Source organism: Castanea sativa, chromosome 6 (assembly GCF_040712315.1).
Source record: "Castanea sativa cultivar Marrone di Chiusa Pesio chromosome 6, ASM4071231v1".
In the NCBI taxonomy this organism is placed as follows: Eukaryota; Viridiplantae; Streptophyta; class Magnoliopsida; order Fagales; family Fagaceae; genus Castanea; species Castanea sativa.
In genome coordinates, this window is record NC_134018.1 from 15,941,722 (window position 1) to 16,013,810 (window position 72,089).

General features: G+C 34.6%; 3 protein-coding genes across 5 annotated transcripts; 1 reads left to right on the forward strand and 2 right to left on the reverse strand.

Moving 5' to 3' along the window:
* Positions 1-7,480: 7,480 nt before the first annotated feature.
* On the reverse strand, positions 7,481-19,031 carry LOC142640907 (uncharacterized). 2 transcript variants are annotated; one of them, XM_075815224.1, is made up of 5 exons: positions 18,748-19,031; positions 15,385-16,723; positions 14,574-14,843; positions 13,970-14,122; positions 7,481-7,900 (listed from the first exon to the last, which is right to left on the reverse strand). In XM_075815224.1, the coding sequence occupies exons 1-5, from the start codon at positions 18,753-18,755 to the stop codon at positions 7,781-7,783; spliced, it is 1,890 nt and encodes a 629-aa protein (XP_075671339.1). In that variant the 5' UTR covers positions 18,756-19,031; the 3' UTR covers positions 7,481-7,780. The 2 variants fall into 2 exon arrangements, with proteins under 2 accessions (XP_075671339.1, XP_075671340.1); XM_075815225.1 differs by lacking the exon at positions 18,748-19,031 and having other exon boundaries at positions 15,385-16,731.
* Positions 19,032-25,997: 6,966 nt separating this feature from the next.
* On the reverse strand, positions 25,998-28,066 carry LOC142638558 (transcription factor MYB41-like). Its single transcript, XM_075812582.1, has 3 exons — positions 27,685-28,066; positions 27,377-27,506; positions 25,998-26,999 (listed from the first exon to the last, which is right to left on the reverse strand). Exons 1-3 carry the CDS (start codon positions 27,815-27,817, stop codon positions 26,138-26,140), a joined length of 1,125 nt encoding a protein of 374 aa, XP_075668697.1. The 5' UTR covers positions 27,818-28,066; the 3' UTR covers positions 25,998-26,137.
* A 35,007-nt stretch (positions 28,067-63,073) lies between these two features.
* LOC142638148 (diacylglycerol kinase 1-like) lies at positions 63,074-71,231 on the forward strand. Of its 2 annotated transcripts, none has more exons than XM_075812148.1 (13): positions 63,074-63,209; positions 63,969-64,176; positions 64,295-64,417; positions 64,543-64,671; positions 65,108-65,193; positions 66,190-66,313; positions 66,837-66,885; positions 67,248-67,330; positions 67,864-67,931; positions 68,758-68,832; positions 70,176-70,263; positions 70,412-70,528; positions 70,659-71,231. In XM_075812148.1, exons 2-13 carry the CDS (start codon positions 63,982-63,984, stop codon positions 70,980-70,982), a joined length of 1,461 nt encoding a protein of 486 aa, XP_075668263.1. In that variant the 5' UTR covers positions 63,074-63,209; positions 63,969-63,981; the 3' UTR covers positions 70,983-71,231. The 2 variants fall into 2 exon arrangements, with proteins under 2 accessions (XP_075668263.1, XP_075668262.1); XM_075812147.1 differs by lacking the exon at positions 63,074-63,209 and adding an exon at positions 63,307-63,539.
* Positions 71,232-72,089: the final 858 nt, after the last annotated feature.

The following is a 72,089-nucleotide window of genomic DNA, read 5'->3' on the forward strand; positions in this document are numbered from 1 at the left end:
TAAATATTTTTTTTCTCTCTCTAAGCATGTACCAGAATGGAAATATACCACCATCACCACAGCACCATATACATCAAATCCATGACACAACCATGTACAACACCACCTCAGTACCACCATCAGAAACCCAACAAAACTCATATTAAAAACCCCATCACAATCACAAAACCTACATAAAAAACTCCATAAGAAAACTAAATAAACCCAAATCCAACCACCGTACTACCCCACGGCACCACAACAGCACTGCCATAAGAATCCAAACAAAACCCACATAAAAAACCTCATCATAATCATAAAAGTCCCACATAAAAATCCCCATAAAGACCTAGACAAACCCAAACCCAACCACCAAGGCACCACCACCACAGAACCACCATGACACCACCATTAGAAACCCAACAAAACCCACATTAGAAACCCCACATCAGTTGAGTCTCCATTTGACGCTTTATGCCCCAACACCATCGCTCTCTAATCTTAGATTACCACTGATAGCTGTAACCCAGCGGATCTACTTTGATCTATTTTGATATATGGGTTGCTATGAGAGGGAGAGCACAGAAGACTAGGAGAGAGAGAGAGAGAGAGAGAGAGAGATATATATATATATATATATATATATATATATCAATTGGTATTTTGGCATGATGATAAAAAATAATTATTATAGCGTGAATGCCATTAGTTAAAATTCTCTTGATTCTATATTAAAAAAAAATTATATTATTTTAGCAATTGGGATGAAAATATTGATATAATATTTTTCTTTTCACAAGTAAGAAACGTTTCTATTAAGAAAACTACTTCATAAAGAAGCACAAATATTGATATAATGTTGCCTAAAACATTAAAACTCAATGATGCTAATGTTTGTTTTCAGCCTTGCCCTAGTAAGAATGGAGTGTTGTATTTATTTGGGAACAACTTATTTAATTTTTTGCTGAATTTGTTTTTGCTGAAAATGTGATAAAGTATACTTGTATTTGAAAAACTTGAGAATTGGGTTGATTGGATAGGAAAATGGTATGAAAATCACTTGCTAGTTGATGACCGTGTAACTGACATGGGGAAAAGGTAGCTCATGAATTTGCTTTTGTTTGGTGCTATATCTCTGCCGTACTGCTGACATGTAATTCCTTTTATATCTTGAGGAGGTATACTATGAATCGGATGCATGTTTCCTCTCTCTCACATGGAGGTGAACCCCACACGCTAGGGTCTACCTCCATGTGAGAGGGAGGAAACATGCATGATATATTTTCTCCTATGCCCCACCAGGTTGAGTCCTATTTTCAATGCCATTTTTTGTGTGTAAATTTTAGTAGGAGAGAGTGGGTTAAAAACTTAAAATATAATTGGTAAGTCTTGTACAAAACTATTATATTTATAGTGTAGAATAAGTAAAATTTATATATTAGAAATTTAGATTTGATTGTTTGAATATGGAGAGTATTTTGGGAGTATTGATGTGTAGTGAATCTCTCTTTTCACATAATAGTGAATCTCATTAATTAAATTTATAGAAAAAAATTTCATTTATGTGAGAAGATGGTGTATTAAGTCGTACTATAAGAAGACCTAATAAGTTCTTTGAATTATGATTCTCTAAAGTTTAAAAAAAAAATTCAATCCATTATAAAATAAGTGGATTGGATCTTATCTGTTCTTTCGTATTGGTTCTTCAATTCCTTACCAAAATAGTCTTTCAACTTTCATGGTGAAGTATCATTTATGTATTTGAATCACTATAAAAATAATACATTCCATTGAATTAGTGGCAGTTAAAAGTTATCTTGGGGTCCAAATTAAAATGTATTAATATTTTTTCTTTTTCTTTTTTACATACTGCATACAGTTATGTGTTATATGTTGTTGAATAAAAAATAATAATAAACATAATTCAAGATTCAAACGAAGTGTCATTTAATTGATTTCATTTTCAGCTAGTACAATATTACAAACTGTCCTACACACGTGTGATCAAACCCAATCTTACTGTAATTGTAAGGTCAGCCAAACCATGGAATGTGATAATGTAAGGTAATCTAGGTTAAAAAAACATGAATCTTAAACGTCCAACTTGGCCACGAAGGTTTTAAATTCCAATGCAACTACACCATTATGCCTATCCTCACAGGCCACAGCTTGGTTCATTTTCAAGTTGTGAGGTGTGACAACAAGCATGTTTCATTTTGTATAATGTGTGCCGCATTTAATAGCATCCTCATCTTCTTCTTAAGCAATGATACTGTAGCATTTCAAACCTTTTATGTATTTAAATTAGTTTTTATTTTTTTATTTACTTTTGAAAAAAATTGGTAGAAGTACAATTGTACCCAAAAAAAAAATGAGGTTTAAAAAAAATGAAAAAAGTTAATTCGAATGTTGAAAAATCTCGGTTTTTTTTTTGGGGGGGGTGGGGGGAAGGGGTTGGTGAAATCAAATATACAGGTTGACAGGAAGTGCATGACATGATCACAATACTGTTCATTAATCAATCTTTTATCCCACGGAAGAAAAAAAAACAAAGATCAATATAACATTCATTAAATTTGGAATTATTTAGGACAACATATCCATTTAAAGAATGAAGGGGAAGACCTAAACAAAGCCATCCTGTCCTCAATTTGCTTGTTACACCGTCTTCAAGAAAATGGAGTGTTGATAACAATTTTAAGAAATAAGAATAACCTTGAACAAGTAGAAAATAACGAGCAAATGGTAGATTCTGTTGGAGCTTTTGGACAATCAAAGTGCCTTAAAATTGCACATAGGGATGACATAAAATCCTAAATCGCAGACAGGCAGCAAGACCTTTCATAAAATTTGGGAGAAATTACATTTTACCAACTTAAACTATATCTCATATTGCATTTTACACCATATTTTTTGAATGCACGTTTTATACCTTAAACTATGACATTGTTACATTTTGCACCCCAATGTTAAGTTTATTGCTAACTTGGATGAAAATTCAAAATTTATGGTGTAAAGTATAATCAGGAGTATAATTTAGGGTGGTAAAATGTAATGTTTCCTTTAAAAATTTTTTTTTTTTTGAGAAGAAAGGCAATTAGGTCATATCACGTGGTGCCATGGTTGTCAAAATCGAGATCTGGATTGTAGGATCGCACGATTTTACGATCCCACCTCACCATAACATTTAGAATCGCACAAGGATCGTAAAAATTGTAGGATCATATGGGATCCTATCGATCCTACCAAAATGTAAAAATCAATTTTTTTTTTTTAAGTTCATCTTTATTAGTTGTAATGTGTAATCTCAAGACTAAAGCATTGTATTTCATAAATGTATCAACTAAGTGGTGGGACTCATATGTAGATAACTTTCTTGAATTGAAATTTTTTGCTATAAGAATATTGAGCTTAACATATAGCTCTTCAGGTTGTGAAAGTAATTGGAGTACATTTGGAATAGTAAGATCAAATGACTTTGGTATATTATCCCCCGATTGAGAATTCTCTATTAAATTTGGTACAACTTTAAGTACACTAAAAAAGGAGAAAATTGTTTAAACCAAAAAAAAAAAAATGAGTTGGTATTTGTTATGTAAAACTTGAAGATAAAAGAGAAAATACCTAAACCATCAAGTGCAAAAGAAGAAATTGGTTTGAAGAACTTGTCTTTGGATGACGAGTGGTTAGCAAATAGTGTCAACCAAAAGATGATGGTACAAATTTTGATAAAGATAATGAAGTAACAATTCTAATGCCTTCCTTTTAGATTTAAAATAAATAAATAAAAGTTACATGTGTATAGTGTGAATGTGTGATCACTATTGAATCATTTAGTTATCAATGTTAGGTGATGATGAGGGTTCAAGAGCTGCTGCTAAAGGAAAAGTGTGCTAGTATATTGGTTTTTTTTTTTTTTTTTTTTTTTTTTGAGAAGATGGTACTTGGTTGGTTTCTAATTAAATATTTACTGAACTTTTTAAATACATTACGTTAAAACTTAAATATATTTGTTTCATTAGTATAGACATAGCGATGTAAGACATGCAAATTATATCATATGATCAAAATTCTTATTTTTTTTTTTATGGAAGATTCATAATTTATGTGATTATTCAACATACAAAGTCATAATCAATGTGTTTTTTGCTTCAAATTTGAAAATATATAGGATTTTACGATCCACGATCCTACCTACCTCTTACGATTTTACGTAAGATCCCGATTTTAACAACCTTGCGTGGTGTCATATTTTTTCATCTAAGTTAATAGTAAACTTAATATTATGGTGTAAAGTATAACAAATGTCATAGTTTAGGGTGTAAAACGTGCTTTCAAAAAGTTTAGAGTGTAAAGTGTAATTAAGAGTATAGTCTAGGATGGCAAAATGCGATTTTCCCTAAAATTTGAGGTAGGGGATGGCAAGAATATTTTCCTATGGCATGATTGGTGGCATCCAATACTCACTCTATCCTAGGTTTAATTGTCCCAAATTCTTACAGTCCCTTTACACGTGTGAGTCTAAACTCCCCCTTAATAAGTGTAGTCGAACACGTGAGATTTTTACATTTTAATTGGAAGGAAGAGTTGAGACAAGAATCGAATTTAGGGTCTGTTGTTTTAATATCATGTTAAATTACCAATTGTTCCAAAGGTTTAAGCTATTAAGAAATAGTGAAGTTAATCATCTATATATAATATAAAAGCGAAATGTTTGACTTTTTATTGACCACTCTTCATTGCATCACATGACTACAGAAATTACAATCATGTTTACATTTAAAAACACTTAAACATTGTGTTTTTTTCCGACCATTGGTGTTCAGTTGTGTCTCTTGGGTAATAGTTACAAAATATATATATTTTTTAAAAACCTCCTTTAAAATCATGAGAAATCAACAAATAAGCCTTTTTAAGGAAAAGAAAAAGAAACAACTAACAAATAGGCCAAATCAATTATTTTAGCCTCACCCTCACACACGTTCACCAAAGATTTACTTTATCTTAAAAAAAAAGATAAAGTTTAGCTACAAAATTTATTGTAATCTAAAACTACGACTTTACTTAATATCTTTTTATTGGAGGTGAAATTTGACAAATCCGCCATAGGATTACATTTTCTTCTTATATCCTCTATGCTTATAAAATTTCTAGAAAATTAAAGATCAATAGCTATGTTATCAATAAATTGTTTAAATTACAAGTTTTTGTAGTAAATAATATATGACTTGCACAAAATTTGATGTGTGTATTAAAAACGTAAAGAACATATAATTCAATAGTTAAATTTTCAAAATATGTAGTAATGTTAATGATATTAAGGTTATAGGTTTAGGCTATAATTAATTTTGTATCTAAAGTTTGTCATTTAACAAAACCCCACTGTTTTAGTGGTAACCACTTTATCTGCCTCTGTTTATTGTTAACTTTTCTTCAATTGATTTAAAAAATAAAAAATAAAAAAAACTTCTGTTCAATTATTTTCCGTTCTGTTATGCCCTTTTCCCTACTCAATTCCTTCTTCTGCATCATCATTCCTAAATGTCCCCACCACCACCTTTTTTCCATTCCCAACAGTCCGCCAATTATGGCATTTACAAGTTTCTGGTATTAGTCGTGTCCGTTCGGCAGGCCACAGAAACAGCAGTTGGGACAGATGAAGTTTTAGGGGTGAGATGGCTTCGTTGGGAGATGATTCAGCGTTTTGACTTAGCGAGTATTGGCCAGAATCATTGGGGCATTGGGAGACAATACGTTGTGTTGGGTTTTGCCTTCTATTTTGCTATTATTTGCTTTGCTCTGCTTTGCTTTTCTTTTCTTTTTTTAATTCTTTTTTTTTTTAAATTTATTTAATCAGTTTTCTTTTTCTAGCTTTATTTTTTGCTTTGCTTTTGGATATGGGTCCACATTAGAGAGATAGATTAATGAGGATGATTACAATTGCTCTGTATTTATTCTGATATTAAGTTTGTCTCATAATTTCAATTATGAACATGTATTGGTTGAGAAAGCATATGGACATGATGGGGAACTGTTTGGCACATATCACTATATTCTTCATGTTTCTTATATCACACTGATTGTATTGGCAAAAATCAATAATAGTAAGGTGTTAGGTTTCATCCATTTCATCTTGAGTTTGACCTTAAGTAGATGTGGGTATGTGTCATATGCAAAAAAGCATCTCATGGGTTTCTGAAGTGCAATTTGTGATATTAAGATGAAATGGTGCAATCTTTCGTCAATTCACAAGTAAAGCCACTTCACAAATATTAAGGATTAAAAGATGATGCAGTCCTAATTTTTTTTTTTTCCATTAAAAAAGATCCTTCTATTGAACCTTCAGTTATACCCACAAAAAAAAAATTCCACTCATCATTTTAGCTACTTTCACATATTGACCTTATTCAAAATCACTCAAAAATAAAGGTTAGCGACTCTTATATGTTTCATTTACTTTGTTGTATGTGGTTTTAGATTTTATTTCATTTTAATTTTAGTAGATTCTGAAATTGAAATGCAATATATAGTATATTATTCAGAGTGAGTTACACCCCATCCACTTAGCCGAAGAGGGTAAACCAATCTGGTGTATAAGTGGCTCAGAGCTGTTTCCTATTACAGAGACCTGGGAAGCCATCAGAACAAAGCAACCTAAGATTGAATAGTGGAATTTAGTTAGGTCTCTACAGAAATTCCTTGGCATGCCTTTATTTTGTGGCTGGCCTTCAAAATAGGCTGCCCACCAGAGATATACTACTACAGTCGGGTTATAAGGGTGATGCACTGTGTATTTTTAGACAGTAAATTGAAAGCAAGAATTATATTTTCTTTGAGTGTGGTTTCTCTGCCAAAATATGGAAAGCTCTTATGAATAAGTCCTTGATTATTAACCCTGAAATGGAATGGGACAGATTGGTAGTCTGGAGCTTGCAGAATTCGAGAGGAAAGGATATCAGTGTTGTGATCTGCAGGCTGGTTTGGGGAGCAGCTGTATATAAAATATGGTGTCAAAGAAATGCGAGAATTTTTGGAGGCAAAATCCTAAATTAAAGCCTGTCTTATATTTTGTTTTGGTATTGTTGAACTATTTTGCAGTGTCAAGTGCACAGAGTTGCTAGCAGTTTTGGGAGGTTGTGCACTTTGTTCTGCTTTGGGCTGTATTTTGTTCTTTTGGTGAGTGGTAGTTTTGACTGATGTGTATCCTTCTTTTGTGATTTAATGAAAGTGATCTTATCAATTCCAAAAAAAAAAAAAAATCATGCAAATGGGGAAAACAAGATTAACAACTACTAAAGAAAGTGCAACTTTCAATAGCAACCACAACCATAATGAAAAGGTCAACCATCAGAACAATCTATTCATTTCAAGAAATTAAGAGCAAAAGTCATTATAAAGTTATAAACATTGAGCTCGAAATGAACCTTCATAACCACTCAGCTAAATTCACGATCATTCATGCATAAAAAAACATTAAGTTAAAATTGCAGCTATATCAAAAGGGACAAGAATGTACAGTACCACTATATTTCAATTCCTTTTTTTTTTTCAAAAAATGATTATTCTTTTACAATGAGAGGCATAAGTTACTGCAACAAGTAAAAAGTCATAGTAAAAAACAAAAAGGGGGGAAAAAAGAGAGCAAAACAACAAGCTCCTAGTGATATTACCAAAATTGGGAGATAATCAGTTATCTTCAGGACTTCAATCTGTATCTCTTTTTATTTTTTTAAATTTTTTATTCAATCAGTGCCAAACAAGAAATTAATGTAAATATACAAGATAACCAGGTCAGCACCTTTTAGGGGGCCATGAGTCCTTCAATAGTGTAGATGAGAGAGTCCACCCAGTCAACTCGAAATAGTAATGTCTGCAATGTGTGCATCACATCATATTCTGGATCGAGCTTCCGCTGCCACCCCTAAAGGAAGGAGGTAGAAGAGCAACGAAAATTTAAAAATAATTAAAACCAAGTTTTCCTTAAACTGTCTACAGAAACATATACCATTCAAGGTCACAGAAATACTTTTGAAAACCATTACAAATACTAAAGGAATAATATTTCAAATATGATATTAGCCTATGGTATTTTCCTTGCCTCCAGGGCTGACATAAGAAGCATTGATAAGTCAATGTGTTAATGACCAAAAAGAGAAAAACAAATAAAAAGAAGGAAACTGGCACGGGGAGGCTAGGGATGTGTCACTGTAAAATTATTGAAGCAAATAAGTGCACAGCGAGGCATCTTAAGTTATGGGACAACTTTTCCCCTTCCCCTTCCCTTGGACCCACTGCCCCCCACATCCCGCGCGGGGGGGGGGGGGGGTGGCGGGGGAAGAAAATGGATCGTTGGACCATGCCTGCAATAGCCTTCTCCAATTAAGCTTAAATGATTCTTTTGCTTGAAATCTAATGAACTTGCTGAGCACACAAATATTTAATTATAAAATGCCTGGATCAACTATTGATTACAGTTTGAAGGATTATAGGGAAACCCCTAAGAGAAAGAAGGGAGAGCTATACAGCTACCATCTAAAGCACAAAGTATCTACAAAATCCAAGAAATATGAAGCAGTACAGGGCCTTGCAGCTTGATACACTCATAAAGAGATCCCAAGAATTCAGACTTCATCTAGATTATCAAGCCTTTCCTTCAAATATACGTGCATTCCTTTCTCTCCATATACTCCACATTAGACAACAGAATGGCCCCCCATATTTTAGGCTGCTATTCTTTTAATTTTTGGTTTGCCAAATGTCTTCTTCCAACTAATTGGTAATTCAGACACTGACATTGGCATTACCTACCTCACTCATAGTAGACAAAACAAAAATGTCTAGAACCCCCAAAATGAAGAAAAGATGATCTATGGACTCTCTTGTCATATTTGCTCGTACAACACCCATCATATTCTTCTTTTTCAAATTATCCATTGTTAGAATTTTACCCTTCACTGTAGTCCAAACGAAGAAAGCAACATGAGGTGAAGCTTTAACATGCCAAAGGGTTCTCCAAGGAAGAAATTTTTCACCCCCCTCCTCAGCACTTCGTAGTAATTACTTACTCTAAAACCCTAGTTTCTAGAACTAGATCAGACCATCTTATCCTCTTGAACTTGTTGCACCTTAGCTGCATACATCTCCAAAAAAAAGAATCCATTTACTCTAACTGCTACTCCTGAACAGCTCGAATAAATGAAGGGTTCCATTGAATAACACCATTTGTGATCTCTAATAATCCTCCATTGTTGACTCTTTGTTTCTTGCAATTTGCAATAGCTCTGAGGAGCTGTTCTTGAAACTATCTAATAAAATATTACTTGTCCCAAAAGTTTAAGTTGCTAGAAAAGAATCAATCTAATCATTTAACTATTATTCTAAAACTTCCCCTCACTTGCGAGACCATAATAAGTGAAGCCCAACATGTGGGATTGTAACTTTTCAAATGGGAGGTAGACTGGAAACAATTTGAACTTAGGACCACCTACTCTAATACCATGACAAATTACCATTTGTCCCCAAAACATAAACTGTTAGGAAATAATGAGTTTAATAATACCATCCTTTCCACACCAACAATCATACAAAAAGTGAATCCAAGTACCATTTCCTAGCTTGAAAATGATAAAATTCTCAAATTTAACCCAGCCTTAGCATATAAATTTCCATAAGCAAACACCATATGGACCTGACGCAGGAGGCAATGGGAAGACTGATTTACTATATTTTATTTGATTTTATGTATAAAGGGCAGTTTTGTAATTTCATAATATTCTGGAATGGGCTGTGCTAACAGTCCATTAGATCTTCTTTTGGGCTTTATTTTAAGTTTGGTTATATAGTTGGGCTTAGTAGTAAAAGCCCGAGTCCGAGTCCAACTAGGATTAGGTATTAGTCTTCTATTTAAAAAGTTGTAGTACTTTCTATTGAGTGGATTATTAATGAATGTTTTCAGAATTTAAGAGCTATGAAGCTTTCTTTTATAGTTTGTGTGATGCAACCTTCTTCAAGGTGTGATGCCAAGAAACCCTAGGTGTGATGCTTAGGAAGTCTAGTTGTGATTTCTAGAATTTATCTATTTTATTTAATTTTACTATTCACAGTTACTGTTCACGGATCACTGTTCACAGCACAGGAACAGCCACCCAAACCTTGATTGTACACCTTTGTTTTCATTCTGAAACCCTATTATCCCTCTTATTTTCTAGCCTATTCCCCTCCAAAACCTAACCCTAATTCTTCAAAACCCAAGCTATACCAGATCTGCCCCTGATTTTCTAAATCAGATTTTTGTTGTTCCCCATTGTCCTACGTTAGGACCCCTCACACTTTCCATGCATCACACAAAGAGATCCTCTATCTAATATCTATCACTCCTCACCAAAGAGCATCCCTCTCCACCACAGAACACCACAACAATTTATCTAGAAGAGCTTGGTTGAAAATCACAACTTTATAACCCCCCAAAACTTCCAAGCTCTATGGGCTAGCAAGTATAATTTTTTAGTGAGAGGAAATATAACTTCCCCCATTCCGCCCCATAGCAAATCCCTTTGCATTTTTTTCTTTTTTCTCATTCTCCTTGCTATCCCCAACAAGAAGTGGAAAACTAGACATAAAATGAGTGAAAGGTTAGAAAGTTTACTCTTTAATAGGGTGAGTCATCCATCTTTGATAAATGGAATTTCTTCCAACTTGCTAATCTTTTTTCTATACTCTCTTTTTTTTTATAGGTACTAATCTTTTTTCTATACTCTCATTTATGCCACCCCAAAAATATTTCATCATAGAACTGTGTTTTTCTCAAACTCGGGAGGGAAAATTCTAAAACTGAGCACTAAAAGTCAAAAGCAAAAAAAGAATAAATTCAAAGCTTAAATGTAGGTGTGTGTGTGTGTAACTAGTTTAATGGGTAAGTTACAAACACACCCAATGCGTCTTGAACCCATGACCACACCCTCCCCTTAGAACATTTAAGGTGCTAGTTGAGCTACAACTCATTGGCTTTCTTATTAAACAAAGAACTAGTGTTTGTCAAAACTAATAGTTAAATGAATAATCCTTTTTTCCCCTATTGGTAAGTGACACATGCAACTGATAGTTGTTGAACCCAAGACTTCATGTTCACTTGAATTCTTGGACAAATGTGTAGAAAAAGGAGGGGGGGGGGTCTTTGTGCTCTAGCTTACTGGCTATTTACAATAAAACGTTACGCACAATCACCACAATTTCAATGAAGGTGTTGATAGAAAATTATCCCAAATCAGAATGTGGCACCTGAGAGAACCTATGGACTAAGGGATAGGGAAGGACAGTAGAGTTGGCAAGTTCTCTTTGTTTTTAAAGAAACTTGGTTCACCTTAGCCTTTTTGTTGCTAAGATACAATAAAAAGGCTGCGTTTGGTTTAACGGTAAATCAGTTTCAGAAATTATTTTCCGCATTTGTGTGTGTTTGGTAGCAACTGAAAATTTGGTCAACCGGAAAATCACTTACCTTTGACCGTAAAAAACCCCTTCCCACCCGTAAAATAACTTCCGTTTCTATTTTACCTTCAAATAGAAATTTTCCAGAAAACAGAGAGACAGAGCACGAAGAGAGAGAGAGAGAGAGAGAGAGAGAGAGAGAGAGCACGAAGAGAGAGTAGAGAGAGCGAGATCGCGCCCCAACCTACGTCGGCGAGATCGCGCCTTCGCCATCGCCATCGCCGATCTGATTTGCGCCGCTCAACGCTCAAACTCATCTCCGATGAACCCGGTCTGATCGTGCTCGCCTTCGCCTCCGTTGCTCGATCTCGCCTCAACGTCGAACCCAATCGCCTCTCTCTCTCTCTCTCTCTCTTCGTTCTTCTCTGACCGGATTTGATGAATTTTTTTTTTGGGTTTTGTTGTTCTGTATTGAGAAATCTCTCTTCGTTCTTCTCTGACCGGATTTGATGAGTTTTTTTTTTGGGTTTTGTTGTTCTGTATTGAGAAATGATATTTGTTTGGAAGTTGAAAAAATGTGAGCAACAAGTAGAAAATGTATTTTCTATAATATTTTCAAGATCACAACCAAACACCTGAAAATATTTTCTAAAGTATTTTTTAAAATGCTACCAAACACCTAAAAATATTTTTCTTTCCCCAAAATATTTTCAGCTGAAATTATTTTACACCCGGAAAATATTTTACACCCAACCAAACGCAGCCAAAGTAACAATAATTGTTCTAGTGACACACCAACTATGCTTTGAAAGTGGATTATAGGAATTATATAAAAAAATTATATGTAGTTGCTGTGTCACTATCGGGAAAGGAAAAAGAATTAAATAACAAAATTGTTGTTATAGAGGATGACATTTTATGTTAGAAATAATAAATAGGTATGAATATAATTAAAAAAAAAAAAAAAAAACAAGCAAAGAAGTGACGTAGGACAAACTGGAGAATATGTATTCGTGTACTTATGGAGAGTTAAGGTTTAGGAGGATTTGTGGGTTTTTGGGTTTAAAAATTCAAACATTTTAGAAGAGTTAGGGTGCAAGAATGAATATGAATTCACTAAAAAAGGGAAATTTTGATTAGGGTTGAAAACAGGGAAACAAGAAACGGAAATAGAATTTATCCATGATTTCTGAAGAGTGTGCATGAACAGTTTGAGTGAGAGGTTCAGTGTGAAGAGTACACATGTGAACAATATCTATGAACAGTACCCGTGAACAATACTGCACAAAAGAAAGAAAAGAGTGAAGAGAAAGAGGCAAAAGAACACTCAGGCCAACATGCCTCAATCAATGTTGGTAAAAACGTTGAGAGGCGCTTAAGCGCATAGTTCTCTTGGAGCCTAGAAACAAAGGGCAAGTGTGCGCCTGATTAAAGTAAAACACACAATTTTCAAATATAATATCATATATGCGTGTGTGTGCAGCTATATAATAAAAAATAACAATAACTCAAAACTTGCATATTTTACCTAGTAAGTGCAATTGTCTGATGTTTGTAAGTTCAAATTTCACCTAAGTAATTTCAATTCTTAAAATTGTTATATAGTCAATTGAAAATAATTATCAATGGTTAGTATCATAATGATCTAGTCATATTAAGTTTAAACATAATATTTTGTATAATTCTATTGTGCTTTACTGCTTTATCATGATAGTTATGATCAAATAATGTATATGGTTCAATTAACATATATCTAAAGTCAAAGACCAAAAAGCAAAAGAATTGTAAATTACTCTTGTTCGTATCTTATGACCTATAAATAAGAAGTTTGTGTGAAAATACAACACCCTAAGGGTAGTATTTGTGTGGTAAATCATTGGTCCATGTCATTTAATAAAGATCAAGCAATTAATTTTGATAATCCATATCTCTTTTAGCAAAAAAAAAAAAAGCATGCCTAGGTGTGCTTTGTGCTTCTTCAAAAAGCTCCAAAAAAGCGTGCTTCATTAAATGATTTTTTGGCCTAGCAAAGTGTTGAGAGCTTAGGGCTTCGAGCTTTGAGCTTAAGAGCACACTTTTAACAACACGGGCCTCAATACTCAAAACACCCAATATTTTAATGATCATCTCTAAGTTGTTTGAGTATAATAACATACTTATATTAGAACCTAAAACTAGGACCTCTGCTTTGATTAGAGCTTACACGTAAAAGCCCTCAAACTACATAAGACTCCACTTATTAATAAAAGAAAACCCAAGGCCCACAACTATGCCCATACCCAACAATTGCAAAATTACTAAATACTCGACTCTAGAATAACCAAATAAAATACAAAAACCTAATTAACTACCATGGACACCTATTCTTGGGCTTTGCCTTAATTTTAGGCTTCCAAAGAGGATATTGCTTCTCTAACAATGATATGGGTTTGCCAAGATTACGCCATCATGTAACAATTGATAGGCAGTTAGGCATGTTAGGTAACAGTAGATCTATCTGCAACTTTCAGAGGGCAAAAAAATGAGAGTGATACAAAAGGGGACACAGAAAGAAGACAGAAATTACCTCAAGAACCAAAGTGGTTACCATCACAGCACAAACATTGCCATCGATGTTCACTTTATGACGCCTGACTTGCTCAAGCAATTGCTGCATGCAGTCACCAGGATGAATAAGACATCCAAGGGAGTCCCAAAGTTTGAAACATTTTTCCACTTCCTGTTAAACAAGAGGAATTACTTAAAAATTTGACTGAAATTATAAAAACTTTAAAACTATGCTGCATTCATAGATTAAATGAATGCTAATTTATGAGATAAATTGAAAATGACAACATGAATATTTTGATTAATGACATGATAACTTTTTGCAATATTCTTATATTGACCGGATTAGTCTTCCCTTTTTAATTTTTTTTTATTATAAATTTTTAATGATTGGTAAGTTTCACTCTCACCCAATGGGTCTTGAACTACAACCTCACCCTCCACCTAGCAATTAAAAGGGGAGGATGTGCCACTTGAACTAGAGCTAATTGGCAACCAGATTAGGCAAATGTATAATTGCTTTCTCTAAAAGCAATCAAAAACTGTAAATATAAGGTTGCAAATTTTTAATAATAAGAAGTACAAGCTACCTCTACACAAAAGCTATATAGAAGATGCATTACCTCAATGAAAGCCCTTGGATTTGGGCAGTTTTGCTGTTTAGATAATCTTAGTGTGCACTCTGCAGCAGTTTGACCATCTCGAAGGGCAACAGCCTTAAAGAACTCCAGTAGGTTCACTTGATATTTCTTAGAAAGTTCAGCAGTCATTCCTACATCAAGGAGAATGACATGAGGCTTCGACCTAAAGATCCGCTTATGTTGTGGTTTGCTATGTGCCACTCGGACTAGTATATTTCCAGGATGCATGTCTGCATGAACAAAATTGTCTACCTGGAGTAAAAAACAATTTCTCAGCTAATGTACTCAAGTATTTCACTCATGGAGAATCTAATTTCATAAAGACTAAATTAATAATTGGATTTTGAATTACATATCAAGACAATAATAATATTGCTGGGTAAAGTAATCAATAAAACCCTATTTTACAAGCTTCTTGAGATCTTGTGTTACCCTCAAACCACTTCAGGGTTACACCAAAAGCACTCTACAACTCTTATGAGCACAGAATTATAGTTATCTTGGTGTCCCATATTCAATATGACACCTGAGTTGAAAGATTTTAGTGACTAATATTTGAGAAATTTGCCTTTACATGGTCAATTTCTTTTGATCATTTACTCTCACAATTATTCATATCAACTGAATTTTATCACCATAGATTCTAGGGTGACTCAAGGAGGAGATATTATTCAACTTTAACTTTCCAGGACAAATGAAGAATACAACACAAATATATTTAGAACTAAAAGTTGCCATAAGAAGACATATGAAAGAAAAGAAGAAAAACAGTTGAAAAGCGAGTATAAGATACCAAAAGCATCTTTAAAAGTGTATGGGTTCCGATGTGAGCAAGGGCACTTTTAATTTGATCATTTCCTTTAAGCCCTTCAACATAATGCAGAACACTTTCACCTTGTTCGTAAGTTTCAACTAGTACAGATGGGTGCACCAGGGGATATAGAGGCTTTGGGAATGAGACGTCCTTCCATTTTCGGAAATTGTAAATAAAACGATTCAAATGAGCAGCTTCCCTTGAAAGATCAACCTGCGACATCATGAACACAGCAAATTGCTGTATGCTTTCATCCAATCTCAACCATTTCAGATTAGGAATGAAAATGGAGATTTTGGCCACAAAATTAATGATCATAAAATCCCTTCTAATTGCTTCTCCAACACCTGGATGTCGAACCTTAACAGCAACAACAACGGGCTTGACTGGCTGACCAGGATATCTATATTTCAGTGTTGCTTGATGAACTTGAGCAACACTTCCTGATGCCACAGGTTCCTCATCAAATTTTTCAAAGATTTCAGACAGCTTTCGACCAAATGCCCTTTCAACAGTTTTTTTGGTGACTGAAAAACTATGTGCTGGTGCATTGCTATGCAGTCTTGCAAGTTCACTGCACAAATCTCGAGGGAAGAGATCTGGTCTTGTTGCAGCCCATTGACCCCATTTTATGAATGCTGGGCCTGCCTTTTCAAGTGTATGATGGACAACATGGAGCCATCTTTTCCGAAACTCAACACCAAGGGAGTCTGCAAAAGGAGCCATAGCTATGCAGGGTGAGAATAAAATTGCTAAATAGATAGCTCTGAGAAACAAGATAAAGCCCTCCAGAACTGAATACACAAACAAGGTTAAATAAACATGTCCGTCTTGTGCGTGCGTATACAAAGTATCCCTTGTTGGCAAGTATTCTGCTTCTGCCCATGTTTGTTGTGTCAAAGCAAGCTCCCCAATTATGACAGCAATAACACCAGGGGCAAGAAGATTTGATCGAGTCAAAGCCAGGCTCACCACACAGGCAATCCGATTTATTGGTGGTAAAGCTGGGCTACTGTGGGAACATATTTGAAAAAACCTTTTCCAAGCAATTTGCACATGGGGAGAAATTATCTTATTCACTAAAAGGCCATAGAAGCTTCTGAAACCTCTAAGCTGTAACAGGCTCTCTTTTGCTTTAAATAATGTAAAAGGAGAAGGTCCTCTAAAACAAAATTCAGACTTTGAGAAATTTCTGCATAGGGAGTAATGGGGCCCAAGTGTTTTATGTGCCCCACATCTATTTACTTCTAAGCAGCTAATCTTCTGATTTGGAAGAAGGGAACGTGCAATCCTTCTAACATTTCCACCGGTCCAAAATCTGCACATTACAATTATGTATTTAGAATTCCGTAACACACTAAGCTAATAAAGAGAATAGTATATAAGGCAAGAGCATAAACCTGGAAACTAAAGTAAAAAAATTATAGAAATATTAAATTAGTGTTACTATGTAAGTTTTACCAATTTTCAGAGATATTAATGTTTGAAGATGACCAAAAAAGATTCAGCTATACTCTATTAGTTTCTTAGAGACAAGAATGTCATAGTCTTTTGAAAATTTTTGATTAGGATCATTTCCTTTCGAGAGTTAATACATCTAGCTGCAATAATGAAAATCCTACCTCACTACTATAGTTCACAAAGAAGCAACCCTTCATTGATAAACAAAATGCTGCCTCAGAATGTAAACACAGGAGTTTACTTCAGAAGATGTATACAAAATCTTCCATAAAACAACATACTAGTATCATTGTTAAAACTAAATGCCTCATTCAACATGTGCAAATTTCTTTTCTTGATCACATAATCATACCAGCTTCCTTTGGATAATAACAAAGCTTTCTAATATCACATTCATTTTTTTTTAATAAGTAAAAGAGATGTATATTCAAAAAACTACCTCATGCATAACGGCATAAGGCATATCAAAGATTACAAAAAGAGAAAAGAAAAACAAAGAGAAAACTAATTACAAAAGAGAGAACTTAGAAACATTGGGAGAGAATCACTAGAGGTGGGTCCCCAAACCCTAGACCAGTCGAAAAGGGAGCCACTGAAAGAAGCGAGCAGCTGGTCATCAGAGCTTTCCATGTCCTCAAACGTCCGCCAATTTCGCTCCCTCCAAATACACCACATTAAGCACAACAGAGCTAAATTCCAAATGCTAGACGAATGATTTCCCAACCAATTCCACCAACCAAAAAGAGTATCTGCAACCGATCTTGGCAAAACCCATGAAATCCCAAAAGATCTAAAAACTAAGCTCCACAGCTGATAAGCCTTTCCACAATGAAGTAACAAATGATCCATCGTCTCCCCATTACAACGACACATAATGCACCAGTCAACAAAATCAAACCCTCTACCTCGCTGATTGCCACCTGTAAGAATCTTGTCTCATACGGCAGTCCAAACAAAGAAAGAAACACGTCGAGGAGCCTTAACCTTCCAAATACCTTTCACATCTCTTTGCTTTGGACTGTTTGGATTGCGGGGAGTTGAGTAGAGTTGGCCGGAAATTAGATAGAAATTAAGCAAATTTCTAGCCAACTCTACCTTACTCCCCTTTGCTCTCCCTCCCTCCCCCTCAATCCAAACATAAGTTTGGATTGAGGGGAGAGGGAGGGGAAGAAAAGGAAAGTAGAGTAGAGTGGTGCAATTTCCGGCCAACTCTATTTGGGTGCAATTTCCGGCCAACTCTATTCTACTTCCCTCCCTCCCCCTCAATCCAAACAAGGCATTAGTGTTAAGTGCATTCGCATAGGCAAGCTACTTTTCTACTACAACAAACGTTTGACAATAAATTAAGCTTCAATTATGTTCACTTATACACTCAATAGCATTGTCTAGTCTCCTTTATGAAGAGAACCAGGGTTCGAATCCCCCTTTCCCATTGTTATAACTATCAAGTTCATAAAAAAACAACACATTCAGTTATTGAGAGCCCTAAATCGTCGTGATCGAACCCCAACCAAATTTATAGGAACAAGAACTGAGTCAAAATTTTCTTCAAAAATATACACTTTTTATAGTCAAGAACCTTGAAACAAAAAAAAACAAAAAAAGCATGGTAAATGATCGAAAATTTTGATTGGTTTTAATCAAAAACCTAATTTCCTTGACTACTACTTCATTACGCTCCGTTTGGTTGCCGATAAAATCAACGAACTAAATGAAAACTTAGAATGCTGAATTTTCAAATTATAAAAAAAAAAAAGTTCCAAATGCGATAGATATTTTCATTATTTTTATAGTTACTCTCAAGTCTACCAAACAGAACGGTAACAATAAGGTGAATTGAAAAGGAGATTAAGAGAGAGTTGTAGAAGCTAAGCTACTGACCTGGCCATGGCGATTGGGGTTGGCGATCAGAATCGGTGGTGGAGAGCTCTGAAATACGCAGGTAGTGTAGCACACTCACTGGGACGGGACGGCATTTTTTAGCTGACAACTTCATCGGGCGCCGGAGTATGACGTTAATCATCCATCGCCGCCGCTATTGGTGGCGATGACCATGGTTTTGTGGTGTGCGTGTGAGAGATTGAGGCTACTATGGGAGTGTTGAGCTTCGGCCTATATTGTGGGATCTGGTATAGAAATAGAAGCCAGTGATTGTTTCTTTGCTTATAATTGGCATAGCTTTTTTTAACTTTATTTTTTATTTTTTATTTCTGTTGGGCTGTAGGACTCAAATTCTCAAAATAAGCTCAACAAAAGGAATGATAAAAATAAAAGAATAGGTAAAATAACACTTTCTTATTTATGGCTTCTCATTTATTATTAATGGATTATTTTAGAAAAATTTTAATATTATATATGTGAAATATGTAAAAGATTATAAAAAAAAAATCAGTTTTTTTTTAATATAAAAAGTTTCTAGAAATATTACTTAAACTGATATTTTTAAGACATTTATTAACTTTTCTTTTTATTTTATTAACACCCTAATTTGAAAGATTTGTATCTATGCCCTGTCATTTAATAGGACGTTAAATGAGACAAAAATTGAGCATTATTTTACAATTACCCTCACTGGCTACCAAAAGAGAAAAGCATAGTTTCTATATAACTTAAATTGAGGTGATGATTATATAATTTCTATATAACTTAAAAAGAAAATCATACCAAGGGGTATGATTATATAATTTTCTCAAATTGAGGTGCTCATTGAGCAAATTGATCATTTTTGGAGGATATTGTAAAATGGATAAGAATTTATGATAGAAAAGTGTAGTTGTCCTAATTAAAAAAAAGGCAAAAATGCAAAACTGACTCTCTAACTTTGAGCATTTTTTCATTTTAGTCTTCTAACTTTTAGTTTTGTCATTTCAGTCCTCTAACTTTCAATTGTTGTCAATTCGGTACTCCATTAGACCTCAGTTATTTACTATTGTTAAGTGAGCCAAAAACGACGTCGTTTTGGCTCTTTTTTTTTTGGTAATTAAAAAAAATTAAGAAAAAAAAAACACATTCATCTTTTTCTTTTTTTCCTCATTTTCTCTCTCGCTTTCTCATTCTCTATCTCTTTGTCTCACAGTGCCGTGGTGCAAGGCCTCACCGCCGCTGCCCGACCTGACTCCAGATCCCCTTCCTACGTCGCCCCGGTCCCCTGTGGCCAGAGCCCGAGTCCATTTCTCCAACCCGGAAGACGCGATCGAAGCATTTGTCGATGGGTACTCCGAGAAAGTCCCAAGGGCATGATGGTCCTTCAAGCTTTCGAAATCGCCGACGTCAATATCCCTCGATTCTGCTACCACAATCGCCTCTCCATTGCCGGAAATTGCCGCATGTGTCTCGTCGAGGTCGAGAAAACACCCAAACCCGTCGCCTCTTATGCCATGCCCGCTCTTCCCGGTTTGATTTCTCTATCTCTCTTTCTTCTCGCTCTTCTTGCCGCTGCTGACCCAAACAGACTCTCCCTTCTTCCCCCGAAATTTGCAGTTTATGGCTGTAGTCAGTACTACCTAGATTGTGAAGGAGATGATCATGGGATTTTGGGTATGAAGTTTGGGTTTGAGATTATGGGGGAGGGGTTGTGAGACTTTGGGTTTCAGATTTTGGTGGAGTAAGTGACACAGAGAGAGAGATGGAGAGGTTGAGGCCGGCGGTGGCAAGAAGGTTATGGGTGGAGGCCGGTGGCGGCGGTGAGGCCTTGCACCACGGCATTGTGAGACAGAGATAGAGAATGAGAAAGCGAGAGAGAAAATGAGGGAAAAAAAGAATGTTTTTTTTTTTAATAACAGTTTTCTTTTTCTTTTTTAATTAAAAAAAAAAAGTCAAAACGACGTCGTTTTGGCTCATTTAACAGCAGTAGATAACTGAGGTCTAATGAAATACCGAATTAACAACAATTGAAAATTAGAGGACTGAAATGACAAAACTGAAAGTTAGAGGACTGAAATGAAAAATACTAAAATTTAGAGGGTTAGTTTTGCATTTTTGCCTTAAAAAAATATGGCATGGTTTGTTTTCAATATATATATGGCATGGTTTGGCTAATCACAATTTAGTTTAGTTTACAAAAATTTTCAATGACTACATTTATGTGGGAGCTCAAGGATCGAGGATGAAGATCAAGAGCGAAGAAGATCTTAATTAGGATGAGGGCCGAGAACTCAAGGACCCGAGAACGTGAGGATGTGGTTGCGTGGAGAAGTACAAAGGAACTGGTGATAGATGGCAAGGAGAGTGAAAATATCAGGGCTGAGGGTAGATAGCCTGTGAAGTTCACATTGAATGATTTGTACTTAGTTTCTTGGCCGCATTAAATGAGGAATAATAGCTTTATCAGTTGCATTGATGTGGAGGTGACCTGAACAGTGCAAAGCACAACTAGGCAACTTCTTTTCACCACCTTCTACAAGCAATCGTACAAGTGTCAACAAAAGAATAGGGTTAGGTGGGAGATGGATGGTTAAGATGACAAGAGTAAGGAGTATAAAGAGGGATGAAAGAGGCTAGGAGAGAGGAGGTGAAAGACGGCTCTAAGAGTAGAGAGAAGATTGATATTTGAATGTAAAGGATTCCTCCTTGAGAAAACCTGAGAACAAGCGTTTCTTATTTCTTGTATCTTTGAATGGAATCCTCGGGACGTTATCATCCTTTGTTGTTTTGTTCTCACTTTACAAATTCTTTGTTTTGGGCCTTGAATTAATGGATTCATAGTAGGCATTAGTCCTGTGCGTGATTTTTGGTCCTTACAATTTACAACTTAGAAAAATGATTTTAGAAAAAATGAAATTGATTTGTGCATTATTTATAAGATCATTCACATTAGAACTTTCACCAAATTAGCATAAAACAAAACATATTTTTTTTTGGAGAAACAAACAAAAACTAAATATAATAATAATAACAATAATATATTGAACAATTGTTTAGTTTTTTTTTAAGGGCAGCTATCTAGTTTTTTCCCCCATTTTCTTATTAGGTTGGTGATTACTCATTAGATTAATGTGATATAATTTAAAAAAAAAAATTGGGTGACCAATGTGGCTCCACCACTAGCCCCAGGCCATTTCACTAATGCTTGAAGGTAAATTTGAAATTATAGTTACTTGAGAAATGTTATGTTCATAATATTTTCACAACAAATTTCAAGTAGCAGATTGTTATCTGCTCTTTTTGTATCTTTTTTGAAAAATGATATATATAAACTATTTTATAAACTATTGATGTGGTAAATAATTATTGGTATATAAAAAGTGATGTTAGTGGTGGGTCTAGATGAGACCCAATAAAAATATCTTATCAACAGTCTGTAAAAATGTTATAAAATAGAGATGTGCTACGTCCACAACATTTTTACAACAAATCATAGGTGGTTAGTTGTTATAGGTTCAAATTTGAACCTAACACTAAGATTACTTTTTTGCCCCAACAATAACAACTAGTAACAACCTGCCACTTAAGATTTGTTGTAAAAATGTTGTAAAAATGTTGTGAATATATCATTTCTCTATAAAATAATTGTGAAAATGTTGTGTATATAGCACCTCTGTTCTTTTTAGAAACCAAAGAAGATATGTTCTTTTAAGTCAAGTGAGTGCGTTCAATTAACACTTACAAAACCATTTTAGCTGTAAATATTTTTTTTTAAAAAAGGGAAGACTGAAAATTTTATTGATTAACAGAAGCAGAAAATACATCTTCAGCTACAATGGGCTTGATAAAACACGGAGTTTCTACAAGCCGCGTTACATAGCGAAATAGACCATGGGCTTGTTGGGCTAGAGCATGAGCAAGTCTGTTTCCTTCTCGCTTGACAAAGGAAAAGTTAACAGATCTAAAAAGCTCTGCATTTGGGCTCGAGTGCCTTTGAACAACATTTAAAATAGATGTTGGTGATGAAGCTGTGCATTTTAGCTGTAATCCATGTTTCTGAATATCCACAGCTTGGATCATTTATACAATTATTTATCACTTGTAATAGTGCTTAGTTTATCATGTTGTATGCATATATAAGACATCAAATTCATGAGGGGTGGGTGAGAAAAGACATATTATATTTGACAAATTAATCAGCATTTTTGTTTGTTTATAATTCTTTTGTATTAAAATTTGTAACATTCACTAAATATTTCTCTAATAATAGTCTTATTTTATTTTTTATTGGAATTCTAATTTTAGATTTTTTAAATGTCAATTCTAGACTTAATGATCCATCCAATAATTGCAATGATTACTAAGGAAATGACTTTAACCACTTCAACTCTCTCTCTCTCTCTCTCTCTCTCTCTCTCTCTCTCTCTCTATATATATATATATATATATGTAAGTGCACAGTTGCACCTGGCCCCAAGAACAGTTTCGGGCTCAGGCCCAATGAGCCTTAAACAATGTAATTTGTAGAGTGTGGGCTTGAAACCCAGGTTAGAAGTGTTTGAGGATTAAATGGCAAGCCAAAGATTATAAACACTTAAAAACAACAAAGAATACTATAAGTCAATCTGCTCGGACGTAAGCCGAGAACTGTTCTTATATTATTTCTCTCTCTCTTTTTCTCTTTCCTTTAGGTTACAAAGAGGGGATCCCCTTTTCTGTCTTAGATTGCTCTTTAAATACTACTCTTTTGAATACTTTGTACACGTGTTGCCTCACCTCCCCCTAAGCCTAGATATTTCTTTTCTCGGTGCCTTTGAATAGTAACCAAGTTTCTCTTCTTCGTTCGGTGTCACTTCCCCATAAATGAGACCAGGGTGGTAGGTGCAGGGTCTTTAATGTGGAGGTGGCAGCCTTTATCTTTGACATTTCTTCAACACCGGTGCTTCTGGGGCATTCTAGGGTTTACCCCTTTTAACCATTGGCCTTAACCGTATCATCCCCTAATCTTTACTACGAAATCCCAAGTTCTTCGGTGTCCATCCGAGGGTAAGTTCACCCTCGGCTGGATCCTCGGCTGGATCCTCGGATCCTCTGCGTATGGGCCGACCCATAGTACTAACAAATTCTAAACCCAGGAGCAGGTCGGCCTTCCTTAACACGGCCCAAAAGGCCCACATTCTCATCAGGATCTTTTCGCCCCCCACAATATATATACAGGCGTGCGAGTGAATTTTAATCTATGATATCCGCTCTCTATGATGATAATCTTTCTCATCAGATTAAGATATTAAATTATTTTTTGTGTCTATAAATACTTGAAGTCTATCAAATTATTTTTGTGTCTATTCAAATTATCAAAAAAGTCTATAGATACTTGTTTTTCCCAAACAAAAAAAAAACTATAAATTCTTGAAGAAGTCTTTTTTTTTTTTTTAATGAAGACTTGAAACAAAAATTTCTATGCATACTACACTAATTTAAAATTAAAGTTAATTAATAATTATTGATCTAGGTACACATACAAAATATATGCAAATAATGTATATACATACTATGGATTAGGACGCATAATAAGTTTTTGGTACCCTTAAAAAATAATTTTTTTGTTTTTCTTTATGTGGGGCAGGGTTTGACATTCCAACTTGTGGTAGAGATAAAAAGGACATGGCACTGCATGATCCACAGCCTAGCAAACACGTGACGCCTTGATAAAATGGCAATGCTTAAAAAATATAGATGTTAATTATTGATTTATATATTACTATCGGTGTAAATTAATTTTATGTTGTAAATTAAACAAATATGACAATATTATACATATTTGTAAAAAGTGTACAATATTATACACTTTTTGTAAATATGTATAAAAGTGTACAATATTATATAAGTACATTTGTTTTGTCTAATATTAAAATTTAAATAAATAAAAATAGTAATGTAAACTAAGATTTTTTTCAGAACAAAAATCCATTTTTCTATGATTTTTAGATACACATATAATCAATGTTGACTTAGCTAGGCTCTCTCACTTTGGTCAGAATAAGGGAAGCAGCCCTCCCATGTGCAATTTGGAATTCACTGCTCACTCACCTAGGTTATGGACCTTCCTGATTATTTTTATTTTTATTTTTTGCTAAATGGTTATGGACCTTCCTGATGACTGTGAGTGATGACCCAAACATGATAATTACCTAAATGTCCCTGGACACGTGCGAACTTCCAGCTCCAATAGCTTTGGCTGTATGTTGCAAACTAATTAATTAATGTTGTCGGGACAATGATGATAGGCTACAGAAATTTGAATTTAATTAGCAATAAATAAATAAAAATTCATCCTTAGGACACTGAGTTTTTTTGACTACAGAGGATAAAACGTAGACGGAAGTTCAATATTAATTTGTGTCATTTCTTTTTCAATGTTTTGATTTTTAATTATTAGTTTGCTTCGAATCTTTCCCCTTCTGTACTCGTTGTTGAATTTTCTTGCTTCTTTTTCAATGCTTTAGGTTGCTTTGGTTCACATTTTCTGTCATATATATCTAGTTAATTAGAACTCAATTTATTCTAATGTTTCGAACTTTCTAATTTGTACTGTTGAATTATTCGAAGGTGATGAAATTATCCACACACTACCCTATGTTATTTATCTTTCTCTTTTAAATTTTTTGTCTAGTTTAATTATTTTGAAAATTCAATTTTTATTGGTTAGCTTACATCGGCAGACCTATATTCTGAACCTACCACCTCACCTTTCAGCCTTTGGTGTCGCTTTACCCTTTGAGGTAGGGTTTGTTTGCTGATAATTCGATTCTCATCAAATAATGATGAATGAAGTAACAATGTCATCAACAGGTTCCTATCTATTAAAAATCAACCAAGATATTCCAAGTTACCTGTATGAAAACATGTGTAATCTAAGTTTCTTTTGTCCTACTCAAACATAATCCTTATGTGTGTTTTGTACCATAAAATTTACTTATATATAATAAGTCTAGAGGTACAACAAAATTCATAACTAAGGTAATAATTTTTTAATAATAGATAATAAAATAATGTTAAACAATAGATTCATATGAGAATCAATAATACACTATCAACTCAATATGTGTAAAATTTGTTATGAAAACTAAAAAGTGAAAACTTGCTAATAAGGAGTTTGGAAGGAGAGTTGCAACACGCCAACACCAAACATCAAATACGCCATAGAAGAAGCCAATAAATAAAATATGACGTTTACCAAACTCTAACGGCGGAGAAAGAATGCATGATTGATATCGTAGAAGTCACTCAGAAGATAAAATAAAAATTCCAAAACAAACGATCTAAACATTAGACACAGTTCAAAAATCTCTGAAAACATAAGCTAGCATGTTGCTGCACAGTACAGCTTGAACGTAGCCCTGTAGGCTTACATATGCAGTACTCCACTGGCATTTAAGCTATTTGGCATATTATACAACAAAATATTGCTGCAGTAACTATCCCTTTCATCTTCAGTACTGCAGTTGGCATAGGTTGTAGTAGACGATGAATTCAAGGGAGTGGGACTCGTTGAAGGTGTCGATATAAGCGTACCAAAACTGAAATTTGGTATGCTCTCATCATTGTTGGACTGTAAAATTTGGTTTTCAAATTGAGGGTCAATAAAGGGGTCAAATTTTAGTAAGGAATAATCACTCACAGCAAAATCATTAGGATGCTCTCCATTATTTTGCCACAATTTTGTTGGAGAATTTTGGTAGCTGAAATTGGTAAGATTTGGAGGGAGCTGTTCCATTTTGACTTGTGTGAACTGGGATTCACTTGAAAATGGAGTGCTTATAATGTTTGAAGTTGCACAAGGTTGAATTTCTTGGATAGGGCACTGCAACTGGTTTGCTTGTGAGGAGGAGGGGATTGTGTTTAGCTGAACTGGTTGGGTGGACTGGAACTGGTTTTGAACTAAGTTTTGGTCAAGCTGGTTTTGGTGAAGATACTGAGAAGCACTATTTTCTGTGTTTCTGCATTGAGAGGAAAAGAGAGCTGTGGCTAGACTTAGCATATTTGGATTTAAGACAGGTCCAATTCCTAGCAAACTGGGGAGATTAAGTTGAGATGAGTTGTAGAGAGATGAGTTCAGAACTGAAGTGAGTTCAAGAAGATCAAGGCGTGGGGTATGAGTCACTGGATCAATTCCCATTCTTAGTAGCCTCTTCCTGATGTGGGTGTTCCAATAGTTCTTGATCTCATTATCTGTTCTTCCTGGCAAGCGAGCAGCAATTGCAGACCACCTGAGAGAAGCATGAACATTAGGTAAAAGAAGAAGATAAAGAGAAAAAAACAAACTTTTTTTGCCAATGAAACTTAAAATATTCAGTACTACTAGACTCTAATTTTTGGTCAAAAAATATTCCAAATCAAGAAGTCCATGAAGTAGGTAGCTAGTTACATTGATAGCATCTCTGTTGTACTTTTCTGGGTTATAATAAGAAAGGGATGACTATAATGAACAAGGAAGAAAAAACCGCACTTTTGCACAGTAAAGTTGTTTGAATTTCACTTTTTTTTTTAGGTACTGCTATTTAAAACAGTTAATTTTCAAAAGGCTGGAAAAAAATAAGCTCAACGAGCACAAATAATAGAGAAATAAGTAATTAAATGTACTCACTTATTTCCCAAAACACAGTGTAATTGTATTATGGTCTCTTCTTCTTCAAATGAAAACCTTCCTCTCTTGATATCAGGCCTCAAGTAGTTTGTCCAGCGAAGCCGGCAACTCTTTCCACACCTTTTCAGACCTAAACAATTCAAGAGAAAAAGAACAGGGTTAAAGAAACAACTAATAAGTCAGTCACGAAAACCAATAGCAAAAAGAAGTTACAATCAGAAAGAAAGAGTCAAATTAACTAGAAATCAAAACTAACTTCTCATGTATGTTAAATTTAATAAAAATGGAGGATCAGTGTATATACACACCTGCATTTTTGGGAAGGATTCTCCATCTACCGTGCCCATGCTTTTGAATATAATCAATGAGTTTCTGATCTTCCTCTGCAGTCCATGGACCTTTCTTTAATCCTTCTTTGTCACAGCAAGGAACCTTTCCCATTGTATCTTCACAGAAAACTTTGATGGAGGCTTTGGTACAAGAGTGTGTTTGTGTGTATGTTTAAGACAGTGATAAAGGAGATTATGAGCTCAATTTAAACAGAAAACAAGTGTATTGCTGTAGGGTATCATTGATATTATGTATATAAATAGTTGAGAAAGAAAGTAAGGTTACGAAGTCAAGGGGATTCGGTACCGGCCTTTGTACACATTAAGAGACGTGTCTTTTTATGTGGAAAAATTACACACCGTCATATTTTCTATCTCTGTGTACCGTAGAATGTAAAATCAAATTTTATCTCTCTTGTAATCAACGATATCAGAATATAAATAACATTTAAAGGTAAGACTTTTTTATTATGTGATCAATATGGTACTATATATAGTATTATATATATCAGGCCAAAGACCTTTCTAAGTTGTAACACATCGTACATACATTGACTGATTGGCAGACACGTATTGTGTGTATTATTGGCAATCAGGCTGATTGGTAGATGCAGAAATCAAATGAAACTAGTAAAACAGCAGATTTTAGCTGCTCTGTCTGGTCCCCTATACTAATACTACACAGTGTCACACCTCGTAAGAACTATCTGTCTCAGTTTTTTATTTATTTTTGGATTAATGTCTGAATTTGTACAACAGTGGTTGACAACTGTGATATAATACAAATTGAAATCGATGAGGTGCTTGTTTAATTTACTGCTGGAATAAGATGGCCACAAACAATGTTTGGACACGTATGCTGACGCTTCCGTAGACCTTGTAACAGGGAACTCTGGCGCCTGGCTCTGGCGTCCATGCTACGCATATGCATGGCTCCAGGCCTTTAAGCCAATTGAGTTACGTGCTCCATTTAGAGTCGGCTCGCTTGTCCTCTTCTTTTTTTTTTTGTTTGTTTGTTTGTTTATTATAAGTATCATTTTTTAGACATTTCCTTTCCTTATTTGATCTATAGTGAGCAGCTAGGGACGAAAAAAAGAAAAGAATACATCGGTTCTAATTTGAATATTTTTAAACGGATTGAGATAATATGTAATAACAGGTGCACTTGATGCAATAACGGTAAATGACAAAGACAATTTCAAATTCAACCATTGAATAAATAAATAAAAAAGTTAGAACCAAGTGCACTACCTTGATCAAAGTGGAGAGGGGATAATTGCACCAAGTGCAATACCTTTATCCCAATTTTTTTTAATATATATTTCACCAATCATAATTTCTCATTTATAACTTTTTTCCCCCTTATGTAACAAAAGTTGAAAATGGATAAAAATCAAATATATGTCCAACTCCTAGTTGAATCAACCAATTATTGAACCATTCATGATTGGACCACATTAAAGGTATGAAATTTTCGTAAAGACTAGCAAGGGGCACCAGGAGAGTTTTGAGCCTCAAGCACCCCCTTTCTCGATTCATTGTGATGTCGCGGAAGCCTAAAAAAAGCACACACGATGCTCTCTTGATGGTATAGAAATTAAATTGTTAGTTCCTAGTAATAAATCTTGAATCCATGAGAGATTCCCTGAATCCATAAGGAGAAGAAAAAACTGAAATCCACCAGAGAAATAATTTAACAAAAGTTTGTGTTTATTGATAATAGTCTATTTTGCCTCTAACGGCTACGAAACATATAAATACTGAGAAAAACGTATTAAAACCCTAATTTGCACTAATTATGCGATTAGGTGACAAAATACTGAAATTTACCAAAAATGATAAAATTGAGTTCAATGCAGAATCATAAACTACCTTGAGGGTCGTTTCAAATAGATGGAACCTTATTCTGACTTTTAAATTAAAAATTATTAAAGAAAAACAAATATTACTATAATTAGCAAAAATACTGTTTTCAGAACGTCGTTTCCCTTCAACTTGCCAAATTTCATGCAATTTCGACACTGTCACCCTAATGGCCTCTATTAGCACTCTCCTTTGATCTTGCATTGTGACTTTTTGCGCCCTTGCTGCTCCAGGAAAGCAAGTGCTATCTGTTCTACATCACACTATGATACATGCCAACCATCAAGCCGCATAGAAATAGGACCAAAACAAGTGGTGACGAAATCATGAAAGTCATATTTGAGGCCTATGAAAACATAAGTGTTAAAGTTATGTAGAAAGAGGCTTTGCCAACAGTGCCGGCTCAAGGCCTAGGCAACTTAGGCCTAGGCCTAAGGCCCCACAACCAAAAAAAAAAATTCCCCACTAAAAAAAGGCCCCATTTTTATTTGTAAAGGCCCAAAATTTTATAAAAATATAACATTTTTAAATAATTAGTACTTTTTTTTTAAGTGATGTTAAAGATACCACAAATTTTACTAAATGTTTAAGTTTAAATTTAACTAACATGTCACCAATCACATAAAAAATAAATTCAAACAAAAATAAATTAAGTTGTTGAATTTCATCAATTACAGTCATTATCACATTATATTATGAACATTTTGCAGTATCTTTAGTATTTTTCTTTTTCATTTCTAACAAGGCTTCCAAAATAGGAGACTAATAGAAATTAAAACCAATTGAAACCCTAAAATGTTTCAAAAAAAATGCTGCAAATGTGATAGATCATCAATGATGACTAATCTCCTCTAATAGTTTGAGATCTTAATTTTTGTAAACTAATATCCTACAAAGCCACACACCAAATAATATTTATCTATCTCTTTCTCTTAAAAAAATATATATAAATTAAAATTTAGGTTACAATTGTACTTAACTATGCATAGTTATATATCCAAGTTAAAGTAAGTTTTTTAAAAAAAAAAAAAAAATTTTCTAGTTCTTTTTGTTTAAATTTATGGTTCAACTATAATATTCAATCCTCTGTATGAAATTAACCTTAGTTTAATTATTATTATTCATCAATTTTTGTATTTACATCAAATTAGTCTTAATTTAATTAGTATTATATATATTTATTTAATTAATGTTTATATATAGAAAGGCCTTATATAAAGTTTCCGCCTTAGGCCCCAAATTTTGTTGGGCCGGCCCTGTTTGCCAACTACAGCAAGTTCATTAGCAAAGAATTTTACTTTGTGTAGGAATTATGTTAGCCTTGTTTGAGACTTTGAAGTTGCATATGGATTTGCACGTTTTGGGAATTTGAAGCAGAGGAAAGCAAGGATTCAATAAATTTTCTAAGAGGTAGTGAGACCAACAACAAAGGTCGAATATTACAAAGGAGAGAAGAAACTAGGAGGCTCATTAGGAGTTGGTCTTGAAGAGTCCAAGAGAAAGCAAGATTTGGAGTCACAATGTTATTAACACATATTGTAGAAGGAGGACATGGTTGGAGCCATCGACAAATTCGATAAGCTCTGGACCTCCAAGATAAGGAATAAATTGTGTTTTTTAGTAGAGGTAATTTTGTTGTTAAGTGTGATAGATAAAACATAATGAACATTAGAAGGAACATAAGCTATTAAGTGGGGAAGGATTAGATGGGTAAATAGCGGGAGAAGATAAAAGAAGATTTTGGAAGTCATGAGGGTTGGGTGACTCTAACTCCTAATTAAAACATTAAGGTCCCGTTTGATAATGGTGTTTAAACAACGAAAACTGTTGTTTAAATACCATAACACGTATTTTGACACATTTTTTCACCCGCACGTATTTTTACAAAACTTAAACAACGTTATTAGAGATCTCTTACCAAACGGACCTTAAGTGTTTTAGATGAATTGTTACTCATACAAATTGTTTAGCGTTGTATGTATTATATTTATATAGTGGAGCATACAAGATAGAATTTGAAACATATTAAAACTACAATGATTCAAATGAAACCAAATACAACTTTTATCATATAGTATATGATATGATATGATTTGGACATGAGTTTATTTTATAAATATTTTTATCAAGAATGTTCTGATAAAAATATTTAAATAATTGATTAATACATAATTTCAAAATTCTCACATAACATGCCAAAAGTCTTTTAGTTTTACATGACATAATTTCAACCCATTAAATGATAAGATCAAAAGAATATTCACGTATGCTTTGAGTAACATTACTTTTTTAATAATTATGTGATCTACTTCAATAATTTAATGAATCATGTGACTTAGTAAAATGTTTTGAAGGAAAATTCTTTCTGTATAATCGAATAATATATGATGGGTTAATGTTTTCTTTGGGTAGAAGATGGGTTAATGTATGAAGATGCTTGTATAGTAACAGGAAAAAATTAAATAATAGCCTAACCTTTTGTTTTATACTACCGCCAAAGGGAATCAATCAAATAAGCAGCTTGGCAGTGAACAGCTGCTTTTTATATATATCTTAACGTGCTAAAATCAATGGTTACTACAGAATCCTTTGTTTTCTTTCGGTGTCCATTCCAAACCCTAATTTTCAGTGGTCAAACAAAAATAAATATATTCAACTCAACTCGCTAGCTGCCATTACAGCTACAGCAAAAGCATTGGCACTTCAAAACCTAACTGAACTTTAGTGTGTTTTCACTTATAGATTGATGCTGATTGTAAGCCACAGCCTAACCCATTGTGCACTATAGAGTTTGCTAGTCTATATTTTTGTCTTTCCATCTATACATATCCAAGCGAAAATAACGGTGGTATGGGTTGTGTAGAAGAAAGAAGCTACACTGTAAGACAGAACTTATAGTCTCACTTAGCTGTACAATTCATTAGGTTCCCATAAATATGGCACGCTAGCTAGCGTGAGGAAACCTTAATTCAACCCATGCATTGGATCTATCATCTATATATAAATGCTTTGTCATGAATTGTTCATCATGTATTGGTTGTTCAAAAAGAAAAGAAAAAAAAATTAATGCATAGAAAGTGAAAGATCAATTTAATCATTCAAGGGGTAAGAAATGCGTAGCATGCAAATCGCTGATGAGATGGCTTGATTTGGACAGAAATATTTGACTGGTCTTACACTACTGCTAGTAATGTGGTCTTAGTGGGCTTTCATCTCAATCATAGTGACCCTTGTTTTCCGAAGTCCCCCAACCACTCAATGCTATACTTTAAATTCTTTATTTGCGGGAATGGGACACAAAAGATACCTTGTCACAACTATTAACCATGTGACTATTTAATACCATCTGACAATCAAAGTCAATTGGGCCTTTTATTCTTGTATTTTGACTATTGCTGTTGGTTGGTCATAAATTTTTATCCATTTACATTGATTTTATAAAGCTCTAGTTGATGCCCTCTTGAACTTGAAAATTAAGGAATAAGAACTACTAGTAACCTTGTAATAATGCTTTAGATATTAAAGAACTTAATGTCGTCTGCAATATAATATATAATGCCTCTTCCTTCACTTCCTGCATGGTTTCCTAGATCCAAGCAGGTTCCGAAAGATTTTTTGCTAATCATATCACAAACATGATCTGTTATTTTAGTGAATTAGTTTCTGATGGCTCAAAGCCCGAAGAAGACTGTGAGAACTACCTGATCAAGTGCGCAATTCTATCATGTTAGATAGGTTTTTCTTTTATACGATCTAATGTGTATTGAAGCACCAATCATCTAGGTCCTATGACTTTAATTATCCCATTCTTCTTCACAGGTCCCACTAGTTTTCCTTGTCACTGTTGCGGAGGATTTTTGGTATTGGTACTTTCTCGTCAACAAAAGTTTGGGAGAAGTTTGAATCATTGCAATGAAATAGAATGTGGTATTGTGGTCTTGATGGAGATAACACCTAAATAGGACGTAGATAACACCCAAATAATAACTTGAGTAAATATCTTTGACTCCTGCCGTCTCTAATATATTGAAAATATATATCAAATGTGATTCAAGTATCTATTTAGTATTAATAAAATGTAAAAAAAAAAAAACACAATAATTGTTTCTCAATATATTTTAAATCAATTATTTATCAAAATGGTACTCAATATTATTTTAAAACTAAAAAATAATTTATGATTTATACTGTACTCTATTTCATAATAATAAATTTGCTTTATGATGTATAAAATTAAAAACTTTTTTATTTTATTTTATAAAAACACCTTCCATTTTTTGTTGTGAATTTTAGTTTTGATAATAGTAATGACGTAAAATAATCTTTTCATAGATGTAATAGAAACTAGAAGTGTATGCAGAAGTAAAATTATTTTATAAACATGTTGGTAGGTTGCTAATCTTTTAATTTTTATCAATCATTTGACAGAATTTAGGAAATAATATGATACTAGAATTTCAAAGAAATAATAATATAAAATATATTAACAAAAAAAATGAGGAAGTGTGTGTGTGTATATATATATATATATATATATATATATATATATATATATATATATATATATATATATATATATATAATATTAAGCAACCTATTTTACAGTGTTGGAGAGATAATATATTAGGAAGACTCCAAATGAATGATTAAAAACCTTAACTCTTATTATTTCCCGGCTTGTCCTCTATTTTTACTAATTAGAAAATAGATTTGTTCTAAAGCATTTTAGCTTCACAAAACAACAAAAACGTATAATTTTATTAAAATACATATTTTATATGTAGGGTCAATGGACCCGTAATCTATGTAGGGCCGGCCCAAGAGTACTCGTAAAGCTAAAGGTCCAACCCGAAAGTGTTAATTTGCTCAAGGATGAGGAACGTCCGTTTATGAGACAAGGGGGGAAGAGAAGGAAGTCGTAGTTGGTCACAACATTCCAAAGTAGTGTGTCCGAGGATGGAAATGTCCTCGGCCACATATAACTGAGGACAAAAATATTCTCGGCCATCTGTAGTCGAGGTGGGAAAGGGTGATCTGGCAGTACAAGGGTGTCACCCTTGAAAATCTTGAGCGCAAAGATGTGAAGTAAGAGATGAGAAGGAAGGATGTAAAATATCTAGGATAAAGCTGCAACCACCTCATTAAAGGCTTTGCAACTACTTCTCTGACCGCATTAATGGGGAAGTGATGCTTGAATGTTGTAATTCAGTCTTCCATCTACCACCAAAGATTTGAGGGGAAAAGTTGATGAGACAAGTATCCAAATGGGGACTTTGATCCACACGTGGAAGACAAAGACGAGAAGAAGGATGATATAAAAGGGAAGGAAGAGCAGAAAAGGGGGGAGACGACAAAAAAAGCGAGAGACACTGAAAGATAATTAAAATGATCCTTGACCTTTGTCTAGAAGAGGAGAGAGTGATGAAGTATGAGTGTATCAATTGAGCCTATTTTTACGCCTTCCAGTATTCATAAACCTAGATTTGAAGCCCACTCTCTATCTATTTTAATGTTTTGGGCTCATTGGGCCAGTTCCTTCCATATTATTGGAGACAGGTGCAATTTATGTCCTTACAATTGGCGCCATCTGTGGGAATCTTGTGTTTAAAAAAAATGTAGCGTGATGGTAATTTCAGGTCCACATCATGCTGAATCTTTGGGGTCCCAACAAGAAGACCACTTTTAACATCTTGAGCGGGAAAGAGACAGAGAGGGCAATGTGCATACAAGGTAGATCACCAGGAATCGTTCGCGGGGTGGAAGTAGAATACTTTATGAAGCTGATGCCAAAGCCATGCAAAGGGAGATTAACCATCTGAAGAGGAAGTTGCGTCGTGCCAGGAGGGAACGAACACCTTCTTTTTTTTATCCTTCTTCTGATGGGGATGACTCCCAAGGTAGCAGTCACAGGCCCAGGTCTAGAACTCCTCCTAGCGAACCTTTTTCGTACGAAGATGGAGATCTTCATGGTTGGACGAAAAAGAAGTCTTCTTCCAGAGGGTTGGGAAAAGATGCTATGGGAAAGGCGCTGCACCAACTTTCTAAATCACCTTTCACACGTAGGGTGGAGAAAGGAAAAATTCCTCATCGTTTCACCCAGCCGAACTTCACCATTTATAATGGCCGAACAGACCCTGTGGAGCATGTGAGCCATTTTAATCAACGGATGGCGGTCCATTCTAAGAATGAAACCTTAATGTGCAAGGTTTTCCCCTCTAGCTTGGGACCTGTTGCCATGAGGTAGTATAATTGCTTGAGGGAAAATTCTATTGATTCCTATATGGAACTCACCATGGCATTCGGGTCTCGTTTTGTTACTTGCAGTAGAGTTCCTCGGCCTCTTGATTCATTATTGTCCATGGCCATGAGGGAAGGGGAGTCCCTGAAAACATATTTGGATAGATATTGGGAGATGTTCAATGAGATCGATGGTGATTTTGATGAAGTGGCAATTAACACTTCCAAGATGGGTCTTCTAACTGAGCACGACTTAAGGAAGTCTTTGACCAAGAAGCCGGTGAGGAGTGTACGCCGGCTCATGGACCGTATTGATGAGTATAAAAGAGTCGAAGAGGATCAACAGCAGAGTAAAGGGAAGGGGAAGGTTATCCCTCAGGAGAGGAGGGATTTTAGATCGGAAAGATACAATAATAAGTGGTCTCGGAGAGAGTTTAACGGGAAATCTGGTTCAGCCCCTTCTCAGATGGTAAATACGGTGTTTCGTGAGCTTGTTCGGCAAGTGTTGGAGAAAATTCATTATGAACCATACTTTAGGTGGCCCAACAAAATGGCAGGGGACCCTATGAAACGTAATCAGAATCTCCACTGTGACTATCACCAAGAGAAAGGTCATACCATTGAAAATTGTAGGACTCTGAAGAGTTATTTGGATCAATTGATTAGAGAGGGGAAGTTGAGACAATTTACGAGTCAACTTAATGGGCAAGGAAGTCACACTGGCTCGGTAAGTCAAGGTAGTAATACTTTAAGGCCTCCTTTAGGTACAATAAATGTTATTTTTGCTGCTCTAGGTAGGACTGGTTCTTGCCCTACTAGGGTGTTGTCAGTATCATAATTTCTTGCTATGGAGAGTAACTCTGAGCCGAAGAGGATTAGGGGAAATCCTCCACCTATTTTAGGTTTCTCTGAAGAAGATAAAGTGGGAACTATCTAACTGCATGACGATGCATTGGTAATTACGTTGAGGATATGGGACTATGATGTGAAGAGAGTAATGGTTGATCAGAGAAGTGTAGCTGACATTATGTATCTTGACTTATTTAAGGGGCATAAATTGAAGTTGGAGGACATTACAACTTACGATTCTCCATTGATAAGTTTCAAAGGGAAAGCTGTTATTCCAAAAGGGCAAATTCGGTTACCTGTGTAGTCAGGTTCAGTGGTGGTAAATGTGGACTTCATAGTTGTAGATGCTTCTTCTCCTTACACAGCTATTGTGGCAAGGCCTTGGTTGCATGCCTTCGGTGCTGTCTCCTCAACTCTGCATGTTAAGGTGAAATTCCCAGTTGGGGAGCAGATTGAAGAAATTGTTGGAAGTTAATTCGCAGCTAGGCAATGTATTACAGCAGCAGTTATACACCAGACGGAGCAAGAGTCGTCGGCCTCAACAGGAAAAAGTTCATAGCAATTAAGGTCATTGGCCACACCAAAGGTGGCTGGGGTTGGGGAGCCTACATGTGAGGAGTTGGAAAAGATTCTTATTGGTACTGATGTTGAAAAATTCTTCCAAGTAGGAATTCAATTGCCACTTCAGGAAAAGGAGGAGCTGGTTAGGTTTTTGAGGAAGAACGTGGATGTATTTGCATGGAATGCTTATGAAGTCCCAAGGGTTGATCTGAATTTTATTTGTCATCATTTGAATGTTAATCCTACTGTGGTGCTGAGAAGGCAACCACCTCGGCGTTCGTCTAAGGAGCATGCTGAGACTACCAAGGAAGAGGTACTTAAACTAAAGCAAGCCGGTGCTATCAAGGAAGCATTTTACCTTGAATGGTTGGCACATACAGTGGTTGTGAAAAAGATGAATGGGAAGTGGAGAGTGTGCGTGGATTTTATGGATCTGAATAAGGCTTGCTCGAAAGATTCATTCCCCATGCCTCGCATAGATCAACTGGTAGATGCTACTGTCGGACATCCTCGGATGAGCTTCTTGGATGCTTTTCAAGGTTATCATCAAATACCCTTGGCGTTGAAGGATCAGGAGAAGACAACCTTTGTTACTCCTACAGGGAATTATCATTATAAGATGATGCCTTTTGGTCTAAAGAATACTGGGGCTACCTACTAGAGGATGATGACCAGGATGTTTGAACCCCAATTGGGAAAAACAATTGAAGTGTACGTGGATGACATGGTGGTAAAGAGCAAAACAGTTTCTGCACATATATTAGATTTGGATGATACTTTTCAAACGTTAAGAAAGCACAAGTTACGTCTTAATGCTGCTAAGTGTTCTTTTGGGGTGGGATCTGGTAAGTTCTTGGGTTATATGGTAACTCATAGGGGAATCGAAGTCAACCCAGCTTAGGTCAAGGCAATCAATAGCTTACAACCACCTCGAAATCCAAAAGAAGTGCAAAGACTGACAGGGATGACTACTGCCCTCAACCGTTTCATTTCGCAATCCGTAGACAGGTGCAGACCTTTCTTCAGATTGTTGAACAAATGGAAAGGATTTGAGTAGATCGAGGAATGTGAGGTTGCGTTTCAACAGCTTAAGGAATATCTATCATGTCCTTCCATTATGTCTTGGCCAGATATTGATGAGGTCTTGTATGCGTATATCGCTGTGGCTGACCATGCTGTTAGTTTGGTCTTGATACGAGTTGATAATAATGTGCAGAAACCCGTGTATTATGTGAGTAAATCTTTGCATGAAGCCGAGGTGCGTTATTTGTCGTTGGAAAAAGCAATTCTAGCCGTGGTGCATGCCACATGTAAACTCCCCCATTATTTTCAATCTCATACGGTGGTGGTCTTAACTCAACTTCCTCTTAAATCTGTTCTTTGAAGTGCTGATTACATGAGTAAAATCGCTAAGTGGGGTACCATTCTAGGGGCATTTGATGTCAGGTATATGCCTCGCACCTCGGTGAAGGGTCAAGTGCTGGCGGATTTGGTCGCGGAATTCGCTGAGCCTACCATAGAAGAGAATGTTAAGAGATTGGCCATGGATGAAAAATCAGTTGGCGTGGTCACATGCAAGGAGCCTTTGGTATGGAAAGTTTATGTTGATGGGGTAGCAAATTAGAGAGGTTCTGGCGTGGGGCTTGTAGTGATGACCCTTGAAGGACTAACACAAGAAAAATCACTAAGATTAGGATTCTTGGCTACCAATAATGAAGTTGAATATGAAGCTTTGGTGGTAGGAATGGATATGGTTCAGAAAATGGGTGAAAAGCAGTGCAAATGTTCTCAGATTCACAATTGGTTGTAGGCCAAGTGGAAGGAAAATTGGAAGCTAGAGATCTGAGAATGCAAAAATACCTAGCCCAAGTCAGGTATTTACAATCCAAATTCGGGTCTTTTACTTTATCACATGTATCTAGAAGTGGAAACACCCATGTAGATTCTTTAGCCACCTTCGCTACATCCTCGGCGCAAGGTTTACCTCAGGTTATCCTTATTGAAGATCTGTGTAAGCTAATCAAAAGCAGTGGTAATCATATTCAAGTCCATCAAGTCAGAGTGGGGCCTAGCTGGATGGACCTTATAGTATCCTTTCTTAAGGATGATGTATTGCCAGAAGAGAAAGTTTAAGCAAAGAAGGTGCGCAGGAAAGCACCTCGGTTTTGGTTGTCCGAGGATCAGAAACTATACAAGCGTTCTTTTTCAGGGCCATACTTACTATGTGTACATCTTGATGCAACGGAATTGCTGTTGGAAGAGTTGCATGAGGGGATTTGTGGTAGTCACATGGGAGGACGATCGTTAGCTCACAGAGCCCTTACACAAGGGTATTGGTGGCCTAATATGCAGCGAGAAGCTCAAAACTATGCAAGGAAATGTGACTAGTGCCAGAGGTTTGCCCCTAATATTCATTAGCCAAGAGGTGTGCTTAATCTTTTGACAAGTCCTTGGCCTTTTGCACAATGGGGCTTGGACATTGTGGGACCATTCCCAAAGGCATCAGGAAATAGGAGGTGACTGCTTGTTGGAATGGATTATTTCACTAAGTGGGTGGAGGCAGAGCCACTATCTAACATTAGGGATGTTGACGCGAAGAGGTTTGTGTGGAAGAATATCATCACCCGGTTTGGGGTTCCTCACACTCTCATCTCAAACAATAGTTTACAATTTGACAGCAAAGCTTTTAGAAGGTATTGTTATGATTTGGGTATTGTTAACAGGTATTCTACACCAGCTTATCCCCAGGGAAATAGGCAGGCTGAAGCAGTTAATAAAGTTATAGTCAATGGACTTAAAAAGAGGTTGGATGATGCCAAGGATAGATGAGTAGAAGAGTTGTCGCACGTTTTGTGGACATATCGAACTATACCTCGAAGATCAACTGGAGAAACACCATTCTCTATGACTTATGGAGCCGAGGAGGTGATCCCATTGGAAACTGGGTTTCCAACGATGAGAACGAGTTCTTACACCCCTAGTGACAACGACAGGTTACTAGAAAAGAACTTAGACTTGGTTGAAGAACGACGAGAGACTACTATGGTCTAGTTGGCTTGTTATCAGCAAAAACTCAAACAGGGATACGACTCTCGCTTGAAGTCAAGACCACTTGCCCCTGGAGATTTAGTGTTAAGGAAAGTCTTAGGAATTGCCAAAAACCCTGCATGGGGAAAGTTGAGCCCTAACTGGGAAGGACCCTATCGTATCAATTCAGTAGCTGGTATAGGAGCATATTATCTTGTAGATTTGGATGAAAAAATTGTACGGCATCCCTGGAATGTAAGTAACTTGCGAAGGTACTATTATTAATATGAGGCGTTTCTGCCACTTTTGTTCTGATATCCTTGCTGTACATCGATTATTATGTTAATTTCTCTAAGTATCAAACAAAAGCATGGTCATGTTTGGTTCCTTGGACCACATACCTTGTGAAAATTGATATCTTTATATAAATGTTAAACAGAGCCTTAGTTATGTCTGGTCCTCGGATCATCTACTTGGGGAAAATTAACATCTCAATTCATTTCTCTAAGTATCAAACAGAAACATGGTCATGTTTGGTTCCTCAGACCACATACCTTGTGAAAATTGATATCTTTATATAAATGTTAAACAGAACCTTAGTTATGTCTGGTCCTCGAATCATCTACTTGGGAAAAATTAACATCTCAATTCATTTCTCTAAGTATCAAACAAAAGCATGGTCATGTTTGGTTTCTCGGACCACATACCTTGTGGAAATTGATATCTTTATATAAATGTTAAACAGAACCTTAATTATGTCTGGTCCTCGGATCATCTACTTGGGGAAAATTAACATCTCAATTCATTTCTCTAAGTATCAAACAGAAACATGGTCGTGGTTAGTTTCTCGGACCACATACCTTGTAGAAATTGATATCCTTATACTGACGTTAAACAAAACTTTAATTACACCTGGTCTTCGGATCATCTATTTTAGAGAAATGGACATATTGGCTTCAGTGTTAAGGTAAAACTTAATTATGCCTGTATCCTCAAATCACATATCTTGTTGAAATTAAACCTCTGTCATGTACGGATTGTAGAAGTTAAGTTGTTATGGCACCTTACATCATTTATATTTGGGGAGCACATTGCTTTCTATTCCTTTGTTTGTTACACATTGGTGCTTGATTAGATTGTGAGTACGTTCTGGTTGGATTATGAATAGGTTCGTTTGTTTATCAAATTTGAAAAATTTTAAATCAGAGGTAAACGGAAAATCGTGAGCATCACTTAAAAGCGTTTGCAAGTGTGATAACGTTGGTTAGTTGTCCAGGTTGTATTCCTTGAATGGCTATGCATATCTCTATCTTTTGATTAGTCTATTGTTCGATTATAATACATAAATGTTAAGTAGAATGACATGTTGGTAGTAAATGCAGTTCGAGCTTATGGAATAGGTAGTTTGCTCTTTTCATTAATAAGAATCATTGTAAACACATTCACAAGCAAATTGTTGAATTACATCAACCAAAAGCAAATAGAAAGGAAACTTAAAAGAAAAAGAGAGCAATCATGGCTTTGGTTTGCTCTTCAAGGGGTCTTGGGGAGCAATAGGAAATGCAATTTGGGCCGAGGATTCAGTAGTCGCTAAAACGATCTCCAGCGTTTCATTGGTCTTTTTGGCTTGGGGGAGTTCCTTGGGCTCAATGGGAGGCTGTGTAATTTCTTGTGCTGCCCCTTCTCTCGAACCAGCTTGCTTTGAAAGTAGGGGTTCAATGGAAGTGGGATCCTTGGCGGCATTACTCGCCTTTTTCTCCGCTTCAGGGAGACCAGTACTATCATTGGCCTTAGGGGGAGTCTTGACCATGATGGCCGGAGGAATGTAGGCATTTTCTGCCTTCTAAAGAGGTGAAGAAGCGTCAACCCCAGCTTGGGATAATGCTTCTTTCCACACTTCAAGGCAGTAATCCCTACACACCGCACTTGAGCTTTAAAGTTTTCGGTTTTTTCAGCCACCCCTACTTCATAGCCATCTTGCTCCACCTGGTCTATTGCCTTTTCAGCCTCTTCTTTTGCTTTGGCAACAGCTTCTTCTTTAGCTTTGAAGATCTCTTCCTTCGCCTTTTCAGATTCTTTCAAATCATGCTTAAGACCTTCGATCAGCTTCTTTGCCGCAGCAAAGTTCTCATCCGCCTGCCTGAGCTGCAATCTTTGATCCTCGGCCTGCTTTGTAGTTGATCTTAAAGAAGCCTCCAAGCTAGATTTTTCACTTACGGCTTTATTCAAGCTAGCAGTGACCTCTTGCAACTTTTTTTCCTTCAGTTCGAGGATTCTCTAGGTGTTGTCAAGCTTCAATTCCGTGGATCTAAAGGATTTGTATGTGTTAGCAGTGATCTCTTCTGCCCTGTGAGCGGACTAAACAGCCTACATGAAGAAGATAACAGATTGTAGTATATAGTTGCAGTTTCTTGAAGTAAATGATAGTTAAAAACAAAGATAAGTAGATATGATATTTAGATGAAGCCCTTACCATAGCAAGTTCTTTCTTTAGCGTCATAAAGACATTCTGATCCCTCATTCTTCTAAGCTCACCCATGTCCTCGGGAAGTAATAGAGCTTGCTCTAGAGCGTCTGCTATGCACGCAGTGATTCCCTCATCAGAAGTCCTGATGGAAGCGTCAGTAGTGACTGCGTGGTCGTCCATAGTCATTTAGGGAGCCCAAATTGGGGCGTGTACAATTGTTTGGGATTCAATCCGTTTGTCTAACCTTGTTTGCATGATGCGAGGTTGCTTCCTTCCTTTCTCGGGCTCTAGGTCCTTGGAAAGAGACTCTTTTCCTCCCTCCATTACCTCCTTCCCCTTTTGGTGATCTCTCTTCCTTTTATGTTCGGTTTGATCAGCATGTTGGGATTGAGTTAGAGGAGGAAGAGGAAGATTGGGTTGAAGACCTTTCTCGGCACCTTTATCTTTAGATTTTGACTGGAGTACCTTAGGGAGCTCTTGAGTCCCTACTTGGGCCTCCAACACATCTTTAAGGCTTTGTTTTGGTTTGCGTTGAATGCCCATAATGTCAAGTTGTCGGGAAATATCTTGCAGGGGGGAGGTAGATTTGTCAAGGTTGGCACTTTGATCTTCAGGAGTAGGGGGCGGTTAAAAACTTCAAACTCGTCTTCAGAGTTTGAGACTTCAATGATTTCTTCTTCTTCTTCCTTTATAATAGGTTGCGAGGAAGAGCCTTCACCCACTGCAGGTTGAGTCGAAGGGCCAATAAGAGGGACACATTTTGGTATGAGCTGTGGTGAATGAGTGGTGATAGTATCTTATGGAATGGGGCTACCCTTAGGCAAAAGAAAACCTTCAACCGCAACACTAATCCGATGTAGCCGAGGATCCTTTGCCTTGATTACACACTTCGGCGCTTGAAAAGTTGTGGAAATTGGATTGTAGCCGAGGATCAGGTGGGCTGCTCGGAGTTGATTATCTGAGTGCACAAACACCTCAGCCTTTAAAATTCTGTTTAGGTGTGCGAAGTCAACAAGGTGATCGTGACGAGCAGTGGCGTGTGGGTCTGCAAAATTGTTGCAAAGAAGAACAAACTTAATATAAAAAATAAAAACTTAGTACTACTAAATACCATTTCAAATAGGATTCTTAGAATTTACCTGGCTTCCCCTTCTTCGTCGGACAGGGGACATCGTCATGCCAATCCCCATATATTATTAAGAAATCTTTATTCAAACCCTTATTGGAGTGAGGGAGGCACTGGATTAACCTAACTTCAGGCCACCTAGACTTCAAGTAATACCCTTGTCCCAGGTGGTGAAGGTTATAAACCCAATTTACATCGTGGTGGGTGAGCCCTAAGCCCATTTTTTCATTTAGGGCATCTATAGAACCTAAAATCCTAAACATGTTAGGGGTGCATTGTGTAGGAGCTAACCTAAACGCCCTCAAATAATCCCTAGTAACCATCCCTATAAGGATTTTCATCCCCCCTTCTATGAAAGCTATCATGGGGATCACAACCTCTCCGGTTTTTCTCTTGGCGTGCCATTCTCCTTCCTTACAGGTTGTTGACAAACACACTTTGGGGAATTCTATAAGTTACCTTAAACTGTTCTATTTTCTCAGCGTTGTCCACTAAAGATGCAAATCTACCCATTTTCTAAGAGTTGGGTGTGGAAATGGTGTAAGGGCTAAGGAAGCAGAGATAGCCAAGAATAAAGAAATGTGGAGTAATGGAAATGGATAAAGAAAGATAACGAAAAAAGGAAGTTGAGAGAACTTACTTTTGAGTGATGAAGTCACCTCGGCCTGATTCTTAGGTAACGTGCAGACGCGTGTGGAGTACAAGGAGAGGTAAAGTCGTTGTATGAACTCAGCAATGAATAGGAAGGGTTGAATTGATGATATTTATATCTATAAGGTTATTAAAGCGGGAAGTTTCCCGCCTATGTTCCTATGCAAGCCTCAACTATTGGATGGGCATCGCATGGTGGAATGTGGGGAACAAGCGGCCGCCAAAAACATTAATTAGGATACGCTCTGCATACCGATACGCCAAAAGCGTGCCATGAGAAGCTCAGAAACGTCATCTTAGCAGTGAAAGCACGTGATAAATAGGGGTTACTAGGAATCTGTTTCGAGATCCTCATTCCTCCCAGGAAAGTAGAAATAAGGATCCCGAGGGGCTATTGTAGGGTCAATAGGCCCGTAATCTATGTAGGGCCGGCCCAAGAGTACTCGTAAAGCTAAAGGTCCAACCCGAAAGTGTTAATTAGCTCAAGGATGAGGAACGTCCGTCTATGAGACAAGGGGGGAAGAGAAGGAAGTCGTAGTTGGTCACAACATTCCAAAGTAGTGTGTCCGAGGATGGAAATGTCCTCGGCCACATATAACCGAGGACGGAAATATTCTCGGCCATCTGTAGTCGAGGTGGGAAAGGGTGACCTGGCAGTACAAGGGTGTCACCCTTGAAAATCCTGAGCGCAAAGATGTGAGGTAAGAGATGAGAAGGAAGGATGTAAAATATCTAGGATAAAGTTGCTACCACCGCATTAAAGGCTTTACAACTACTTCTCTGGCCGCATTAATGGAGAAGTGATGCTTAAATGTTGTAATTCAGACTTCCATCTACCGCCAAAGACTTGAGGGGAAAAGTTGATGGGATAAGTATCCAAATGGGGACTTTGATCCACACGTGGAAGACAAAGACGAGAAGAAGGATGGTATAAAAGGGAAGGAAGAGCAGAAAAAGGGGGAGACGACAAAAAAAGCGAAAGACACTGAAAGATAATTAAAATGATCCTCGGCCTTTGTCTGGAAGAGGAGAGAGTGATGAAGTATGAGTGTATCAATTGAGCCTAATTTTTACGCCTCTTAGTATTCATAAACCTAGATTTGAAACCCGCTCTCTATCTATTTTATTGTTTTGGGCTCATTGGGCCAGTTCTCTTCGTATTATTGGTGACAGGTGCAATTTGTGTCCTTACATTATATATTAAAATATTTTTTTTAATTTGTTTGTAAGAAAGGTAATAAGTTATGTGCTCTTCGACAATTTCAATTTTTTTCCTTTTGTCTTTTAAGAACAATTGGGTTCTTGGGAAAGCAAATCTCAAATATTTATATAAGTGTATTTTTGTAAATAAAATTTAAGGGAGAAAAGAGTAGGTACTAGGGCATGGTTGCCAAAGCCCTTCCTTGACCTAACTTAATTAGGGCCTCTCTGTTTGCAATCAATTGAAATATTCCGTACCATTTGTTAAGACAAACATGGTCGAGATAAAAGTTCATAAAAAATTAATGAGAAGAAATAATAATTATTCAGGTTCAAATTAAATATCATATTTCAATAAAATTTTGGCACAATTTATCTACCAAGTGTCCGTTTTGGAATAATATATTTACTTTTTTGTTAAAATTTTGTTGCTAAAAGTGTACTAAAATGTACTTCTATTTTGAAAAATTAAGATTTTAAAACACTGTACATGAAAATTAAAAAGTAAAAACTGGTTTATAAGATTTTAAAACACTGTACATGAAAATTAAAAAGTAAAAACTGGTTTATAATCTAATCTCAAACACACACTTAATGAAAATTTAAATGAATAGTATATTATTCAATTTTATTCCATTCCATTTCATCAAAAAACTTATCTTGGAATTGACCTTGGCCTAAATCCAGATCCATTATGCTAAATTTTGGTCATTATGGTCATTTCAATTGGTACATGAACAAAATATTAACTTCTTTTTTTCCTTCATCCTTTATTTTTTAATTTCCTTAGTAGAATATGATATTGGAATTTGTTTGTTTGATTTGATATTATTGCTGTGAGAAATTAAAGCAATATGAGTTATTTATTTGATTCCCCTTTTTCTTTTTCTTGATTTGATATATGAAATTTCATCCTATTCAACTCCCCTAGTGATTATCCTTAATTAATGAGACATTACAAACCTCTTTGTTATGTAGTGGTGATGTTAAGATATGTTCGACTTGATTTGAAATTTTATCATATCTACTAGAAAATAGAAAATTATATTTTGGTATCGGACATGTTAAGAATATGTCTGATACCAAAATATTTCATTCTAATGGACAAATTAGAATGATCATTATAATGGAATCGACAACTTTGATTATTATTTTATTAGAGCTATAAAACTATAAAGAGTTGGTTTAGTGATTCTCAAGTTTAATGTACTTCCATAAGATCTTGAGTCCATTCTCAATAGATATTTCATTGTGAATAGTTAATAGGGATGGGAGGGAAAGGCCATGCATATCGAAATGATTAGTCAAGTGCTCTAAGCTTAGGAATATATATATATATATAAGAATTCGGAACCAATTGTCAAGACAAATTTTTTTTTTAAATGAAAATTGTCCAGACTATTGAAGGTGAACCCACTTGGAGTTGAAATTATTGCATTTTTTCCTAAGCTAATGCTTAGGGCAGGGCCTGCCCAAATTAACCTTTTCCAATCATTAACCCATCATCAATATGAATGCAATGACTATAATTTCTGATTTGACTACTTTGAAAACGAAAACCCATAAAAATGGATTATTAAAAGGCCACCACCACCACCTGCTTGGCGTGTGAAAGGAGCAAACTGAATTCGTTTTCTTTTCGTTTTTATACCTTTATGTTGTGGTGGAAAATTTGAACTCCAAAAATACTATAAAAAAATTGCCAATTAATTAACTCTTTTAGGTCAGTCTCTTCTAGTACCTATGACAAAAAAAGATTAGTTTAGTTGGGAGGATAGAAAATTAGGAGGACAAAAAATGCAAAGAAAATATAAAAGTGAAAAGATAGAAAAGATGTTAACTTCTGTTATTTATGTTTAGTTGGAAGAGTGAAAAAGTGAATAAATAAAAAGTTTTTTTGTTTTTGTTGAAAATAAAGTTTGTATAAATTGATCATCATGTCTCTATTAAATTTATTAAATAAAATAAAATGTAACACATTATACTTAAAAAAAATAATGTATATATAGACACTAATTAAAGTTTAAAAAAAGCATAACAAAATGTTTAAAAAAAAAGAAACAAAAAAAAACCAACCAAAATTAATGAGAAAATAAATATGAGTACAAAAAAAAAAAAAAAATACACGTCCAGAAAAGGTCAAAGAAAATAAAAAAGAAGAAAAGGAAAGAACCTACGTTCAGACAAAAGAAAAGAAGAAAAAAAATAAAATAAAATAAAAACCACGTCAGTTTCAAAGGAAAAAAAAAATCGAGGGAAAAAAAAAAGTCAACACGTAGCAACAAAAGAAGAAAAATAGAAAGAAAAAAAAATAAAAAAGCTAACACATTGGAGACTTGAATTTTAAAGGTATTTTTGGAAGCTCATTTTATGAGTTTCTTCCTCTCAATTTTTTCTTTATTTTGGAAAGAAAATTTTTGGTGGGTCAGAAGATAAAATACATGGGTCCACTATTATTTTCCTTCCTCTCACCCAATCAAATACACTCTAAAAAAGTTTTCCTTCTTATTTTCTCTCCAAAATTTTTCATCCTCCCTATTTCACCTCCAAACAAATACACCCAAAATAAAAGAGAATCATTAAAATAGAATTTAATATTATGTTTTAAAGATTTCATGAGCTTCCTCGTTAATTAAAATAAAAGATATAAACTATTGAAAAAGAATCATATTTACTACTATTTGTCAAGAACTGTGTATTTCAACAGTATTGCATTGCTTGGTATATGGTATCTTCCTTACAAAAAATAGATATAAACTTTTGAAATTACATTTTAAATTTTATAATTTAAGAATATAACAAATCAAATATTGAGATTTGAAAAGGCAATAAATATAAATAAGTTAAACCCCACACACAACAGTGATCTTTAAAATCGATTAAGATTTAATTTATTATTTTTTAAAATATCTTAATTATAACTTTTTAAAACTTTAAAGTTTAATTTGTTACACCCTAAACTAGGACTGTCCAAGTGACCCATCGACCCACTCAACCCGGTCAACTTGCTCGCGTCTAACTTGCCACTACCCGATTCGACGACTCTAGTAGTTAGATGCGGGTTCCGATCTCTCTAACCTAACCCCAACGGGTCGGGTGTCGGTTTTTCATTTGAAAACCCATGAAACCCAACCTGAACTAATACCTTTAACGTTTCCAATTAAATATTGAGCATTCTAGACCAAATTCGACAAGATCTTGTCGAGATTTGGTCCAAATTCTTCGAAATCTGGCGGAATCTCACCGTTATCCAACGAAACTAGGCTAGATCTCGATGGATCCAGCCAGATCTCGTCGGATTCGGCCAAATATCGGCCCCCAGTGATAAAACCCGAGACCGATTTGATACAACCTGAAATCGACGAGACCTGAATCGAAAAATTCAACTAGATCATCCGAGTCGGTTTTGGGTCATATTTTCATCCACTCGACTCTTTCGGGTCGGGTCCAGGTTGGGCACAAATCCGACCCGACCCGACTCGTGAACAACCCTACCCTAAAGTAAACTATAAGGATTAGAATATAATTTTTTCTAATTAAAAAAAAAGTATATATATGATTTTCCCCCTACCTATTTCAAAGAGAAAGGTCCAACACGATTTAAACATATAGTTTTTTATAGAAAATTTTAAAGAAAAAGAGTACTAATAGTGTCGATTATAAATATTAAAAAAAAGTTAAACATCCACTTATTTTTTAATAAAAAATACTAATAATGTCAATTATAAATAAATATAATATTAAAGAAAAAGAACCTACGCCACGGCTCCTACACGTTTGGCTTAAAGGCCAGAAGCTTTAGGAGAAGCTTTGGCTTAAAGAGATCTGCAAATTTATTGTTTTAACATTTTATGATTTATCATAAATATTTCTATTATTTTAACATGGTATATGGTCAATTCTTAATAGGCAGAGATCATGTGTTTCATGGACTACTGAGAATGATGGAAATCTGAACTAATTTGGCAATTCGATTCAGATTGTTGGCTGCACCCAAAAGTTGATCAGGGCTGTAGATTTATTCCAATATACATAAAAGAAGGTGTGAGTAGTTACATTCGATTTTTCCGAATACAAAAAAAATATCAAATCTCACTTCCTCTAAGATAAGGTTGCATTGACAATTAAAAAGCATTTCAATCACTATAAACCAGTAAACGACAATGGATTGGTCAAATATTATTTAATTGATTTAACTAAGATATATATGCACATGGATTTTCCTTATGATCTTAACAACCCCACTTTATCTCACAATAATGGCAATGATAATGGTGACTTTTAGAAACCTTATTTTTATATATATATATATATATATTTTATGAAATAATGGGTCTTTTTTTTTCAGGAGAAATTTTACAAGGGTAACTTTCAAATTATAGCTCTATTCATGAAAGCTCTATTAGGGAAGGAAAGGATTAACAATTTAATACTTATTATAGCTGCATCCCTACTATATTACTGTTTAATTTTTTATAAACCACCATCAAGAAAATGATTGCTCTAGTGGGGGCTCCTAAAATTTTTATTAACAAGTCAGTTGACTTTTGCGAAGTTGATCATATATCAATAATCATATATAATCTGTATACTTAGTATTGCCTACTGCCAAGTGATAAACATTATACTAACAGTACTAACAGTAGAACTTGTTTAATTTAATTCTTATTTCTTTTTATAGATGAAATGGGATTAAACCTTATGTGTTCATTACCATTAAGTAAGAAACTGAAAAGTTTCTTTTGGTGTATGTATTTGAAGTTTGGAAAATATTTTATGACAAAAATCTTTATCATTTGAGTTAATTAGAACCCATTTTTTACCATTGGTGGGTGTGGTACAATTGGTACATGACTGCTGTGACTTCATCACATCCCAGGTTCGAATTCTCACAAGGACTATAATTGCAGTTTCTGGTGAGTCCCAGAAACCAATAGAGCCTGGGGTGTGTGTAAGTTCGGGGTCTCCGAGCTCTAGTTTGAGCTGGTGGTATTCATAGGCTTACCCAAATGTACCATATCCATGGGGCGTGAGACAATGACTACCATACGTGAGTTCCATTTTTTTTGTCTCAAAAAAAAAAAAAAATTAGAACCCGTTTCTTAATTTTGTGTTAAACTTATACAAACTTAAGAAATAATATTATTAATATAATTAATTATATTATAAAATTTTCAATTTCCTGTTAATTAAATCATTTTAACTTTCTTTTTCTGTATAATACTGTTAACTGTTAAGCATATCTGCATATGGTTTTAGGGCCTAAGCCCATTGCAGTATTTCTAGCGCTAATTGAACCAGTAATCTATTCCCTAATTATGGTACAAGTATTATAATATTGGGGTAAACTAAAGATGAGTAGAATATACCTTTCAATATATTCATTCTAGTTAAGACAAAATATATTAGTTCTATTTTAAACTCATTCGTGCATGTTCTTGCTCTTGTTAATTATATTATAGAGAACCGTAACCTAGGTTCTTTGTCTCTACGTTTGGAGGCACAGAGATCTTATAACGTTTACTAATTGAGGATATGATGATGTACTTCAAAAGGTAGAACTCTTAGGTCATGTATACTTATTAATTATATATTGTACAAGTCTTTCTTAATGAAGGTTTTAATATATACTTAAAACCATAGAAGGTTAACATCCTATACTCGATATGGTAAGCACTTGGCTTAATCCTAAGGTCTCCTTGTGAAGAATCATTCAAACATTACAGTCATGTATTTCGTTTCGATTAGCATGACATGGTATTTGGTATAAATTGACCACCTAAACATTATCAAATTCTGTTATGATGTGCGAAAAAGCATCAACTACTATCCTTATGATCTGGGATTCTGGATTATTGTTTAAGTTGTTACGTGCATGGTTTATATATTTAAAGGTTCATAATCATAATGGATATGATATCTGTGCATTTGTGGACAAGAAATAGCCCTCACTATTCTATGGCATCCATGAACTATATTTTTTTTCGTTGTTTCGATCAAATATATCCATGATTAATTCATGGTGATATATATAATACACCCATGCAATTATGTATTAATTATCTCATTATTTTGAATGCATCATATATGATAATATAAAAAAATCAACTAAGTTATTAGCATGCATCATACTAGAGAAGATGTGGCCGTAGCAAAGCATTGAAAAGATCCCTCTAGAGCTACAACGTGGAGTGTTTTGTAAGTCCTCCAAAATATATTTTACGCAATTTTTATATTAAAAAAATGAATAATTAATTAATTTTATACATGTAAACATTTTTTATTTGTTATCATGTAGGCTTATTGACGCCCTACAGCGGAATACTATAAAGCATACTAAATAAGTTCTTAGTGGTGGTGCAATTTTCTTGAGCGTTTTTTAATTAGTTTTGCACTAGAAGAAGAGAGGACACGTGGCCATAACTAGCCGTTCCAGAAGTTTCCTAGACAACTAACTAGAGAAAAGCTTTTGTTTCAACTATGGCTTAAGGTTTGAACATTAAACGAGAGAGGAAAGCCAAGAAAGAACAAAGAAGTCGACCCTTTTCAAGTCAAACTAAAAGTGCAGAGTTTGTTTACCAAAAATAGATACCATGTATGTAGCAAAACAGTAGCTGGTGCAGGTTCCATTTGAACGTACGTATATATGACGTGTCAGATGAAAAATCAACATAAAACTCTCACAACTTTAATTTATACGCGTTCTAAATCAACAATATGTTACGAGAGAGAGAGAGAGAGAGAGAGAGAGAGAGAGAGAGAAAAAATGATAAGAAATTTTGCATCCACAGAAAATTTCTGACCATTGTTTATTTTGGCATTTTCTATTTTCTTTTGATATATGCCATAACTCATTTAAAAAAAATAAGTGCCTAGCTAAATCATTTTCCTTTTCAATTAATCTTCTATATAATAACCTAGATTTAAGGTTTTCAAGTAAACAGCTTCTTTCTGAATACATAATTAAAAAGGATGTCTAATTATATTTGCTAAGATTTTGTTCATTATATTTGGAGCTATACATATTGAGAAGTGTATGACCATTGACTAGCATGGTCTGGTGTTTTTCACATCCATCCTTGTCTTTTTTTTCTTTTTCTTTTTTTCTTTTTCAATTTGGCAAATTATTATTTTCTATTTCTCGAACATTAAGTCACCAGGTAAATATATAATTAACAAAATATTTAGCTAATCAAAAATTTATGTGTGAGCTTGCTGGCCCTGCTTCCTGAGCCTCTCTCTCTCTTATACACTACCATGTCAAATGTATACATTGTTCTCAAATTTGCTGCATATTTAATCAAATCCACCTACTTATATATTATATTGCTTGGAAATTAAGACATACCCCGTGTGACCGAGTCTCAATTTCTGGAAGCCAACGAAACGAGAAGAAATCAAGATGTTCTATTAGCGTCCTAAACCCTGCGATATTAATACTTAATTCAAGCGAAAAATCTTACCCATAATGCTTGATTAGGTAATTACATGTTCAAAATCTAGGACCCTATTGCACATAAGCTACAAGATTAAGTTGGTTGCCAATATATCTTAGTTCACTAGCTGACGCAAACAAGTTTGGTGGATTTAATTTAATTAATTTGTTAATTTCTGTTTAAAATTAAGGTATGTTTATAGCCTTGGCAGACATAGAAGTATATTAACAAATTTAATATGTGCTGAGATAGGAAATTAAGCAGGCAACTCAAATACTTCGGTCTGTTTGGGAGGGTTAAGAGACCCGGTTTAAGTGGCCGACATGTCTTATTTGACTAACTAATGGAATGGATTTTGTTAATTGTTTCTGTCTTATAAAGTGTGTTTATAGACTTGAATTGATAAAACATAGAATCATTTAACCAAATTTAATATATTGAGAATAGTATACAAGGTTTGTTGCTGATATAAGATCTGAGTTGTGTAGATAGCAGTATGTCATCCGTACTATTTTGTTATATATATATATATATATATATTATTTGCATATTATTCTAAAACCGCATGTGTATGTTGCACCTTAATCATCCTATTAATTATAATAATAAGAAACCCATCTTGTCTATCTTACACGGTGTTATTATTGAGAAATTCATCTTGAACTTTCCTAAATCATTTTGAACTTTGATATATTTCAAAGCTACATTCTTGGTTGAGCCCGATCACAAATATAATATAATATAATATCACACTCAACAAGATGTATCTAAGAAATAATGGGGCAAATGGAGTTCAAATAAATTGTTTCATATCATCTTCCATTACTTAATTTCCTCTTATATTATGCGAAAATGAACTTTTTTGACAACTTTTTGTATTTCTATTAAAAAATATAATTAAATCTTTTTTAAAATGGTCCATAACAAAGGTCATAAGGACATCTATTAACTGAATTCTTATATTTTTTGAGTTGTTTTTTATTAATATTTTGAAGAGATATGGGGCTATATTGGGGAAAAAAAGAAAGAAAAAAAAAACATATATGGGTTAATTTATCTCTAATAACAAGAGTAGGCATGTCACACTTACCTATACCATTTATGGGGCCAAATCTCTTCTATTTTTTCCTATATTGGGAAAAATCCACTTAGACCAATAGACCCCGATTCCCTTTTTCATTGGTCATGTGCTTTCATTTTCTAGTAATCACCACAAATTAAATACTTAGTGGAGAGTTGCTTCTAGTGCTTTTCCGACTAAGGGTTCGTTTTGTTAGGATGAAAAAGTGAGAGGATAGAAAAAAAAGAAAAGGATGGGAAAATGAGGTATTAGAAAAGATTTTAATTTTCTCTCATATTGTTTGGTTGGAGGAATGAAAAAGTGGAGTGATGAATTTTTTTTTCCTTGGTTGAAAAAAGAGAGAGAGAGAGAGAGAAGGTAGAGATTATAGATTATATAAATTTACTTTCATGTCCTAATAGATAATTTTTGAAAAAAACATATCTTACTAGAAAAATAACACCAAAGTTGAGTTTAAAAAAGTAAAACCAAACATGTTAAAATGGAAAAAAGAAATCAATGTAACACTGTTGTGGGGAGGATAGGGGGTAGATTGGTAATTCCATCAATGCCTCTCTTCTCCCCACCTTATTTTCTCTCCATTTTGGGGGGATTGAATTTTGGTAGGTCCGGAGAAAAAACTATTCAGTCCCACTATTTTTTTCCCCCTCTCCCCTCCCAACCAAGCACACCCATTTTTAGTTCTCTCTTATATTTTCTCCTTCATTTTCCATCCACCCAGTTTTCATCCACACTCTAAAAAAAGTTATTAATGGTAGTAGAATAAATTATCTCTTTCTCATATATATATAAAATAGGTGAAACTAAGAGAAACTCAAATTAGAATTCCAAATTAGAGTTCCCAATTTTGTGCCATGTGTTTAGATTTATATAGGGACCACACTATAATTAATTATCCACTTAAGTTTGTGTCATACGTCCACTTAAGTTTTTTAATCTTTGTGCCAAGCAAGTTAATGGGTGCAAAATACTAAGAATCTAATATTAATTTATATATATAATAATAATAAGTGAAGCTGAGAGAAACTCAAATTAGAATTCCAAATTAGAGTTCCCAATTTTATGCCATGTGTCTAGATTTATGTGAGGGCTACACTATAATTAATTATCTACTTAAGTTTGTGTCATATGCCCACTTAAGTTTTTTAATCTTTGTGCAAAGTGAGTTAATTAGTGCAAAATACTAAGAATCTAATATTAATAAACTATAAAATTTATAATAAAAAACTAATAATATATACTCAATAAAAATCACTATACATTCTATCTTATTAAAAATTAGAAAAAGAATTATCATAAGTAGTATTAAATTATAATATGTGACTAATTACGTTTACTTAAAAAAAATTGACTAATTATTTATATATTTTATGATAAAAATTGTGTTTAATTTAAATGTTTCTATACATATGCATGTGTTACATGCTATTTTTAAAAAATAATTTGACTAATTATTTATATTTTTATAATAAAAATTGTGTCTAAATTTATGCGGAAACCACACTATAATTAATCATTTAAGTTTGTGTCATGTGTCTACCTAAGATTTTTAATCTTTGTATCAAGTGAGTTAATGTGTGAAAAATATTAAGAATCTAATATTAATGAGCTACGAAATAAAAAACAATCACATATACTCAATAAAAATCACCACATAACAAAAATTACAACACGTTCTATCTTATTAAAAATTAGAAAAAAAAATAATCATAAGTATTATTAAATTTAGATAAGAATTTTAATATGTGATTAAGTATGTACGTTGACTTAAAATTTTTTTTTGGACTAATTATCTATATTTTTATGATAAAAATTATGTTTAATCTTACATGTAACTATATGTATGCATTAATAGATGTGTTACATGCTATTTTTTTTAATAATAGTTTGACTAATTATTTATATTGTTATAATAAAAATTATGTTTAATTTTAAATGTATTCATGCGTTTGCATGGGTTACATGCTAGTATATACATAAAAGGAGTTTTTCTACTGTCACAACAAAATATCACAACACTTTCATAAGTGAAATGTCAATTCATCCTAATCAAAATAAGATGAAATAAAGTAAAAATATTTAACTTAAAACAAGATTGTTGTAAAAATGGTATGAGATTTTATTATGTGGTTAGACTTTCTCTATTGAAAACGATGTGGACAAAAACCTAGATGCAATTAATGTCACCACAAGATTATATCTAATTCATCTATTTCTTAACCCTCCATCTGAGCTCAAGTGGTAGAACCGTAGAATTAATCCTGAGCACTTTACTGATCTGCTGGTTATTGTTAATGTATATTTGGAAGCACTGGTGGAGCCAAAGGGGGGCGAGGGGGGGCACCTGCCCCCCCTACTCCTAAATTTTTTTTTTTTTTTTTTTTTTTTTGTAGTAGTAGTAGTCAAAAACTTTTACTTGTTGAAAGTGACCAAATCATTACTTTTGTCTTGTCTACTACAACTTGCTCCTATTTTACTATTTTTTTATATCATTATTTACACAATTTTTACTATTTATGATACTTTTCACAGCATTTTATCTTTGAATGATGCTAGAGATATTACAAATTTTACTACTTATATCTTACAAATTTGCATGTCACCAATCACAACAAATAATTTCAAACATTTATTCATTATATTTTTTAAGTAACACTAATAATATTTTTACTCTATCAGTTTGTAAATTTTTTAATAGTTATGAATTGGTTGTTTTTGTTTATTTATTTTAATAATATGAAATATATTCATATTTGATTACAATTATTTATTTATTTTGTTAGTATTGTTGATTAATGTTTTTTAAATAAATTTCACTTTTAATTTCGTCTTTTAATTTTGCCCCCTCTAGACTAAAATTCTAGCTCCGCCACTGTTTGGAAGGCTAGAAATAATGTTTGTTTTATTAGTGGACCCCCTTTGTTTTGATAAAGAGAGTCCAGCCATTCAGCAAAAAAAAGAGTCCAGCCAAGTTTCTTTAGTTTTGATGGACAGAGGTAAAATTGGACTTTCGGGGCAATGACTCCCTAATTTTTTTAATAAACAATACTAGTGTGTGTGTATATATATATATATATACATACTAATTTTAGTAATTTTGTTCAGTAAATTTATACTTTACCCTCCTTAACAATATCATTGATTCTTTTAAGAGTAATGCTACTGTGAGGGGACGAGGGCCTAGATGGCAAGCAAAACTCATACGGTGGGGGCCTCGGGAAACATAGGCAGATTAATCTCAGAATGTATGCATTCGTGGGCTACCTGACCATATCTAACGAGGATGCCTAGGACACTTGCCTAACCCCAGATGGCCGAGGGACAGAGTCAGAGGCTGCATAGGGCAACCTAATGGTGAATAAGGGAAACTTGATTCTGAACCAGGAAGAGAAGGGAAACTTGATTCTAAACTAGGAAGAGAAGAGAAAGGAAGTACAAGATGGACATCTCCTCCGCATTAAATGCATTGCATTGCAACCACTTAGCTGACCGTATTAATGGAGAAATGATTGTGAATAGTATTACCACAACTAATGCTCAAGTGTAAAAACCTTCTAGCGAAGTCATGATAGGACAAGTATCAAAATAGTTTATCATTGCCTTCTAAATGTAAGGTCTAGATGCATCCTGGCTATGTTATATAAAGCCAAGAAGCACCTAGATCAAGGGGGAAAAAAGAATGAGAGGAAGAAAAATACCATTAAATTGTATCTTCATCCTCAGACTGAACCTGAGGACGAACACGTAGTTGTTTCTTATACAAATTCTAGTTGAACATTTTCACTTTGCATACAATTTACCTCTAATCTTCATTTCTTCTTACATAACGGATATCACAGGTTTGACCTTGCATCCCACCTCTATAAATCAAATTGTGCGAGTGAACTATAACTTAATTCAAAACAACGAGTTTGGATTAACGGGCCTACTTTTCGCCCCCCGCAACTACATTAACAAACTTTTTTATAATAGTGTTACAAACTATTTAGTTAACAAATTCTTACTGGTTTGTACAAAGTCCATTATTTACATCATTATTTTTACTTACTAATAACCACTCATTACATTAATAATTTATAAAAACAAATAGCCCAATAAAAATTACAAGTAGTAAAGACATTAAGTCTAATCAACCAATTTTACATAAAACAAACAACCCAACTCTTTAAAAAATTTTAAACAGAATAATTTTGTTCTTACTCTGAATGTATTAGAGACAATAAAAATTATTATAAAAAAAAACAAAAAACAAAAAATTTCAACGACCAAGGAATAACAAAGCTGAAGGTTGAAGCCTCCACAGTTAGAAGTAGAGCCGCCCCCCTTAATTCTAAATCTTGACTCTGCCCCTGGTTTTGAAGGCTAGCTACCATAATAGTTTGAAGTTTGAACTTGGAAGGTTCCTGAGCCAATTGCTAGGCCTAATCAACGGTTACAAAAGTCTTTGTTAGTACTGCACGGGAGGAAGGAAAAGCATGCTTGACCCCTTGACTGGAATTATGATGAACTAGTCTAGAAATTCCATGTTAATGCAATTTCTCCTGAAGTTGCTGAAGCTTTTTGGCATTTAGAAAAGTTGTGTTACGAGTACAACCTACAAGCTACTTGGGAAGGGGAGCCTTAGACTTGTGTTTTTTCTTTTTTCTTTTTTCCTTCCCCAAGTAATGCTAAAATGATTCTAGAACTAATCAATAACCATGCTATGATCCTCGTGGGAAACCAGCCAGCTAGTGAGAAATATTTGAAATTTGTTTTCTTCTCCTATCCACATGGTCATTTTCAATTTTGTTGGCTTAGTTGCAATTGCCATGGCCGTGAGATCTTGGGTTGATGCAATTTCCAGTCTTCAAGGAGAGGCTCAGATACACTACCCCAACTTACATGAAAACGACAACAAATCATCAAAAAAAATACATTACATATAAAGTTTTGTTACTTTTTTTTTTTTTTTGACTGAGAAAGGTAGTTTTGTTACTGAATAAAGCTAACATAGAACATGACTTCTCATAGACTAATAAAATGGGCTCTTCGTTGTGCTTTAAGTTGCCTTTTGAAAATAAAGAGTCCTCCTTAGGAAGCTCTTGGTATCCAATTTTGATTTCTCTCTCTCTTTCTCTTTTTCCCCCTCTTATTCAAAGTTTTTCACTAGGGGAAAAAAGAAGCCCATTAATTTCTTTTAAGAGTTTTAGACCATCAATCTTGTTCCCATGAACATAGTGTACAATCCGACCTACCCAGCCCACTTTCCTTGACAACATTACAATAATTCCTAGCCTGTAAATGTAGGCCCATGTTGAGTCAGTACGCTTAGTTTGAAAGGCAACCAAAATTGTCTTCAGACCCGAAAAGAGGGACATTTGTTTGTCATTTCCCAGGAAAAAGCCCTCGCCTTTTCATAAGTTCAAATGGTGGCCACATAGGAAGTTGCCGCGTCATTTCGTAGAAGAACATCGTTGCCGTTACTCGAGTATGCATCCAGTGCGAAAGCCTCCATAATTGCACTTGCACTACCAGTAAATCAATATCGTCCTTCATCCAATAGTAACATTTGATATCATGGAAGGTTCTAATTAGCTTAATTGGTAAAGTTTTTAATAATTAAATAAGAAATCTAGAGTTCAATTCTCGCCTATATAAAAAATCGGTTAATGTCTTAGTTTATTAATAAGTATCCTTTAATTGTATATTAAAGAATAAATATACTGTAAGTGCACAATCGCACCTGGACCCAAAAACAGCTACGGGCTCAGGCTCAATAAGCCTTAAACAATAAAATTTGTAGAGTGTGAGCTTGGAATCTAGGTTAGAGGTAATAAGAACTTAATAACAGGCTAAAAGTTACAAACACATGTAAATAACAAATGATAATTGCAAATAAACCTCCTCGGACGTAAGCCGAGGACTACTTCAGTATTATTTCTCTTTCTCTTTTAAAGGTTACAATTCCTCCGCCCCCTCTCCTTTGGCCTTCACCACCCTTAAATACTTCCTTCCCTGATGTTTTTTTGGACAGTGACTAGAAGTTTTAGCCCTACTGTTCAGGGGTCACTTCCCCATTAATGCGGCCAGGGAGGTAGGTGCAGAGTCTTTAATGCGGAGGTGGCAGCCTTAGCTCTTGATATTTTCTTTAACACTGGTGCCTCTAGAAGGTTCAGGACCTCCCCCTTTTAACCAACAGTCTTTCCAGAATTCTGCCTCGCCCTTTGTAGTGAATTCTCGAGTTCTCTTGGAACGGTCCGAGGAGGAATTCACCCTCGGCTGTATCCTCGGACCCTCGGCATATGGGCCGATTCATAGTACTAACAAATTCCTAGCTTATGAACAGCTCGACCCTTCTTGCTAGAGCCCAAAGGCCCACATGCCTACTTGAGTTATTTTTACTCCCCACATATACAATTATGAATTGTAATGTACATTGAATAAAATAAAAAAAAATTGTAATGTACATCATTCTAACAAAAAATTGTAATGCACATATTTTTTTTAAAAGAAAAATAAACTAGTTAATAATTCATTGTTTTGTAGTTTGTATGCATAATTTATTAGAAAAACTTTTTATTTTTAGAAACCATCAAAAAATCTTATTACACGTTAATTATTGCATATTCCGTTCACATTGCCTTTATAAATTATAGTTTTAAAACATGATTTCTGTTAAAACTTAAATTTGTAATATTGTGTTTTAAAAGCACGATTTTAGTTATGTGGTAGTGCAACCCCCCCTTAAGACGTGCTCATGTGCACACACGTGTGTGTGCGCACACACACCATTTCTATTTTTTTTTAGGAAGATATAATTCTACTATAGTTTAATTTAAGTGTATATGTGTGTGAAATTTCTTTTGGAGACTTAAACTTTGATTCTTACTCCTCATATCCCACAAGCACTTACTTGTCACACAATTTCTATTTAATAAGTAGTATAATGTTCACATTCATAGTCATACTATTACATAAAAATATAATAAATTTGAATGGAGTGTTTTTATATTTTATAAATTTAAATACATGAATTTCCATGTAGAAATAGTTGACACTTAATTAAAGAATGATTGGTAGGACACTTAGCATTAAAGTGTGTTTAATATACAGAGACACTTGATATCCTATAATAAGATAATTAGAATGATACTTGATACACATTGAAATAAACTAGAATATGATTTTTCCTCAAAAAAAAAAAAAAAACTAGAATATGATTTAAAAGATTCTTGAATGAACTTTAAGCTTTTATATATTAGAATATAAGATATTTGGTTGAGATTTTTTTCTTTCTTTCTTTTGTTTGATAGATATTTGAGCTTGAGAAACTACAACCCAAATGATATTTCTTGAATAATGGTGATAAGAGATCACAAGTCTAATGATATTCCATCTTTGGTAGTGAGAATGTAAGTTATCAATATTACTATTTAAGGAGTTTTCAAGCTGTGGACTCTAAGTTGGTTTCTAAATCGTGGACTTTAAAATTGTTAAAAATTAAAACATTATTCTTACATGATTAATATTTTTAATTTTAGGCATTTCTTCTTCCTAAATAAAACTTAAATGGCACATAGTTGCTAAAAAAAGTTGCTAAAAGTTAGGACATTATCCTTATTTGATTAATTTATAAAGAGAAATGATATGTCCACAACATTTTTACAACATTTTTACAACAAATCCTAAGTGGCAGGATGTTACTGGTTGTTATTGTTGGGGCAAAAAAGTAATCTTAGTGTTAGGTTCAAATTTGAACCAATAACAACTAACCACCTATGATTTGTTGTAAAAATGTTGTAAAAATGTTGTGGACGTAGCTCCTAAATTTTAGACATTTCTTCTTATAAATTACCACTTTTATTTGGAATTCAAATTAATTCTCACTAAAGCTAACTTGCACATAAATGCTAGAGGAAGTTGCTAAAAAATTGGACATTATCCTTATCTAATTACACAACTCACACAGTATACTAATTTCAAATTAAAATGAATGCAAATTATTATTTTTTACAAAAAAAAAAAGTAGAAGAGTCATTGAGCACACGCGAATACTCAAAGGCTAATATAAGTTGATTAAGTTATACTATTTTGCAGGGTGCATGAGTCCCATTAACCCCATTAAAAGTGAAAATATAATTGAATTTCTGTCTAGTGACCAGTTCCATTAGATACGTTGAGATGCGGACACGTGTCCGTATCCTAAAGTGTCTAATAAAATTGGTCATTGGGAAGAAGCCTCTACTCACTTAAAAATTATATATTGATAAAGCCAGTTATCATGAAATAAAAAATTTATAATTTAATTCCTATCTACACATTTTTTTTTAAAAATCAAATCATATATTGGCGAAACAAAGTGCTATCATATTAATACGAACCACGCGGCGTAGATTTTTTTTTTTGAGAGAAAAAAAAAAAAATCTACGCCGCGTGGAAAAGCATAATAACCGTAAGCTCTACGCGCACACAAACGCTAATATATAATAATATTTGTAGTGTATAGACACGCGGCGTACAGCATACTCCATCCAGGTCCGTTCTGTGTAGAACAACCGTAAGCTCTACGCGCACACAAACACTAATAAAGACTCCTCCCATTCCCTCCTAACCTTTCAAGCGCTCTGATTCCATCCAATATTCTTTCTTTTGGCGCAAAAACCAGCCCAAATCAAAAACTCTCGAGTCCCAGACTCCCAACAACCACCCAAAAAACAAAAAAAAAAAGCTCAGAAGTCCCAACCGCACAACTTAAATGCGGTTATATTTTGCCTATTAGACTTCTAGTTGAGAAATGAGCAGAGCACCTTCCCAGTACTTTTCCTCTTTCTCACAGCTTTCTGAATTTTCAAACTGTCAACCAAACGCGTTTCTGATATAAAAAAAACATATAATAAATATCAAATTTATAAATATATAATCCCAAAACAGAGAATCGCTTGCGATACCTAACACTGTTCTCTTCACTTCGAATCTGTTTCTTTCTTTCTTTCTTTCTATTGAGAGTATTATCTGATATCTCTACAGGTAAAGCATCTTCTATCCTTAATCTATACCCTCTTTACGACAACGTTTTATATTAATCGTCTCTGTGAATGAATAAACTATAAGTGGAGAACTTGTTTGGTTGCCGACAAATCCAAGCTATTTGAAAACCAAAACACACTCCTCCGAGGATTTTTTTATTTATTTTTTAAATTTGGATGTCCTTGTCGACCAAACGGAGCCTAAAACGGAAATGGAATTCCTGAACAGGATTTCGATCCGTTCGGGGAATCGATTGCGTGAATTGTCGTTGATTTCTCAAAGTTTAGCCAGAGATATTGGGGGTTCATTTTGCGATTTTCTTTCTAGGAGGTGTAGGAATTTTGTGCCTACCATTTCTACAATTTTCGTTTTTTTGGTTCTTCATAATTATTGTTTTTTTGATCAAATGCGACGTATAAGCAAGCATGTATGTAAGTTTTGTGACATTGTGTTCTGTTTATAAATCTAGAGTTCTTTGACTATATTATGCATCGATGGGAATTTGGTATGTTTTAATTCACTTCCGAATCTACTCCATAGTTTAATCTAACATTGAATACGTTTCATTGATTAAATATGTTTGTGTTTCCTGTAAATTGTTAGCATTGTAAAGTATGTTAATTGATTTAGGAGTATACTCATTGTTTTCCCAAAAAAAAAAACATACTAGTCTAATTGCATGGACGTGGTTTTAGTGAACTTCGAAATAGATTAGTTGTTACTTAATTGTCAAAGTTGATGATTTTGTTTGATCTGCAGTTGGGAATTCGTAATGGGTGATACAGTATCTGATAATAGTTTGAAGGACTTCTACATTCCAAATTACATACTTGTACCCGGGTCAGAAGTAAAAGATGTTTCCCATGTACCTGCCTGTCCAGTGATAGTTTTCATTAATTCTAAAAGCGGAGGCCAGTTGGGAGGGGAGCTTCTTGTTACATATCAAGCTGTACTAAATAAAAACCAGGTAATTCTATGACTTGCTCACAAGTTGAATTCAACTTAGGATAGGATATATGCAGTTGTGGTTAGAATATTCATTATCCGTGATGTGATTAAAAATTCGGGTGAATAATTTTTTTCAGGTTTTTGATTTGGGAGAAAAGGCCCCTGATAAGGTGCTACACCAGCTCTATGTTACTTTAGGAATTCTTAAGAAGAATGGAGATACTTTGGCAACTGAAATTGAGAAGAGACTGAGAATAATTGTGAGTGGACATTTTAAATTATGGCTCATGTTGTTTCCTTCCCCAATTCCCTTACACACACGCGCATGCCTAAGCGCGCGCACATACTTATGGCTTATACATTTTCACTGTAATATATACATTAGGTTGCTGGTGGAGATGGTACTGCCGGCTGGCTCCTTGGAGTAGTATGTGATCTCAAACTACCACAGCCACCTCCAATTGCAACAGTGCCATTGGGAACTGGAAACAACCTACCATTTTCTTTTGGATGGGTAAGATTCAATGCTTACTGGTCCTGGGAAGATGAAATTATTGAATTGTAATGTTGGTTATTCTGGATTAATTTTCTTATTTTAGTTCTTGATTGCGTAGATCAGGAACTGCTACTAATGACATGGAATATTTCTTGCATATAACAATTATCTACATTTGTTATGTGTTGCTACATTTAATACTTGTCATAGGAGAAAACATAACCTCTCTTTTTTTTTTTTTTTAAAATTTTAAATTTTATAATATATATATTGCTTTTAAAGAAAGCTTTACTCTGTGTCTCACCTGGTAGCAATGCTAATATACATATTTTAGTCATGCATGAAAATGCAAAATCCTGGGGCTGCTTAGCCTTTTATTTTCTTCTTGAGAAACATTGTTTCATATATGTGGAGCATTAAAAGCTTTGTTGACATGGTCACTGGTAATTTACAGGGAAAGAAAAATCCAGGTACTGACTGTCAATCTGTGGAGTTTTTCTTGAATCAAGTTAAGATTGCAAAGGAAATGAAAATTGACAGGTACATTCTACTTCAAGCTTTGACTTAATTTGACATGCACACAAACACACAATCTCAGAAAAGTATAAATGTTTTTAGCATCATTGCATGGTGTACTAATGACACTCCCGGATACATATTTAAAATTGCTGTGTTGCCTCAATGTGGCTGATTATTGTAAGACTTGAATTCGACAAGTTAGAATAACTTGTGATAAGGAGCTTTGCCACAAAGAGTTCGTCCAGTTGTAATTCCTACTTATAGACATTTGATCGGATGCATGCTTAGTATGTACTATTCTTGGTTGGCTATGTGAATCTATGCTGCGATTTCATTCATGTTAGGTTAATTTGATAGTGGAAAAATCGTTGTAATGTCTTTGCTTGTAACCTTGCCTCCCACTTTTTTGGCCTTTCTAATTGTCTCTTTGGAGCCTTAGTAGATCTGAACAGAGGGAATGAGACTAAAACCTAATATGCTGTATCAAAACAAACATGAAGTGGAGAATCCAGCCAGAAATTTTGGAATTTCGGTGTGAGGGAAAACAAGGAAAAGTAAATCCTTTTTGTCAAAATATAGATGAGACATGTAAATAGTAATATTTCATACAATTTTCATTCAAATGCAATGCATGAAATGCATCCATTCCTAAGCTCTTGTCATTGGAAATTTTAATATTTTGATTTAGGTTCAAAACTCAGTGCTATGCTATCATCATCTTACCCATACTCCTCTCAACAATATTTTGTTTTTAATTCTTTTTTTTTTAAGGAAAAAATTATACAGAAATGATTTCTTAAAAATGGACTACATGATGATGTACTAGTGAGCACTTTAACTACTGGTTGAGCATTTTAACTACTGGTTGAGCATGTTCATATTAATAGCTATGATTAACTGAGACCATAAATAACTTTGCATAATCTTTATGTTTGGAATAAATGAATGATGATCCTATTTTATTATTTAATTATTTACCTTTTATTGCATTTGTGTGGTCTCTCTCCTGCTTTTCAGCTGGCATATTTTAATGAGGATGAGGGCTCCAAAAGAAGGATCTTGTGACCCTATTGCACCTCTTGAACTACCCCATTCTTTGCATGCATTTCATCGTGTCTCCCAAACAGATACATTGAATATGGTGAGTCTTCATATTACTCTTCTTCCCCGTACTCTCATGCTCTTTTTTCCTTTGTTTATTTTATATAATTAATTCTAAATTTGCTGCCTGCATATGAAGAAAAAAGATATATGCTCAATACTATACTTACTGTATGATTTTTTTTTGGAATCTCTCTTTAAATTGTTCTAGATAGCAATAGGCCATTATAGTAATTCTTCAAAGAAACTCTGTGGTACCAGAGGTGAACTCTTGAACTCTGTCAAAATGTGAACTTCAAAGTACTAAAAGAATTAAAATTTATTAATTCTTAAAATAAAGTCCTTGGGTTCTCATGTGCAGGTAGTAATAGGCCCTTTTAGTCTAGATACCATAATATAAGTTCTAACTTGGGTTATATTTGTATCATGTTAATTTACAACTCGAACCATGCAGGGAGCTTGTATATCTTTCTTTTGTTTTCCATGTGTTCTAAATTTTGCTTCATTTAAATTTGGCATTGACTTGTTTGCTTAATGGCAAATTATCTATTTGCTATTTTCAGGAGGGCTACCATACATTTCGTGGGGGATTTTGGAACTACTTCAGCATAGGTAAGAAATTTTAGAATGTTTGTCTAGGTTTCTCACGATCTTTCAGAGGCATATGGTGACAAAGAACAATTTATAAACCTTTGACATCACAATCCAAGAAAATTAAAGAAAACAAAATATTAAGAAAAGATGAAAAGTAACAAAATTTTTACAAATATCTAATATAATGCAAAGTTTCTGATTGCTCTTGTTGCCCATGCCCTAGCAAATTTCTTCATTGTCTCAGTTTAATTACTTTTAGATTTTAGAATATTGTTGTTTGTCATCAATCTTAATAAAGGTTTATATGATCTGTGTTGCCATACCTTCACACTTAAGGTTGTTGCCGACTTTCTTAACCAATATACTTTTCTTATGTTCAGGAATGGATGCTCAAGTATCGTATGCATTTCACTCTGAGAGAAAGTTGCACCCAGAAAAATTTAAAAATCAGTTAGTCAATCAGGTACTACTACTGTATTTCTGCAATTAGTAATCACTAGAAATTGCCAAGTGCCAACCCCAACCTCCTTCCTGCTCCCCTACTCATCCACATTGTGATATGAAGCATTTAAATATGAGAAAACTTGTCATGACATAATTCTTTAGTTTTCTAAAATTAATTTTCTAGAGAAAAAGGTGATTGTCTATGATTTAATATTTGGTTTCTGGGACCACCCTAATTGAATATATGATACACAAAACTTAACTTATTTGTAGTCTGCACGCTGTTTTAGATTTTAGAAATAGATGATTTATCATAAGACACATTTAATTTGTTAGAAATGCCAAGAGCCTTGTAGATCACTGGCTTAGCCTGCCATCCTTTATTAGGAGAGTTAGTGTTAGAATCTCTTCTCCCACATTTCTGTAACTATTGAATTATCAAAAGAAAAAAGATTTGTTATGACCTGGGCGTAACCAGTCCCTTTTCCTGATTGCTTTTGTACAAGAGTCACTAATTATTGCCCTTCATTTTATATTTTCTTGATGGGTCAGAGTACTTATTTGAAGCTTGGATGCACTCAAGGATGGTTTTGTGCTTCTCTATTTCATCCTTCTTCACGGTGAGTATCCTGATAGGTGATTGTAATTTGCATAGAGATAAACTAAAATTTACTACTTTGCTTGACATTTGTATGATCAAAGGTTTTATATTTTGCAAAGATAATTAATATTGAAGCCTGTGGGTTTCTGTTTCTAGCTTATTTCCTGTTGTGTTCTGTTCATAATTATTGGGCTATGTTGTTTGTTCTCCAGATAACAGTTTGCCTGTCTTTTCAATAGTCTTGTTATGTTAGATTAAGATGTTGGACCCCTAGATAATCTTCTTTGAAAGATATATCCGTATTTGTTTAATACATTTTTTATTCATTAATTTATGTGTGAAAATTCTGTTAATGTTCTTCCACTGTACTGCAATTACTTTAAACTACTTGACATACCAAGCAGCTCCTCTTGGTTCATTTGAGTTGTGGGAGCTCAGACCTTGTGTTTTAACCTGTTTCTGTCTAACCTATGAAGTGTATAGATACTTTTTTACTGAAATTATTTAAAGGTTTTCCGGCCTAGGTCTCCTTAATTTGCAATTTCTTTTAAGGGTACAAATAGAGTTTATTTACGTTTATTTTTTGAGCTAAGTTGTCAGACTCAGAACTTCAGATAGGTTCATGTGGGGTCTTCAGGGTAATTTGCTGGGACACTTAAGAATATGGATTTGGTGTATGTATTGCACAGTTTAATTCTGATTCTAGTCTTACCTGTCTGCTGTCTAGAACGGTAGTTAATATGAAAATGTCCACATGTCTGGATTGCCTGGCTAAATTTGTCTTCAACTTTACTGGTCTTCTGTCCGTTGTTTATGACAGTGAAAATGGCTTAATCTTCTTTCAGGAACATTGCACATCTGACAAAGGTTAGGATCATGAAAAGACAAGGTCAATGGGAGGATCTGAAAATACCTCGCAGGTAAGACATATATACTAATGTTCTGTTTCACTCTTAGTATCCTTGTATGTGCTTTTATCATTGGTAACAGTTGTGTTGTATTTTTCTTTAAAAAAAATGTGCACCTAATGATATTTCAGTGCAAGCTTTGTGTTTTAACAGTATTTGTGTGTGTGTATTTTCGTACAAAACGCCCTATTCAAAAAAGTTTAGAGAAAATTGCAGATTACCCCCCTCCACCTCCTGCTGATAATATCTTTTGCAATTTACTCACTGACTTTTCTATTGTGTTACCAAACTCCGGGAAGTTTGGAGTATATTGAAATTATTAAGTTTCCATCCAATGAAATAGATTCTGCACACGCGAGATGCACATCGGATGTTGCAGACATATATACCACTTGAGTAGAAAGACCCTGCCAGTAGTCATTTCCAGCATTGTCATCTTCTAGCACCTGATCCTCCCATCAATGTGACCACTTTACACCACTCCACTCTCCACATCCCCAACCAAACACAGTGGATAAGGGGATGTGGACTCCTGCAACACTTCACACCACTCTACTTTCTGCATCCTCATTTCCAGTCTTCACCTCCCCAATCCCAGGCTTGTACAAGTCCTTGAAATCTCAAACCCCAGCATTGCACTTGGTACAGCCCCATAACCATAACTAGGATTCCATATAGGTAATGGTCCTAAAAAATCAGCCAATTTGGGTTTCATGAAGTGGGTGGGGCCAGAGCTAGAGGTAGGGCAGGCAACCAGGTGGATGGCAAAGGTGGTTGTTGGTTTGGGAGGTTGTGGAGCCATGTGAGAGCTTTGTGGTTGAGGAATTGGAGGATGAAGTCGAGTTTCTTGGAGGTGGGCTGAATTGAATTGGAAGAGATGTCATCATTTGGGTTCCATTGGAGGAGGAGGAAGAGGAGTAGAAGTGACGTTTAAAGAATCTAGGAGTAATGAGTGGATTGGTGGTGATGAAGAAGAAAGAAAATGATCCTGCTTATGTGTGTGTTTGGGTGCAACTGGGACAGAACAAAGAGAGGAGTGGTTGATTAGTAGAGATTTGAGTATTTTCATCTGTTAGCTTGGATAGAAGTTCATGATTTCAATTTAGTCTAAAGCCAAACTTCAGGGCATTTTAGTGATAGTTTCAAAAGGGTGAGGAGGTAAATGAAATACGTGTAAACATGGGATAATCTGTAATGTCCCAAAAATATTAATTATTGTTGAGCATGCTTTGTACTTTCACCCTTCCCTTTCCATGATTCCCATCAACTCTAGATGCAATATTTGACTCATTTATTTTTTCTGTTTTTTTAAGGGTTGACTCCTCATTTCACTGACACACTTTCTTTCATTGCAGCATTAGGTCTATTGTTTGCCTTAACTTGCCCAGTTTTTCTGGTGGACTTAATCCTTGGGGAACTCCACATAGGAAGAAATCGCATGATGTTAGTTCTGATTCTCTCTCTGTCTCTCTAAATTTTTTATTAAACAAAAAAATTACTGTACAGTCTTTGTCCAAAAAGGCAAAAACTAACAGTTCAGAAATACCTCTTGGCAATACATTTGAACTTCTATTTCTGAATAAATTTGCAGAGGGACCTAACTCCCCCGTATGTGGATGATGGTGTAATTGAGATTGTCGGTTTTAGAGATGCTTGGCATGGGCTTGTTTTGCTCTCTCCAAATGGACATGGGACTCGTCTTGCACAGGTAGGAGCTAGATTAAGCTTTGTCAAAGTAATATTTGTTGCATACTCATGTTTTATTCTGCTCTTTAGTTCAAACACAAATCAAATTCCTGTCTCTGAGTTTTAAGCTTTATTGTCCTGTCTGCACGTAGGCAAATAGAATCCGTTTCGAGTTCCATAAGGGTGCAGCTGACCATACATTCATGAGAATTGATGGGGAGCCATGGAAACAACCCCTCCCAGATGATGATGATACCGTTGTGGTAGAAATTTCAAACCTTGGCCAAGTGAGCATGCTTGCCACCCCAAATTGCCGATCTAAAAGTGTGTATGACCCTTCTTCACCTGTTGGTCACCTTGATGAAGAAGAGGATAGTGCTGAAGAATCCCTGGAAGATTGGGAAGAACGAAGGAAGTTTGGTGCAGCTGACACTTTTAAATTTCCCGATGAGTTTGACATAGCTCATCTCAGTTAATTACCTAAGACCTGACCCATTCTTCTTTTGCACATATACTTTTCTTTCTTATACTTCATTAGCCTTCATTTTCTTATTGCGTTTGAGTTATTTTTAGTAGATGTGAATGTGATCCAATTGAGTATACTGCAGCCAATGCTGGTATGCTATTGGCAGTATACATTCTTGTAAACAGCTTTTCTTGCCTCTGTAAATTTGAAATTCTTTTACACAATTACAGTCATATACATGTATAATTTTTTGAAAACATCCCAGTGGATCCTGAATCATCCAAGGACTCTCTCTCTCTCTCTCTCACATTTATTTTTTTAATGGAAATGCTAATGGATGCCCTTAGGGCAATGGTTAATAATCTATTTAAAAAAAGTTTTTATGGGAAAAAAAAAAAAGCAATTAATGTTTTGACAGTTTTTTTCATTCCCATAAAAGTGGGTCAAAACTTTCTTAAAATGATGTCAAAACTTTCTGTTAGCATGACCCTTTTTTTAATTATAAAATTTATTATGGCATGAATTTTATAAATATAAAAATGGCTAAAATATTTTTTTGGTCTATAAAATGGCTAAAATAGTCCAGGTCTTTGTTCCTTTTTAAAATTTATAAATTTTCTTATAAAAAAATTTATAAATTTTTATTTCCGTCCTTTAAATTTTAAATATTATATATTTAGTTTTTCCGTTCACTCATGTTAAGATTTGGGGTGAAAATAATTTATGTGATATTTCAATGACAAAAATAGAATCTAAACTATATCAATAGTGTATCTAAAATATGAGTAATTCTTAGGTACTCCCGGAGCACGAAGAATGGTGCTCATTCCTCTCACATTTATGGTGGGGTCCGCTCATTAAATTCATGGTGGGGTCTATCATGAATGTGAGAGGAGGGAGCACCATTTCACTATACTCCGAGAGTACCTAAGAATTTTCCCTAAAATATAGTTTCAATTCTTTCGTCACCCTAAAATAGGTTTAATTAAAGTGGACAGAAGGATTAGGGACGAAAATAATTTTTTTTATATTTTAGGAATGAAATAGAACATGTTTTATATGTAAGGATATAAAAGAACATTTTTACCTTTAAAAAAATTTTGAAGTCTAAGTTGGA

What these genes read in the sequence shown, in the direction of transcription:
- LOC142640907 (XM_075815224.1), bottom strand. An exon ending in ATCCAAGGGCTTTCATTGAG is followed by an intron (nt 14,123 to 14,573) that starts GTAATGCATCTT and finishes CTTGTTTAACAG; the next exon opens with GAAGTGGAAAAATGTTTCAA. An exon ending in TAACCACTTTGGTTCTTGAG is followed by an intron (nt 7,901 to 13,969) that starts GTAATTTCTGTC and finishes TCCTTCCTTTAG; the next exon opens with GGGTGGCAGCGGAAGCTCGA.
- LOC142638558 (XM_075812582.1), bottom strand. Translation starts at nt 27,817, where the DNA reads ATGGGAAAGGTTCCTTGCTGTGACAAAGAAGGATTAAAGAAAGGTCCA. An exon ending in AATCCTTCCCAAAAATGCAG is followed by an intron (nt 27,507 to 27,684) that starts GTGTGTATATAC and finishes TGAATTGTTTAG; the next exon opens with GTCTGAAAAGGTGTGGAAAG. An exon ending in CACTGTGTTTTGGGAAATAA is followed by an intron (nt 27,000 to 27,376) that starts GTGAGTACATTT and finishes TGCTTCTCTCAG; the next exon opens with GTGGTCTGCAATTGCTGCTC.
- LOC142638148 (XM_075812147.1), top strand. Translation starts at nt 63,421, where the DNA reads ATGGAATTCCTGAACAGGATTTCGATCCGTTCGGGGAATCGATTGCGT. An exon ending in AGAAGAGACTGAGAATAATT is followed by an intron (nt 64,418 to 64,542) that starts GTGAGTGGACAT and finishes TATATACATTAG; the next exon opens with GTTGCTGGTGGAGATGGTAC. An exon ending in TACCATTTTCTTTTGGATGG is followed by an intron (nt 64,672 to 65,107) that starts GTAAGATTCAAT and finishes GGTAATTTACAG; the next exon opens with GGAAAGAAAAATCCAGGTAC.